The sequence below is a fragment of the Aspergillus alliaceus genome, assembly GCF_009176365.1.
Source record: "Aspergillus alliaceus strain CBS 536.65 unplaced genomic scaffold BDW43scaffold_101, whole genome shotgun sequence".
In the NCBI taxonomy this organism is placed as follows: Eukaryota; Fungi; Ascomycota; class Eurotiomycetes; order Eurotiales; family Aspergillaceae; genus Aspergillus; species Aspergillus alliaceus.
The window spans coordinates 1-63,226 of record NW_022474784.1 but is presented as its reverse complement, the minus strand read 5'-3'; the positions used below and the strand labels follow the sequence as shown (position 1 = coordinate 63,226).

Sequence of the window (63,226 nt, the reverse complement as noted above, 5' to 3'; positions counted from 1 at the left end):
AAAAAAAAAAAAAAAAAAAAAAAAAAAAAACCGCCCCAAGCAAGGCAAAAGGGATATAGATGGTGCGAAACATACATGAACTCAAGGCTAAACCCCGACTTTGCAGGATGTTGGCAAAAGAATACAAAAGAAACAGTCGTGCAACAATATGATAGCCAAGCTTAACAGCTACAAACAAAGTGATAGTTAAACAAACAAGAAGCTTTTCCCCAGAAAAGAGGGAAACAAATTTAAATGGGACGAACATGATCAGCTTTGCCAACGATCCGAGTGCAATTCAGCACTCTATCATTTTCACCCAATGCCGAATGGTCACAAAATTTAGGACACGAACCAGGGATCAAGAAAATGGCGCAAACGATGCAACAATGAGAGTCATAAGAGTTCAGACTTACTATGATAGGGATACCCTCTCACATCGATCGGATTCCGTTCATCCTCGATGCTATCGTAGGAACTGACGGAAAGCCCGCCCATTCCCTCGGTCTGGTCATACTCCATACTCAGGTTCTGAAAGGTAGCCAAGCCGGCTGAGTCTGCATCAAAAGAGTAATGTCGACTCTTCGCCAGAGCAGGATCGTGTCGGGAGAGTAGAAAGTTGAAATTCTCAAGCCTATCGAGGCTTGACGCTGTCTGACGAGCGATGTGCTCATCTGACATATTGGCTGCGCGATGGGGATTTTAGAGGATTTTAGAGCTCCGTTCTGGTAATGGTCTCGTTTTCGGTCTTTGCCTCTTTAATTTAAGTTTCTTGTAATCTTTCGTTTTTCCTTTTTCTTTTTTCCTTTTTCTTTTTTCTTTTCTGAATTACCTCTTGCGCCCACCTAATTTATTTATTATGAGGGGCCTTGAGAGAAGGAACCAAACAAGTGGTCGATGGCGCCAGAACAAGCTTAACCCAGACCAGAAAGCCAAACCCCAGATTGGCTTGAAGAGGGGAAAGCTCGGAATTGGTCCAAGAATGCACGAATTTTTTTTTCCAGAACCAGGATTGTATGACTTGTCGCAAAGATATCTGTTCTGCGATCACTGCATTGCAAATCGCATAGCGCGGAGGGTCAGCCACGTACGCAAGAGCACGAGTGAGGATATAAGATTATAACAACAATAGTAGTAGTAGTAGTAGTAATAACAGTGACGGCCGCGGCGAGAAGAACAAACTCGGTAATAAACCTCGTACAAATGGAGACTATGGTAGAAGCCGGTTGGGGGTTTCGGGAGGGGGTCTCAGAAGGAGGGAAAGAACCACACCAGAAAGGACCAATATCACCGGCGCAAAGACATGGAAAGATTGAATGAATGTGAGCGCCGAGGGGGGCAAGTAGCAGCTGTAGTTGCAGCGAGCAATTGGAACGACGCAACAGAGCTGATCGTCTCACGCCCGTCCAAGCTAGTGGATGATATGATAGAATGGAGAAATGTCGTGATCGCACGCTCTGGTTCGCCAGTCAACAGCCTCGGAACAAACTGTATGGTAATCTTACCGCTTTCTCAGCGGAACGGCGGGAATCGGTACGGGGAAGGGGGAAGGTCAATCAAAAGGGAGGGAAGTAAAAGGGAAAAGTAGGGGAGTCGGGTAGTATATATAAAAAGACAGAAATACAGTAGAACATGATATTCGGTCCGATTAATGGAATACCATGATCAAGCAGGTGGATTTTCCTTAGGTTGTTCTCCGCTCGTCAATAGGGGACGGGAAGGGGAGGAAAATTACAGTACATACATCCACATGCTACTTATCTATTAGTACGCGGTCCTACGTAAGTTCTACCGTTCCGCTACTTGCCATCCCTTAGTGTACTCAAGTACTGACAGCGTTTCTCTGAATGGGTGAGGTATGGGTTGCTGAGTACTTCTAATGTACTGGAAGGGTACTTACTTGCTTGGTAACTCCCCTATGGAGTAATGCTCATCCATTACGGTAAAGTAAATTAAGTCCGAGTGCCAGTAATATCTCCATATCCATCTCCCCCTTTCAATCTCTCCTCTCCCTTAGTTCATACTGAGACTCCACTTTGGGGGGAAACAACCTCTGTTCCAGGCTTTCCCAGTCCGAAGAGAAGACGGTTTCATACCAACTCCTTGGGCCAAATCACTTACGCGTTCTTAAATGACGCGGTCCAAGTTTTATGACCTTACAAGGCAAGAAGGCCAAAGCTTGGCGATTCTCAACCTCCTGAGTTCTGAACCCTATTAGTATTACTATTCCTGTGTCCTTTGCTGGTGTCTTTCCCCGCGCTCCACGGCGGGAAGTAACTGTCCTCCCCCTTGTCCTGTTCCGTGGTACTTTTTTTCTCCGAAGAGATCGTCAACATCAACGTGGTCTTACCTATACGTAACATGACCTCAGACAGGGAAAGCAAGAGCGTGGAAACAATTTGGCCGTTGGATTGACCTACTGACCTCTAGATACTATTAAGAGTCGGTATCCATCATGCACTACATATCTTGAGATGTTCACGCCGTCACACCAGGAACCACAACATTTATGGAATTGCAATATCCCAAGGGGGGGCGCCTTTTTTATCTTTAATTTAATTTTATTTTATTCTTAATCTTTTTGTTTTTCCAAAATTTTTTCTCTCTTTCCTCGTGTGTCAATTTCAATGATATATTACCGACAAGTCCACCCATACATCTAGTCTGTTAAGTTCACTACTAATCATTCCGGTGCAGTTTTGACCCAAAGCTGGACCCTCCAATGGTAGATTCCCCCATGGCTTCGTGTTGTGGCGATTTGAACAGAAGATCTCTGTATTTAGTACAGTACAGGATCCATCCAGTAAGATCCGTAGTCTACCAACATTGAACAGCCCTTTCTAATTACAAGCCTCCCTATCATGCGTATGAGACATTTATCTGCTTATAAAGCTCCAATCTACCGATCCATGTTGTCCACCGTACCATGCTGAAGGAATCCGAGGTCAAAAGCGGCGATTGATGCTTTTGACCCTGATCTAATGATATATATTGCGCATCCAGTTCGTTTGGGAGACATTTGATATTCGAATCGCACATACTCGCATCGATTGGGGGCCAATTGGTAATTATAGCGTGTGCGGGTACCTAGGGTTAAAGCCTGAGCAATATCCTAGTTAGCGGGGCATATCCATGCGGTCTGGGCATAGGCCAATACTCTCCAGCCTCATAGCTTTCAGGCTAATGCATGGTCGCAGTCGTAGAATAATTCATTTGGGCCTCATGGTTCTGTAGCGTGACTGAATCACAGAACCATTTAATAACTACTCAGGCTAGAAATGGCCTGTAGAACCGAGTTAGTTCCATGCGCCTCGATCCATCCGATGTCAGAAGGTATACTTCGTCAGTCATTCACCATCTTTCGACAACAAGCAGAAAATGGCGTGATCTGGACTTTTGCTACATTGCGTGAGAGGCAGCCTGGAATTCCAGGCAGCACGAGTCTTCCTTTCCCATCAGGCTGATGAGAGACGCCTGAGAACTTTTACACCACTATCTTCAATAGTCAGACATATGGCCGTGGTGGCCCTCAAACGGTACCAGGAACGATCACCGGATCCCTCCATATTCCTTCCGGTTAAGGAGAAGCTGCGCCTCTCCGATGTTCTTCATTTTACCAGACTTTATCAGCAATCTCCAATTGATAATGGCACTAACAGCTTGGGGTCGAAATGCATCCACTGGGCATCTATTACCGTGTTTGAACAAACAAGAAAGCTTCATCGATTTGGATTGATGCAATGTCATATATATAATATTAGTCAGGTCTTTTTTTTATCCTGGTCTGGGAGGAGGACAGATCTTCTCCTAAAAGACGAGGCTGTAGCTCTGCAGCCACCAAATGTTCCCCAGGTGTACTCGTGCGCAATCTACCTGACCTGTCATTTATCCCTTGGACACTCACCATTGTAAGTACTTGTCACGTTTTTTTGCTCCCTTCAACAGCCTAATTTCGAGCCATTGCATGCTTAGTAGCTTCCACGAAAGATCGATGATCCTTAAGCAGTCTAAAAGTATTCACCACATTGACTAACACGCAATTGAATCTAATCAATGAAACACGAGGAACAGATCACAGGTTCTTACAAAAATCATTTAGTTGTCACACAAGGTGTCGTTGAGGTTGAGGGCCAATAAAGCCTGTGGTTCTCCATCGTATCGCAGGCGCAATCCGGTTATAGGGCTCCGGCTATCTTCTCAGATATATAGGGGCCAATGTATCGTTATGGGGGTCGCTGCTTTGAGGACAGAGTCGCAAACAGGGGCTTGATTCCAAGATACTACGCCACCTCCAGTCGTCTCGTTATCACTGCCTTTCTGACTCGTAATGGCGGTCTCTCGCTCACAAGCCCTCAACTAAACAGCCAACTTCCAGCACGAGTTATCACTCGTGAAACGTTGAGCATATTGCTATTAACGAGAGAACTTTACAAGGGCAACACTCTGGTTGCCACTGAGTTGAGGCTGGAGACAACCCTAATGTATTCATATCGAAAGCTTCTACTGGATCGATCCTGGGTCAAAGTAATTCGGTATAGGAGTTGGAAGAAGGACCCTACAGCATACTAGCCGATCAAATCATGGATATGGTCGGTGACTATATGCATACGATGGTGGCTTTTGATCTTGACCCTAAAATCGAACAAAGGGCGAAGTGTCTCTTGTTAGCTTGAATCGACACAGAAGGGCTACTGTTCATGAAGCTAAGACCATCGATCTGATGGAATCCGAAGAAGGTACGATGGAGGGGGGCGGGAGTTTAGAAAATTTGTGCGTCAAAAAACAAAAACATACGAAGATATGGATTTCCAGGAGGGTAAATCAGTATTCGGAAAAAGAATTTCTTCTATCTGTTTGTTGGTTATAATTGAGTGTTTACAGCGAAGGACAAAATAATATCTAGCCCTCTCCCATTTCACGCTTCGCCGAAGCAACAGGAGGAACATAGACATGACGGCAGCGGAAGATGTAATATAGGATGGCAATGAGCCCATAACCGCACACCAGTTCATCGTCTCCTTGTCGACTGTCGAGGTCAGAGAGAAGAAAGCAAACACAAACACCGGCACCGAGAAGCACAAGGCTCCTCCGATGTTAATGGCCATTCCGTATCGACCCAGAGAAGCAAGGATAATCTAACCCCAGTGGGCGCTTGGGGTGATTACTTGTAGTAGGCATGTACATACACAGAGCACCTGTCCTACGTAGGGGATGAGGAATAACTGGGATACAAACTGGAAGGGATACAGTATGTACAATAGGGTCATATGAGTTCGAGAAAAGAAGACGTTCTGGACGGTGGGACCGGGATCGGATGACCTAGGCCCCGATTCCCGAGACATAAATTGAGGAAAGCAGAAAAGTTCAAGTTGAACATTAATAATGGCAATTCTTCCCGGACCCGACAGAAGAAAACAAGGCTGTGAAAATTTCTTTTCTTTTCACTTCTTTCTTGTTTTCATTCTTGTCCATAATTATTATATTATGATTTCTTTGCACTGTACAAATATATATATATATATCTCTCTCTCTCTCTGTATACTAGTTTATCTGGCTGTTATCCTCATCACGGATAAGCGGCAACACTAAACTAACAAAGACCAACAGAACAACCAAATGGGGCCGTCTGTTTAAGATTTGAACCGTGTGGCTCTGTCATTCGCCCGCTTCCCCTCTCATCCAACTCTTTCTCCCTTCTTTACTCATTTCTATTTTTATATCTATCCGTTCCTCATTTTCTGAAACTCTTACCTATAACCCTAACGGAACATTGGGTCAGTCCGGTGGACAAATCCACCCCCGTGGGTTATCAAACATACAGATGACATATTGACCCCGGGGCACGGGCCCGGTCTACTTACGCCTATAGTAGAAGGAACAATGCAGAACCCGGTGCGTGATGCCACACCTTGGGGAGAGCTGAACAGCTCTTCTGGTGTCCGACAAGGTACGCGATTCAACAGCGGCCATGGTCATGCACATCGGAGGCGCAACCCACTGGTAAGAATCATGTCTTTACCTCCGGGACAAGATGCGTTAGTTAAGCTCGTCTGAACAGGCGTGTGAGATGTGTTATAAGAAGAAAGTCAAATGCGAAATTGAAGGCTCCAACACCGCCTGTATTCAATGTATGCGTCGTAGCATAACATGCAAATTCACCACGAGGAAAGAGAAGCGAGAGAACTTGAAAAGGTACCGGTATATCACTGCAACTTTTACCCGCGATTTTCAAGGACATAGCGTTTGCTGAATGGTCCCTTTTAGAACAAACTACGTGAAATCCCTAGAAGAACGCTTGAAGAAGACAGAATCCTTACTCCGAGCTGCAGGTCTTCTAGACACCGAAGATACTACTAGTCAACACGAATCTAGTGGGGAAGATAGAAATGGCCATTCTGAGGATGAGAGTGACTTCGACCATGGGCAAGACGAGTGTTATCATTCTAAGGGCCGTGGCTCCAGGATCTTAACGTCAAGAGACACATGCCAGGGCCCAAACGAAGAGTCGGGCGTAATGTCTGATTGTGGTCGCTCAAACAAGTCTAGCGGACGTAGCCAGACGGCACCTTGGGAGAGTAGTCTACAGCAGCCTCCCCTTTTCCGATATGACCCTAGAGAAGACTCTCGATACTATGGTACGTCAGACAACGTTGACCTCCTCCCCCTTCTTCTTTTTCGGGAGTACCCATTAACTAACCAGATGCTAGGACGATCTTCCTGTCTATCCATATTATCTCGAGATGGAATTGAGTGGATCAAGAGCAAAACAGGGGACTCCGGATGCCTCAACCTACTACTTGAGGACAAGGCCCAGGATAGCCCATGGGACCATTGGCGGCCAGATGTGTTCCATGACGTATTTTCATCTACGGTCTTCAAGCCCTTACCTCCGAGAGCAGAAGTTTTCTCCTTATTGAACGATTATTTTCGCACAGTGAACCGATTATTCCCATTATACCATGAGGCGACATTTATGCAATTGGTCGAATGGCAATATACGCAGCAGACTTGTGATGATGCTGCCCGCTGGGCAAGCATCAATATTATCCTCTCTTTGGCTTACGAGTATAGATTCTCCAACAGCCAAAAGTCAGAAAAAGACAGAGAGAAAGCATGGCTCTATTACAAGAATGCTATGTCGGTCTTCGCAGAGCTCACATTGCGGAGAACAGATATCCTGAGCGTGCAGGCCCTCCTTGGTATGGCACTATTTCTTCGAGGAAATTCTGGTACTCAGTCGGCGTCACCTATTATAACCGCAGCCATACGGTCTTGTCAACGAATGGGACTCCATCGTGACGTGCCAAGGTCCCATCTTTCCCAGTCTGAGCAAGAACAGAGGAAAAGAGTCTTCTGGACTGCCTATATCCTTGACCAGAGGTAACGTCCAATCTATGCATGATATCTCCGTTATATCGCCCCAACCTAACTCGTACCTGCTATAGCGCCTGCATCCGGACTGGGAGTTCCCCAGCCCAACATCCCGACGATTTTGACATTGGGTTTCCCGAGGTGGATACTGAGAATGAATTTACAATGAACGATAATGCTTCGTTTTTCCGCCAGCTTTGCCACTTGACTCTCATAAAGAGCCGGATATACAGTAGGCTCTATGCTGCCAAGGCTCTACACAAGAATTCCCCGAAAGAAATCTACAAAATTGTCCGGGAGCTACGGGATGAACTTGAAGAATGGCATAATGCAAGTCCTTTCACTCAGCGAATGAAACCAAGAGGAGCGGGTGAAGACTTCCTCATAGGATTTGCTACCGCTGGCTTGCAGTTTGGCTATTACAATTCTATGATTATGATCCACCGTTTGCCATTGACCATTCATTTTGCCTATGTGCGCCATTCTCCGGTTGGGGTCAAGTGGGACGTTGATCGCAAAACCATTCTCAACGAATCATCTACCGCCAGTTCAATTTGCGTTCAAGCTGCCCGAGAAACGCTAAAGCTAGTGAATAACCTTCCGTGGGGGGACATAGCCTGGATTTGGTGAGTCAACTGGATAGCTTCAAATCCCCCACCTCCCGCTAACGCCAGCGTAGGTCTCTCTTGTATTACATTTTTCTGGCAGTTACAATATTATTCACTTATGTCCTTCGCGATAGTCAACACCCCCACGCCAGAGAAGATTTACATCATCTCAGCATGGCAGCGACATTCTTTACAACGCTCATACCGGGCGACGGGCCCTGTAACTACGTCAAGTTCATGACCAAGATGTGCGCCAACTTCGAGCGAGTAGCCCGGACCGTTGTTGAGCGAGAACAGAAGGCGCACAAAACAAGCGATAAATATCCTCAGCCTGGGTCATCATCTGCAACCCCGGCAGACCCCAAGGAGAGGTGTCCCTCGTCCAACGAGCAAGCATCCCATCCATCTTCTACCGGAAACATCGACATTCCCCAACTCGAAGGCCTCCCACGCATCAACTCGTCGGGCTATGTTGTCCCTGGGAGCCCTAGTGATACCCCAGAAGACATCCCGTCTACGGTCCCAACCACTGCCAGCAATTTCTTCCAAGGAGAGTTCTCCGCGAGTCAGTCACACGAGAGCACCAATGCACCCATCCCGCAAGACCACCTTTCCGCAATGGATAACACACTTCTGATGTCCAGGGCCGACAATCTACAGCAACCGGAGGCCTGGCAGATCCCGCTGACCGCGGACTGGGAATTTAGCAGTCAATTCCTGAGCCTTTTTGGTCCACAATTCTTTGATCAAGGGGGTACCGATACCGTGTCAACAATGGCCGCGATGGTAGCGCCGCCAATGTCTTCGGCCGCAACGAACATGAACATGGACTTTGGTTGCGAGGACCCAAACATGCCTGAAAGCACAGAGAGTTACCCAACATGGATGACCAGAGGTTTCATGAATCTTTTCTAGTTGATCAGCCAGCAGGGTAGTTGGGGGACTCTTCTATCTCGATGACTCTATATATGGCTTCAGTGACTACTTTCTTATTTTTGCTAATAAGCCTTTGCTCTGGTATCGAAGTATGGACCCGGTCCATGAATGACAAATATGATGGATATGAGCATCTGCCTATATCCTAATGAACTGACGATCACTAATCCCACTCTCATGTTCTCAATACCCATTGTATGTATGCGACGCAGAAAACAATTTCATCAGCCTATACTCCTCAAATAAACACCTTTATGAGTATCAATAATGAAAAGAAAAAGATCTTCCGGTCTAAATCAAAGAGTAAGCACTAAAAAAGAGGGATTTAATATGACGTGACGTAGGTGTTTACCGGAGCCTTTCTATTGTGTAAATAAAAATGCGTCACATGTTCTTGTGTATCCTAAAAACATTCATCGCATCTCATCTGATCTCAGACCTTCTCCAATCTCTCTTCACGTATCACTCAGCCAAAACCAACCACGGTACGAACCTCACTGCCACCAAGATAATATACTACTCACAAACTACATATCCTCACAACCAACACAACCAACACAACCAACAAACTTCCCCATCTAGATAATAATAAAGAAAAAGAAAAGAAAAACAAAAAAGATGACCACCCTACCCGCCAACGCGGCCAAAACCTACACATACACCCGATACCCACCAACGCTCTCCCCCTCCATCCCGCGCCTAGACACGGGGGAAGACGTTAAAAAGGCTGCGTTCGCAAACCCCGAGACAATCTTCGACGACACAGTCGACTCCGCCGGCGGCTGGTACCAGAAAGACATGGACGGGAAGGTGTTGGCCGTTGTATCGGATCAGATGTGCGAGGATCTGGATGCGAGACGGGATCATGCGGAGGCTTGGGTGAAGGAGAATGAGAGACGGGAGGCGGCGGGGGAGCCACCTTTGGAGCCGGTATGCTGGAGGAGGGGGGATACGGAGAAGCGAGTTTGATGGTGATAGGTTTAAGGGGAGGGGTTGATGTATTATTAATGAATATCTACTATGTGTGGCTTTTTTTCCTTTTTTTTTCTTTTTTGATATGATTAGGTTGGGATAGAGAGCTCTGTTATGCTCAAGATTGGAGTCTCGTATTGATTTCCATGTACTTTGTAGATGTTATCCACATATCAGATTCCTTTGTATAAACCCGTACCCGCCCATGATATAAATCCAGAACCCATGGTTAACTCCCAGGCCCAAACACCGCTACCCCACCCAGTTGCGCGTGAAAAAGATAAGGCAAAGTCTCACTCGCTGTCAAGACGCCATTCCCAATCGCTTATGATCAAAACACTGTCCCAGTGAGCGTTTGAACTGCCTTGCTCCAGATACCATTTCCAAGCTGGGCCCCGGAGTCCCCTCCGAGCTCCTTGCGAAGAAGTTTCCGCATGTCATTCTCAGACATGCCAGTGTCATTCTTGGTTCCAAAACCGTAGACTTTGCTGGCAACCACATCGGTCTCGAAGGTCATGACACCGACTTCATCAGTATTCCCTTTCTTCTGCACACTCGTCTTGACAGCAAAGTCAATATCAACTCTTCTCGCTCCTGTATTCTTCGCCGTTGACGACGTCTTTCCAGTTGAAAGTTCGAGCAGAGTGCATCTCGCGCGGAGGGAAGGCTTGTCATCAATTCCAGAGAGTTGGAGTTTAGTAGCACCGTAGAATTTGAGCATGCGGGCCTCCTCTTCAAGGTTAAGCACAAGATCCCATGCCTGTGCTACAAAAAGCAGCATCTGCTTTGGAGCTGTTTTAGATTGCGGTAGAGTTGCGAGCTCGTTTTGGAGGGACTTCAGGACTAATGATCCTATTGGCGACAGCTGAGAGGACTGGACCGCCAACTTCGTCTTGCTTTGAGGACTGTATCTCAACTCGATAGTTATTTTCTCGTCAGTAGCAGGTGGTTGATAGCCGCCATTTTTAATAGAGAATGCCCTAGGATAGAACGCCAGTTGGAGCTGGTTGCGATAGGACATCGTGACCAGCGGGCCGGCGGCTGAAGCTGAAGGAGAGGTCGCCGAGACTATAGACCATCCCGTCTGACGTTCGATCTTATGGACGGATTCTTATGAAAATTAGCTCAGGCTTTCGCCATATCCGGTTAAGAAACTCACCCTTTAGCTCACTAATTTCCGTAGCACTCCAGCCTCGGCATTCTTCCTTGACCCTTTCTGCTTCCTCGATTTGCGCCATGTATTCCGCTTTAAGCTCCGCTCCAGCCTCGATAGTATTCGTCTTGTCTTGGGCTTCAGCCTGTAGCTCTTCTAGGAGCTTTTTCTTCGATGCGATATCCGCCTCGACGCTAGACAGTTTCTCGCGCGCCTCACGCAGTTCATCCTGGTCACAACTTTCAATCTCATCTGCTAACTGCTGCAAAGATGTAGCCTGTTCCTTAAGTGACGTATGTTTTTCAACAAGTGGGGGCACAATGCCGTTGAGGAGCGTCTCATGCTTCGAAAGAAGCTCATCATCACCTTTCATCTCTTCAACGTGTCGAGTGAGCCCATCTTTTAGACCCTCGAGGAGCTTCATTCGCCACTCATACCACGTAGCCTTGCTGAGTAGCCTGGCATGGGTTTTTACATTTCGAAATTGATTATCCATTAAGAGACGAATATCGGGAGGGGCTGTCATATATTCTCGGAATAATGGAGGGTTGTCGGCGTATGTCTCCGTCTCTATCGACCGGATAATTTGTCTTCCTTCGGAGATATACGACTTCAGTTCTCGGCAAGACTAGAATTGATTAGCAAGATATCAGAAGTGACCTAATGAGAACTTACATGCTGATAAAGCTCAAGCATAGGCACGGTGCAGAACCCAGCAGCAACACACTCATCAAACTTGGAAGCACTGGTCTTTTCAAGCTCGCTAGAGAGTCTAGCTTTTCTTCTGGTCGCACTGTCCGGTGCGGTTGTGTGTCGGCGTTTTGTCGTCGTAAGTTCCATGAAATGGATGTTGGTCATGTTCAAGAACTCCTGCAAGTGGATTGGGTCAAAATCCGGCCCTGATTTTTCCTGATGATCGGGCGTCTCCTGGGTTGACTCAGAAGTGGACGTGACATTATACGAACTTGGTTCATCCTCTGCGGAGCTCAACACAGGTTCTTGAGTAGGTGTAGTGCTCAGCTTCGCCGGAGATCTTTCGATGGATTGAAGAGCAGGCGAACGGCCCAGACGTCCAACCGTTTCGTCCTTTGTTGGCGGTGCCGGAAGCCTGATATTCTTTACTGGGCTAGCCTCACGAACTCTAAGACGCTTTGGTGTACTATCGGATTCGTTGTCGAGTAGATCCAGTTCCATCGGCCGTTTCCCAAGCAAGCCCCGCGCTGCGCCGACGTGTAGGCTTTTCCGGCCGGCGACCTTGTTCTTCTTTGGCGTAAGGCTTGAGATCATATCTCGCAAGTTCGTAGTCGCATCCCGCTCATTAGCTTGCAGAGGCGGGATATGTCCATCTTCTCTGTTCTCTTCCTCTTCGCGCTCGCGATCAACCTCCTCTTGTAGCTTCACGGGATCTTCAAATCGCACACCTTGTTGATGTTGTTGCTGAGGAACGAACTCGGCATTTCCCTCGCCAATGGACCGTCGCTTATCAAGCATAGCCGCTACCTTCGGAGATCCAAGTCCTTCTTTATCGATTCCAAGTCCTGAAGACCGCCTCCTGCCTTTGGGTTGCAGAACAAAGAGGGGGGCAGATTCTCCCGTCACGCTGCCTCCAAAGAGGCTCTTACGAGGAGACTTTCGTTTGTTTGAGGACTCTTGCAGCACAGGTTGGAAAAGCTTCTTAGTTGACACGCTACCAAATCCCTTGGCGCTTGATGGCGTGGTTTTCCCCGGTGTTGTAGGACGACTGACCTGCGGCGTTAATTGCTTCGGAGTCAATGAGCTCCCGTATGGAGACTTCTTGGGTGTAGTCGATGTTGGTATGCTTGGTGATCCGTGACTCAGACTCTGCCTTGTACGCCTAGATCTAACACTTGCCAAACTAGGACTACCACTCTCTGAGGTAACTGTAGCAACATGGAAAGAAACCGGTGACTTCGCAGGAGACCGTCGAACTTCTTCTTGGAAGGGCGAGCTACCCGGCTCACCAGCGTCGGATCCCACTTCCATCCCTCCATTTGCCTCATCCTCACCGGTGCCACCAGCTCCTGCTTTCGACGGTAATATCCTGCCCTTCGCTGTTGTGACTTCCATTCCCGTAGCCTGATCATCATCTTCTGGCTCATCTTGTTCCTCATTCGGTGGAAGGATACCACCAACAGCTCCAGTTATTTCCATATCCTCTCCGTCCCCCATCGCATCATCTCCGTTCCATTCGGGGGAGTTTTGCTCATCGAAGTCTTCCTGAGCAGAAGAATCAGCATGCTTATAGTCATCCTCATCTGCATCTTGGGGAGCGGCTTTGCCCAAGAGTCCGCCAACGACAGAGGTAAACTCCATTGTCATCTCCTCATCCCCGTTGGCATTGCTGTCGGCGCCCGTAGACTTCGTAGGGGAAGCGGGCTGTGCGATACCTCCAATTACATTTGTGAGTTCCATCGTTTGTTCACCGTAGTTTGTTTCCTCTCCTCTTGACTTGCGACGGATGGTGCTTTGGCGGCGACTTGCCGGTTCAGAGATAATCCGGCCAATAGCATTTGTCACTTCCATACTCATGTCTTCGTCTCCATTGTCACTTGCGGCATCAGAGACTGCCACATCTTGGGCAGGTCGGTCTGTTTGGTAGGCATTCTCTTGATCATGTCGCGCACTAATGTCTTCCCAGTCAAAGCTTTGTCTCTGTCCTTTCTTGATCCAAGGTTGAAAAGCTCCAGTAATCTCCTGATCAGCAATCTCCATTGACATTTCACCATCCTCATCATTATCAATGCTCCTTGTTCTTGCTTCCCGAGCGGCTTGTCGAAGAGCTTCATTTAGCCGAGCACTAGAGCTGGTATTCGATTCTTCAGATCGCGCTGTCACGACAGATTGAGCAGTCATGTCATCTAAGCTCATCGCAGTACTTTCACCATCAAAGCCGGAGGTTGAAGAATCATCGTCGTCCTCCCTCTCCTCCTCGTCATCATCATCTCTCGCTCCGCCTTGCAGTCCAGTATCTTCACTGCCATCAGCCGAGCTTCCGCTGAAAGGGCTGGAAGACATTTGCTGGGAGCCTCCCATTCCATCATAATTGCTATACTCAGGTCGGTTGGCCAGCTGCTGGAGGTCTGGATACTCCACTGGAGAAAACGCTATGTCCGACTCTACGTCGGCATCCGGGGACGAGGGAGGTTCAGTCTTCTCTGTAGCACGTGTAGCCTGGTTCTCGGAGGTTAGGGAAGATGCGCGTCTGGTAGAGTTGGAGGTAGATGATGAAGTAGAGTCGTCGGGAATTTCCACTACGTTCCATGTGTGTAATGTTGCCTCCGGAGCGAATGATACTCGGCGATTTGCTTTAGTGAGGAGTGGTTAGTCCAACGTCAACTGCTGGGAAATATAATGACGTACCCATAGACTTTCGGCGAGCTTCTCTCTGTTCTAGGATAGCCTTCCGCTCCCGTTCCCGTCTGTCAGTTTCATCGCGCTCTCTAGCAGCGGCTATCTCGTCACGTATCGAGGCAGCATTGAAGCTGTCGAATGGATTGGACTCATCTACAGACCCTGACGGTTGTGCTGGGGTGCCTAGATCTATCAACATGCCTTCTTTTCCTTGGCTGGCCCCGCCTGCATTGTCTTCATGATGCTGTGAACCTCGGGCCGGTGTCCGTCTGCGCGTTTCCTCGAAAGAGGGGATATTCCGGACGGGCGAAACAGGCACAGTGGGCTTGAGGATAGACTTGAGGGGGAAAGTTGTGGTAGACTGTAATGTAACGACATATCACTTAGTTCGTGAACGCAGCAGAAATCGTCGGGCTGTGAGAGGAAGAAAAGTACCTTGCGTCGGTTGCCGTTGGAGTGCTGAAGCGCATCTAAACCACCAGGCCCCAAACTCTTGCTGCGGGACTTCTTATCTTTCCCACCCAGTTTCGTGGGGCCAGGGTTCAATTGATGAGCAGCGCTTATGTCTGTGGTTGTATTCTCCTTATCCACAGCCGATGTGAGTCTTGATCGGGGTACATGGGCGATCGAGCGACGAGCTCGCGGGCGAACAGACCCCGCGGAGTCACTTCTGGATGCCATGAAGCAAGAAATGGAGAACCATAGACAAGAATTTTGTTACCGAAGAATCGCGATTTTAGATCGAAAATGATTTGGTATTTCTTTTCTTCAGAGCGTTGTAACAATAGACATAATTTAGCTATGGTTGCGACCCCATCAACCATACACACTAACAAACTACTACTACAAAAGTCGCGCATCCCCTGGGCGGTGCTCATGTGATCGGCCGATGTAAACAAACCTCTTTAAGCTATCGCGGTTAGTCAACTCTTATGTAATTCAGGATGGGTGTTAGGGCTAGTCGAGCCCGACTAGCCCCCAACAGGCTTAGCGTCGCCATCGCACACTCCCACACTGAATTATCCGCCATCCCGAATAAATCTTCCTCAACATCGACGCAGGCCCCGACACCCCTCCGCGACGAATCTTACACCCAGCTCGACTTCGCTTCCTCGTCGGACTGAATTCTCGCAACAATGGCGACCGAGTTGACCGTCCAGTCGGAACGTGCGTTCCAGAAGCAGCCTCATATCTTCGTCAACCCCAAGACCAAGGCGAAGAGCAAGAAGGTCGGCCAGGGCCGCAGATGGTACAAGGATGTCGGTCTTGGATTCCGTACCCCCAAGAACGCTATTGAGGGCACCTACATCGGTATGCACGACCTGCGGTGAAAATTTCGAAATCTACAATGAAGAACGACGATTTCCCGGGGTTTGGAGATGAAAGACCACACGATGTCATAGGAGTCCGGGATTGCATTTGCGACACGGATATTGACAACAAAGGTGGTGAAGAATCTTGTCGCAATTAAAAAGCTGATAATATCTGGCTGGTCTTTTTATCTTCATCTCCTAACCCCGGAATCAGTTCTTGAATCTCCATCAATTTGATGGACAGATTGCTGATATCAAACAGACAAGAAGTGCCCCTTCACTGGTATGGTCTCCATCCGTGGCCGTATCCTGACCGGCCGTGTTGTCTCCACTAAGATGCACCGTACCATCGTCATCCGTCGTGAATATCTCCACTACGTCCCCAAGTACAACCGTTACGAGAAGAGACACAAGAACCTTGCTGCTCACGTCTCTCCCGCTTTCCGTGTTGAGGAGGGTGACTGGGTCACCGTCGGCCAGTGCCGTCCCTTGTCCAAGACTGTATGTGCTTAATTGTCCTAAGAACCTTATTGGCCTCGCCATATGCGATCATTGCGTCCTTTGTTTTGTACTGGGCCGCCTTACGCTGTGGACCTACCGATGGATTTCTTGAATGATCACTATCGATTTGAACACTTCTAACATGAAAATTTTTAGGTCCGCTTCAACGTCCTCCGTGTCCTGCCCCGTACCGGTAAGGCCGTCAAGGCTTTCTCCAAGTTCTAAGCATGTCGATGATGAAGGGGGTGTTCGATTCCAGAGGGTCAACCTAGGGCAGCGGCGTGGCTGGATATAAGCGAATTAGTTTAACGGGTTGGGATTACTTCACGATTTCATGTCCCTGGTACCCTTGTGAAGGAAATATCCAATGAAAAAAAGCTTTTTGATACTCCATGCTAGAATTTCAACCGTATAGCCGGCCGGGAACGGGGACTACCATGCATGACAGTTCGGGAATTGAGCTTTTTCAGGATGCAAATCTAGGTCTTTTTCCCATTCAATTTGCCCTTCACTCTTCTGTCGTTCTTCCTAGATGGTTCGATTATTTTCTCTTGTTTCTAAAACTAGAGAATTAGAACGCCAGCTGCTCTTCGGCAGCCAAACGCAGCATGTTTCAGATATCCTCGGTATTCCCAGTAGATATACAGTACAACCCACAAACAGTCTCAGTAAGCCTGCGCCACCTTTGCTATTTCCTCGTTTCCATTCTCCTCCCTTCGCGGTTTGTTACGCCTAGTCATGTTGTCCGTCATTCCTGCCAAAACAATAGCAATTGGAAACACATAATCCGATTTGGTTGAGTACGATATCATTTCAGAACCTGGTTGACTCGGGCTCTGTCACTCGCAAACTGATCCTGCTTCACTGCGTGGTGTAACGCACTGGTCTCGATCAACTCCGGTCCTGGACTTTCTGAAGTAGAACCCTCAACGTTGTTATTCTTATTCATATTGATGTTGAACAAGGTGTTTGGGAAGCCATTCGTGGCGAAGATATCTTCAACATTTTCAACGATTTCATCACCAGTGTCGTCAGCCATGATTCCTTCTCTTGTGTGCTCTTCTTGAGCTATCCATCTTCTAATACTACTATCAAAAAGCTCTATTGTTGGCAGCACAGCTCTCTTGGGCGATTCGGAAGTATCAGCACTTAAATCGTTGTCGTTATGTTGATCATCATTATCATCATCCGATGACCCCCCGTCAGTTACAGTGTCGTCATCTGAAGAGTGCCGGAACATCTCTGAGTTGTCTGCGTCTGAGATGGCAGGAAGAGGCGCCCATAGATCATGAACCTGAGATGAATAGCCAATGTTCACCCCCTCGATAAAGTCTTCCCAGGAGCTTTCTTCCCTATTAAAACGCCACGAATAGACAATTCCTTGCGCAATTAGATGACAGTATTGGGGGGGTACTTGGAGTCGTGCCAGGAGCTCTCCTATACTCAAGCCAGACTGGTGGCCTAGTTGGCCTTTACCCATCTCTAGGGCTCGGTGCAGTGGCCGGCCAGCTTTGTCATAGGCTCCAATGATGCCAAGCTGTAGAATGCTCTCAATATGAGGATGTTCACTTGTTATCTGAAGAAGCGAGCTGATTTTCCACGAGGATATGATCGCAGAGCTAGAAATCTTCCCCCAAATAAAAAACTCTCCAGCTCCAGTATATCTTCCTATCCTCAGCCCAATCTTTCGGAGAAGCTCTTTAGCAGAGAAAACTTGGGTCGGGAGCTTTTGGGGGTCTATCATGGTCACTATTGCTCCCTCTTTGTGTTTTATTGCCCTATGAACTGGCGCAAGCATCGATCTAAAAGTTGAGATGAATGGTGTTGGAACCTTGGCTATACTAACGTGGTTCACAATGTGCTGTTCGAACTCATGTGCCTCGATATCATCTGGCGCAAAATACTCTAACTCATCTGTGAATAACCCAGCAAGAAACATTTTGGTGGAATTGACCCCTTGGGAATTGATATTTGACCATCTATAAAGAATAGGTGGTATCCATGCCGCGACTTCTTGCTGTTAGTGTGAGATGAATCAGCCATATATCCTTAGATCTTTGTCATATGTTATTGGCTTCATACCTGCTTAACACCTTCTTTATGGCACCATAAACATCTCTTCCAACCGCCAGTACAAAGGCTCAAGTCAGTATAATGATGTCTACTAATTTCCACAGGGTTACGTATAGCGGAGGTATCCAGTGCTCTTGCGTTGGAGGCTGTGGCAGGGCCCTCATCCATGTCCTAAAGTAGAATTAGCACCGATTTTTCTCTTCGCAAGAAGAACTCACATCTGCTGGCTCAAAGACAGCAGGAGGGCTCTCCTGCCTGGGCTGGAAGTTCGAGGTCTCTATGTCATCCGCTTCCTTCTCGATAAGGGTAATGTTCAATGCCTTCGCACATTCTTTAATTCTCTCAATCATGGAGAACCAGGGACCACGGTCGTGGAATGGTGACATGCGTACATGCCCCCACATGGGATCATCAGTCCTCTTCATCATGGACCACATGGCCTCCAACGGACCCGTCGAAACCCCTTCCGTGAATCCACACTGGATCAGCTCGCGCCTAAATGCATGATTGAAGATTACTTTGAAATCTCTTCTGTCTCTACGGAAGAATTTATAGAGACAGCAGAGGAAAAGCTTCTGCTCGGTGCTCCATCGGTTCCGGGGTATCCTCTCGGTGGGATCGATAGCTTGTAAATCCATCTTTAAGATAGAGCGAACTACCCAGTCCTTGTGTTTCCTCCGATTGAGTCATATCATATGATGAGTCTGTAAAAGTGATGCTGTAAGTAGGCTGTTTCTTTCTATGGGTGTGACATGACGGGATTTATGGGGCATGGGTAGAAGAATGTTGAAAGTGTTAGTTAGAGCCTTGCTCTCCCTAAATAACCAGAAGAACACCAAATTGTCTAGAATACAAGCCACATGTAAAGCGATGTAAGATAAGGTTAAATGGTGGAAAGGTTGGTCGTTAAAATTGCATGGGTTGAATGTGTTGTAAGGTTGGGGCTGGGACTTGTTTGAAACACTAAAAACTTCCGCAGACTTCTGACAGAAAAACACAATCTTTGCCGGTCCCATTTGCAGAATACGGCTTTTCCCGGATCAGTTTCAAGTTGGAGCAACGAAATGGGAGCATGTCGTCAAGGGTACAATTACTACGGAGGGAAGATATAGATAGTGTTTGACCAAGGGCACTGTACAACAATAAATCTAGAAGTGAAAGGAGATGATACATGATGAAACCAGTCCCCAATGACATTGATACTCATATCCTAGCCAAGCTGAAACAATTGACCGACGACTTTAGAAGGAGTGGCCCAATATAGAAATGGGGAAGCCATTGGACTCTAAAAGCGAAGCGATAGAAAGAATTTATTTCTCCGAGTAGCGATATATCAGATTTCCGACTTGGGAGTAGAGACATAAGGACCATGGGGAGAAGTAAGTCATGATATTCAGAAGAAATCCTAGTCAAAGGCAACACAATAGTAGTGCTAGAATGCTGGAGCAAGAAGAAGAGGCGGGAGAACGTGATACCTTGATATATCTGCCTAAGGCGGAGAACAATGGAAGCTTAACTCCACTGCGATTCCGCTGACACTCCAAACGTCCTGAACGCCTGAAGCTCCCTCAAGACGGCCCCTCCGGTCATTTCCCCATCCTTTTAAACTCCTCGGGGCTGACATAAATCACCCTTTCTTACCTTGCATCGTTCCGCCTTTTTTCAGTCTCATTGCCAGAGATTGTATTCTTCGCCCACCCCTCCACCCTCCTACTCCCTCCCTAAGTCGCCCGCGTTCCCAACATGGTTTGAGCTACCATGCCTCTTTTTAGTGCTAGTGTCGACAGATTTATTTGGAATTGCGACAGTCGTTGACACTCTTGAAAGCCTCAGACCTTACGAATAATCTCAATCCTAATTGAACACTTCCCACGACAGTCTCACGTCCTTGGTTACGGCCCAATCGCGAAGTCCGACACCCCCCTCCCCCGACAATGTCTCACAATTTTGAGAAATCCGTAAAAGGGGCCACCAAGGTCAAGGTCAGTGTGAATATGTGCTCTACCTTATGCCTGTTAGTTTAGCGCAGAGTGCTGATGACTGGCTTCATGCGAACAGCTTGCAGCCCCTAAATCCAAATACATAGAGCACATCTTAGTAGCGACTCACACAGGCGAAGCAGGAGTAGCGGAAATATTTCGAACACTGCAGCTTCGGCTTCGCGATTCAACATGGACTATAGTTTTTAAAGCCCTCATAGTCGCGCACATCATGGTGAGGGAGGGGCAATTAGACGCTGCATTACAGTATATGGCGGAGAACCCGAGGAAACTTGCAATCAGCGGGTTTTCAGAAGGTGAGGAGGTAATTCTACGCGCGATAGAGGACAGGATGCTGATATTTAATAGTCCAGTCACAAGGACATAACATCCGCCGGTACTCCGACTACCTCATCGCGCGCGCAAATGCATTCGAGGCTACTAAGACGGATTATGTACGAAGTGGGCAAGGGCGGATGAAGAGGCTAACGGTAGAAAAAGGCCTCTTGAGGGAAACGGAGATTGTACAGAGACAAATTCATGCGCTATTGCAGTGTGATGTAGGTTCTCCATCGGCTGTGGCCGCATTACCATGGCTGATTGTTTTCCAGCTTTTGACAGATGAAGTTGAGAACGAGATAACATTAACGGCATTCCGCCTGCTCACGTTGGATCTCCTGACGCTTTACTCAGTCATGAACGAGGGCACGATAAACGTCTTGGGTAGGTGTAATCAACCGTCACATATTGCGGGCTTAACTCATGGGATTCGGAATAGAGCATTATTTTGAAATGTCGCGACCCGACAGCGAGCGTGCGCTGGAGATCTACAAGACTTTTACTCAACAAACAGAGGAGGTCGTAAAGTTTCTAGGTGTCGCTAGACATTTCCAGGCAGCAACGCGATTAGAAATACCCAAGCTTAAGCATGCCTCTACGGACTTGACTCGACTCCTTGAAGACGACCTTAACGACCCGGATTTCGATCAGCGACGAAGGGAATATCTACTGCGAAAAGGGGGGAAAGTTGACAACCTGGGTCCAACATTCACATCGAGCAATACGGCTGGTGCAGGAAATAGGTCTGTGAGCAACCCTAATCCACCTCGACCTCAAACACAACCTGCTCCACAAAAGAAAGAGAACCCAGCGGACCTGATCGATTTCTTCGATTCGATCGATCCACAATCCAGTGCACAACAGAATCCTACGCAACAACCACAGTTACAGCAGCAAGCGCAAGCAATGCAATTCCAGCAGACGGGCTTCCAACCGCAGCAGCCGCCGTTCTACCCCCAACAAACAGGGTTCCAACAACAAGCGCAACCGACCGGCTTTGGCCAGCCCATGCCAGTCGGAGGCCCCTTTGCACAGCAAAGCACCAATCCGTTTGGACAGCAGCAAGCTCAGCAGCCACAGCCACTTCAACCAACCCCAACCGGTGCAGGATTTGGCGGTTACTCAGCACAACCACAGGCATACGGATTCCAAGGAAATCTTGCCCCCATTCCCCAGAACAATGCCGGGCTATTCTCCCAGCAACAACAGCCAATGCTAGGTGCGGAGTTACAACAGCAATCAACCAACCCCTTTAGACAGTCGATGTTAATGAGTACCCCGACTGGAAGCGGCGCGCCCGCCTCTCCGCTGAACCGCCAGAGCACGAATCCTTTTGCGCGACGGCTGTCGAGCGCCAACCCGCCGCAATTCAACGCCGGCACCCTGCCAGCCCAGCAACCGCCTCAACAGACAGCGCAGCCACTACAACCCCAACGAACGGGAACTAACCCTTTTGCACGAAGCTCTTCCGTTCCTCCGCAGCAGTCTCAGGGGCTACAGCCTCCTGGACTGGCGCCTCTGCGGCCAAACCCCACGGGAAGCACGAATCCTTTCCGACAAAGCGCTTTTGTCAACCCGCAGACTGGCCAGGGGTGGCATGTTAGCGGCCAGCAAGGCACCATGGGAGGTTATGAGCAGCTGGAGACCGTGCCAATCTTTCCGCGGCCTGGAATGTAATAATGTTTACCTTTGCGGGGCTGGAACACGCATGGGAGGTGTAGAGGGCCGAGGCTCTCATTTCCGAACATTCATTTCCAGGTTCCTTGTTCATATTCTCCTGCATGAGTCGTTCTGTTGTGGTGTTGTTGTTGATGTTTAATTTTAGCATAGGGACGGCGAGCTCGCAGTGCGGGCATGTCTGCCAACTTCCTGTAGCGATAGCCGACATTCGGGACTAGGGCATGTAATAAGACTTGTAGATTTTGCAATCGCAGGTCGACTTTGATGTCTGTAAGAGCCAAGAAAATAATTCAGATTTGCTGAGTAAAGTGTAGGTACAACTATAACGGTCCTTTCTATCTAAAGAGTACAAAATATTGATCAGCCGTCATTATCATCCCTTGCCTTTGCTGGAGGACTGAGGGGGATACATTTATATCTATTTAATATCTTAACAATCCTTTCTCTACGATTGGATAATCTTAGCGAAGAGCTAACCTTGGTGCTTATATAAAGCAAGGAGAGCTGCGTAAAAGGTTTAGTATACTTCAGAAGACGGAGTACTTATCGGTAAGGATCACCCAAATATATATATATATATATATATAGGGATGTGTGTTATTTGTACTTAGTATTGTGACATGGTCGATGCAGGTGGCAGAGAGTATTAACCCAAATAGTCAAATAGTCATAATAGATCTATCTATCTTCCTTTGAGTGACAATAGTTTCGTCCTTACAGGTGGTCAAATAGGGTATGATGTCTCGTGCTTTGGATACCAATTGATGCCTCAGGGTCATTGATGGATTCCAAATACTCCCTCAGTACTGTTTATTTGAGCTGCAATTGAGTTTCAGCCCCACTCAGGCAAAAAAGCATTGCTCTGAATGGATCCTTCTCCATGTTAAAGAGGAGATATTCAGCACGTCCTACAGGGTAGTCTACTTGTCAATTTATTAGAAATATATCTTTATGATGCTTTTGAGGTCCCATATGAGGCTTGAAGATTTGCTTCTTGTTTCGCAGTGAAGAAACTCTCTTCGGTTGGTTCCAACACCTTTTTTAATTGGTGGCGTAAAGAAAAAAAAAAGGAAAAAGAAAAAAGAAAAAAGAGAAAACTGATTTTGAAGCTAGGACAACTTACGATTTACTACTACTAACATCCACTTTTTTCTCTCGCCCCCCTCTCTCTCGTTCCACAAGGAGGGAGAGAGGGCGCCACCAGACCGTCAACTTCGCACTCCTGTTTCACATCATATCAATAAATATCTTTACCGATTTCATACGTAATAAAGGTGGAAGATGGACTTTTCCTGATCAGGGCAATGCGCTGACCATTCAGCAATTTCCCCCTCTCCGTTCCTTCAATCCACTTGGACACCTTTCTCTCTCTCTTATCCCCAAACTCTTGGTCCATTCTCGCTCACTCTGAAACGAGTACCCATGACGATCCTTAGTGAGATCTCCGAGTGCCATAATTAGATACCATGGACGCCAAGAACTCGTCAGCGGCACCCTCCGATCAGGAGAAGGTACTACCAGTGCTGAACTCCACACCTATCGCTTCAGCATTGTGGACAAACCCGGTGAACAACGACCCGCCGCCGTTGGCATCGCAGGACAGTTCGCATGCACTCTCCTTGGTCGACGAGCCAACCCATAGTTCCGAGCCCATTAGTCAAGATGTAGGCAGAAATGCTGTAACCAAGCCACGCAAACTGCGCAAGCCTGGTAGTGCGTCACGGTCGACCTTGTTTTGGGTCCATACCGATCCACAGTCGGCCGCACAGGGAACGAAAGAGGAAACCCTCAAGCGCATCCGTTCCCATGTTATGTCCGAGCATAATCGCAAGAAGAGACTAGAGAACACCAAGCGGTACAAAAGCAAGACGTGGAAGCACCTGGCTTTCCAACCGCCAGAAACCGCGGCCTCTAGTTCATCGGTTTCTACCCCGTTGGCCTCTGCGCCGGACGTCTCTCCCAAATTCCCCGTAAAAACTGAAGAAGGAACTTTAGGCAATACGCCTGGCCTTCCGGCCGCCTCAACAGAGCAATATTATGGTATCGACGCGCCTTCGCATAGTCAGGCCCTTGCTGTTGTACAAAATACTTCACCGGTGACGTATCTGGGGCCTGGAGGCAATGATCCGTTTAATGTGTTTCATACGCAACTTACTGATCGTATGTCTCGGCATCTTCAACATTGTGAGTCGCCGCCTCTCCGGATTATGTAGAGCACTGTGCTTATGGGTTCCATAGTTCTGGGTACCCTTACTCGGATGGCGTACCCACTTCAACGTCGGTATGGAGAGAAATTAGAGTTGCATTGGACAGCACTCGTCCATCGCGACCCTGCTTCGCTTCACGCCTGTATATGTGTTGCCGCATCTAATACAGCCCTCACTATCGGCGAATTTCCGATGAGGGAGGGCCAACGGCCCAGTGCCTTACTTCTAGACACATTTCACCACAGAGGTGAAACGATCCGGCTAGTTAATGAGGGCTTATCAGACCCTGTCAAAGCCGCCAGTGATTCGCTGATTGCTGCCGTCTCAACCCTACTAACGATTGAGGTATGGTACACGATCCAGCGATCCGTGCTTGCTGCTGACTGAATAGATTGCTTCTGGAAACCCCGATTACCTCAAAATCCACCTGGCCGGATTGAGGCAGATGGTTGCTCTGAGAAATGATCTTGCCGACGTACCGCCCGATATTCGGTTTCAAATCTCTTGGTGGGTTTGATAAGGTGAAAGTTGACGTTGCGTCCATTGCTAATTACCGCAGGACTGATATCCGGGTTGCTTGCATGGCCTTCACAAAGCCAATTTTCCCTTTCCTCCGCTACTCCCGTCCTGCCCATTTCACCATTGTCCCAACCAACGAAGACCTTACAAACACCGCCTCTGCCTTGATTTCGCTAAGTGAAATCCCGAGCATTCTTGGCGATGGTATGTCTAAGGCCATCTACGACCTTTCCGAGCTTGTTTGGTACGCTGAATGGGTCAAGAGCGGCCAGAATCATCAAGAAATTGATGATGAGACCGAACGTTACTTCAACACAGAAGTTATATATGTTGAATATGTCCTTCACATGGACCGGTACCTCGAGACCGGGGAACCCAAAGGGGATGCGAATATCGAAGGCTGCGTCCGGCTAGCATGTCTCCTCTTCCACAACGGCGCGATCTGGGAGTTTTACCCACAGATCGCGCCCGTGTTCCCCAAACCAATCAGCGCCCTCCGTCAGGCGTTAGCTACCACGATTCCAGCCGGATTTTTCCAAATGTTCCCGGAGGTGTTGATCTGGGTGCTATTCATTGGGGCTTGGAGCTCACGGTTAGTGCCCGAGAGAACATTCTTCGTGACTGAGTTGGCGGCTGCAGTGGGGAGACAAGGGATCCAGTCATGGCACGAACTGCGGTCCCTGCTGCTCAACTTTTTCTATGTAGACCGAGTCCATCAAACCGCGTTGCGCGGGCTATGGGAGGAGATACAGCTGATACGAATCCATTGATCGTAATCATTCCAGGACCTTATATCATTAGAATTAGAACTGTGTATAGTAATGAGAACATATACCTCTTATGATGAGACGAGCCACTGCCATCATTTATATACCTTCATCTTATCTGCACCCAGATACTTCTCACTTCCCATGTGCCCGAACCTGACGATGAACTGGTGAACTGGCCGAGAGTCTTTCGACGTTAGAGGTAGATAGGTACCTTGTACATTGAATACTCTTTATGGTACGGGGACCTCTCCTAACAATCTATACTATACACACAACCAACATTCTAGTAACCATTACCTAGCGACGTATTCTGATAATATTCCCAGTATCCCGACAACCCGTCTATGATGCTTCTATTTAGTAAAACCAAATTCTAATTATATACTATAATAATAATAGAATGCAAGTCTGCTTCAAAAAAAAATACCATCTACTGCGATTCCTTCTTTCCGATATTGCCCACCTTTCGTAACCCAAACAAACTAACCACTAGGCTTGCTATATTCATACCGAACAATGCCCAGGAAAGCCGCACGGTATCCCACCATCAGCGCCTCGGGGATTCTCTTATCCTCGAATTGTGATTGCTGTCGGTGATCTGATTAGAGATCAACGCGACGATCGCCAGTCCGAAAGCTTTTCCCGATCTGAAAGACTGTATTGAACACACCCGCCGCCAGCCCTTGCGTCTCAGCAGGAAAGACCCCCGCGATGAGGATAACCAATACAGTGAACAGGGAGTCAGCGGCAATCGAGTTCAGACAGATCGCCACAAATGCGCAGCTCCAGTAGGTCCACACCGGATCGACTAAGGCCATAATCAGCGGCGAGACGCAGGATATTATAGTGGTGATATTGATAATGGCGTCGACGCGACACCTACGTAAAACAAATCCTGTTGTAATGGTGTTAAGCAAGCCCATGATCGGAGTAGGGATAAACCGGATGGCCTTGTCGACTCTGGAAAGATGCTGTACATTCTGGAAGAAGAAGTTGATAATCTGCTCGAAGGCATTGAAGGCACCCCAGATCATAAACACGCTAACACAGATACGCTTGAAAGCAATACTCTTCCAGAGTGAATTGCGAATCAAGGTAGGCATGTTGCGGCGCTCTTGGAGGCTTTGCCAAAGCATAAAGAAAGTAAAGCATTCGACAGCGAAAAGAAGACGATTGTTGGTACCTCATGCACTTCATTAATGTCACTTGCAATAAGCCTGTTAAACACTTTTAGACAGCTTGGAATGCGATGGGGACGGAGGGGAACTGACGACAAGGCATAAGATAGCACGCCCAGGGCAGCACTGGCGGCGACTGCCCGACCCAATCAATAACAAACACCAGCATATGCCAGGAAACGGCCCCCGACTAGACGGCGGGGAATCTGCCACCAGGATAAGAGGAAGGCAAAGGTATTAGTGATAGCCGCACTGTAGAAGCCCCCTCGCCATCCAGCGCTGTCGGCAATAATCCATCTGCACAGAATCCCGACTCCAAAGTCAACCGGCTGGGCTCGCAGTCGCGAAGCTGCACCCCTAGTGGCTGGGGCTGGACTGCGAACAACCTCAACTATCCAGTTGCGCTTCTGAGCAGGCCTTTCCGAATGAGAGTTACCGCTTATGGGCGACATTCCGTGGAGCCCTCTTGCACACTCAGCGGGGGCTCTTCATCCACGGTGGGGATGACGTGCACTTTCTTGCCGACGGCAGCGAGCACCTTAGACGAGAGCTGACTGTCACTATCAGATGGGGCCTTGGTTATCTAGACCTTGACGGTATAGCTCGCCCGACATGCAGTGGGCGCGAAATCGTCCGACGGGGTTGGCCGACTGGTAAATAGACCAGGTCGCCTAGGGTAGGTGGTAATTAAGCGCGCATGTGCATTTTTAAGAATCCAGTTGCATGTTTCGTGGTCGCACGCTTGGGGTAAGGGCCGGTCAGGCAAAGCAAAGGTGAAAGAAAACTGTACAGAATGCCATGGTGAAAGGTTCGAGAAGGAGGAAGCCGTCCGGCCTCAACTAGTTAGCGCAGCCTAAGAAAACAGTTAGTGGCCCCTGTTTGATTGATAATAGTCCCTGGTGGTTCGAAAGTGGTCTCATTCCTGCTGATAATCTACGTAAGTCGAAGGCTAGATATAGAGTTTGAGACACCAACCCTCGAAGGTGATCTGAAGGGCATCGATGGCCGCCACATCCTCATCCACGGTGACTGTCACGTCGCCATTGATCTCATCCACCGTTGTGTAGCTATTGACCACCCCGTCCTACTGATCGTGGTGGAGAATGACTGTAACCCGAGGGCGACTACGACGGTCCACGATTGCCGTCTTACAGTGTAGGGAATACTACAGGAACTATGTCCAACACACGGGGGACTCTCCTCACCACGGCATATTTGTAACAGGGAGTATTTGAAAACAATTCGATGAAGTGCCATGTACTGTGGTCACCAAAGATGTGTAAAACCAACGCTGTGGCGGTTACTGTCAGTTCCTTTTTGTTTGATCATTCTTTGTTCTTTGTTAAATAGGCGAGTCCAAGGTGGCCGATCTCGGTGGCCAAGCGAGAACGAACTCCTTCCTCAACACCCTCCGTGTGACCACGCAAGGATTATGGGGGAATCGGCATGGTCTGTGGCTTTTCTACCTAAGCGCAGGGACATTCCTGGATCAATATGCCGACTGAGTCGAGATACGAGTACATAGGCCCTGGGAGAAAATAAAGAGAGCCCGTTCGAGGCAATGAGTGATCCTCATTCATTCGCTATCTTAGCAGCTCAACGGACAAACTGATTCATGATCCAGCCTAGATCCCTGCAGCCGATGTCGCCCGGGAGGAAAGATCAGCCAGGAAACGCCCAAAGGGTCGTTCTATGTGTTAGTTACCTCTGAGGACAAAGTGGTTGTTGCGGGCTATTGCACCACGTGACCAATTAATATGAGATGCTATCGAAATAAGACATAGCGCGGGAACATAGCGTTATTGTTACGAACCATGCTGTTGTGCGAACCTCTAGCTAAGATAGTTGTATACGGAGCGACGGTTAGGAGGCGGCCGATAATGCCACCGTCACGTGATATGGTGTATAACAATAGTATATAAAAGGGTATAAAGTAGGTACTAAAAATAAGATTGAGGCTAGACGTACAAGTTATATAGTAACTATAAGGGAAAAGAGGGAAAAGAAAAGTTGAAACCACATATAATTGGTTTTTTTGCCCTATTTCTGAGGTGTTATCCGACTATATAGGTAATATGTCTGGGACAGCCTTAGCTTAGTTCTCCCTTTATTTAGTTACTATAGAGATACTTTTACTTACTACCTTACCAAGTAGCCCAACTCGTTTGTACTCTCCTCACTATTAATTATACGTACCTCCATAGGCCTAGCCTTTATACTTAGGCTACCTTTGTGGACTTGCTATCATGCACTAGTACTTATCGGGGTCATTGCCTTAAGAGGACTCACCATGATTCAGATCCCCATCCCCAGCTTTGTATTCGTACCTACCCAAGATACCTAACTGGATATGTATATCAATGTATAATATACTATGCGGTAACTATATTCGTCAGCTTAGTTTTTAATTTAACGCCCATTTGACAGCCACCGAGTTACGCCCGTGCAGCTCCACAAGGCACAAGTAGCTAAAATTTTGCGCCGAATTTCACCCGCCCCGAAGGAATCCCGTTCTGCTACAGGACCACCCCGAGAAATTCCCGATCTATAGACTTAATAGTTTGACGGCCCCTTTTCTTCATCGTCTTATTTTTTCTATTTTCAACGTGCGAGTTTTCTATACATATTATTTCCTAGGTAATTGAATCGCTTTTTTTGCTCAATTTTGTATTTACCTACTGGGGTACACTGATTGGATCTAGGGTATTGTGTTCTATATTAACACTGCTATATGATCTTGAGGTGTTTTTGATTATGACTCTTTTGGCGGCCTGAGTGACAGGGTTATACTGACTCGATAGGATATATGCCTGCATGTTTTTTCCTTTCGATTCAAATCATTTAAGAACAGCTTTGGGGCTTCCTGTTGGCCATATTTGTTGAGGTTATGTACCATAACTATCAGTGACTACTATTGTGACACCGGGTGGAAAGCTGACGTCTGTGCTGAGACAGATCCCAGCTGAGTGCGAGCAGACACCCCAACTACGATACTGTCGCGCGCCTTTCACCTATAAATACAACACATCTATCGGAGGAATCATTATCAACTGCATTAACTAATAAAACTAGATACAACCAACATCCCCCGTCCATCGTCCATCACCATGAACGACAGATCGCCATCATTAAATAAAGCTATAAAGGGTGCGAACAAACGGGGAAAAGCAAACAAAATCACTGCACACGACCTTCTATACCTGCTGCAGGTGAGGATATAGAAATGGGTGATGATCTAGCGAATCTGCAATACATCACGCAGAACGCTGGCACGGCATTACATTCTCGCAGCAATGATATTACAAGAATGGGTATCTGAAAATAAAGGAAATGCCGGGACAAAATCCCGTTCCAAGAGAGATTTGATCATTGACCTTCGCACAACACCAGCGCTTAGGCTTGCTCGCGTTCGGTCTTGCGACTGCGAGCAGTGGGAGACCAGGGGAAGTGGGCAACGGGGAGAATGAAGAAGCTGTTGCTGTTGTCCGCAATACCGGCGAGGGCATTGTACCAGGCGGCGAATGCGGCCATGAAACCAAAGAAACCACCGGCCTTGATGATGGGAGGGTTGGGCTTATTCTCCGCGTTGCGGTGGAGGTACCCAATACCCAGCAGCAAGAAACAAAGGTCGAGGAAGAAGAACAGCAGGAAGAAAGCCACTGTGGATCTCAGGGTGCAGAAGAGCAGAATGGTGGTGAAAATGAACCATCCCTAGGTACCATCAGTATGCGTTTTATGCATTCATCGGCAATGGGGACTTACCATGAGGAATATTCCGAAGGAGTCGTCGAATTTTGATGTGCCAGCGCCCCCGAGAGCCTTCGCAATTTCGAATCCACCTGGGGTGAGGACGATGGCGAAAGAAAGCCAGAAACCACCATAAGAGGACAGGGCAGTGGCACCAAAGGTGTTTCCAACGGCCATTTCCCTAAGTAATGTCAGTGAAAGATGACTAGACATACCAGGGAGTATGTATGTACGTACCACATGCCAGCAAGCAATTGAACAAGACCACCATAGCCAAAGGCCAGAGCAACCACAATGTTGGGTTCCGCGATATCGCGCGTTCCCATGTTAATCGCACTCAGCACAAAGGTGGTGAGAGCGAAAGCAGATAGGCCCAGAGGGGCCGGGTTACCGAACTTACGGTGCTCGACCGACTTATACAGACCGGGCTGGAACTCACCACCGAAGGGACGGAGCTGAGCCTCAGCGGTGTTCACATGAGCGAGAGGGCCATATCCAAAGCGTGCGGCGGCCCTGGCCGTCTCATCAGCGGACATCTGGTGGGTAGGAACACCTCCGTTGATGCCATCGGAGTTGCTTCCGCTTCCGAAGTCCTTCTCGAACGCTTGTTGATTGTCTTCGGCTGCCATGATGCTCAAAGGTTGAAGGATCTATTCACAGCAGGTCCAATTAATGTCTTATGCGACAAAGAATTCCCAATCGAGGTCAAAGGGGAAGAAAATAAAAAAGAGTCAAATCCAGCTAGCTGGACGTGGAGATGAATATATATATGAAACCACGCAAGGGATCAAGGGAGAATAGAAAACACTATGCGCACAGCACTGCTGGCTAGACCAAACAACGGCTTAATGATATGGGAACGTGCAAGATGGAGAAAGGAGGAATAAATAGAACGGGAACAGGAGGAACGGAAGGGGGAGGGGAAGGGAAAGGTAAGTAAAATAAGAAGGGTCAGGGCCGCCTGGACCGATGGAAAAAAATAGTCGAACGAACAGAATGGATTCAATCGGACGAGCGAAAGTTGCAGGGGTGCGACTTCAGTTACTTACCGAATATGGGAGGAAGGCCCGTTAGTTGGATTTAGTTCTGCTTTAGGGTTTTTTCTTTTTTTTTTGCCTCTCTCTCTCTGTCTGGCCTTTTTTCTCTCTGGCTAAATTTTCTCCAATTTTCTCTTTCCGCGGATTAGAAATAGTGACTGACCGGCGCAAGTGGAGCAACGGAGCTGGGATTTAGTTCGTGTCAAAGTCCTAAAACGATTTGCGCGAACCCACCGAACAGAAGATACACTAAACTTGAGGAAGAAGGGATATGTCTTGTCTCAAATGGAGAAGGTAGGAAGACACGGTAAATATATTCGGCTCTCGGAGAGATTGTCCTGCATTTTTCCCCCAATTTATCCATAAAATAAAAAGCGGGGAGAGCACCAACCCCAATGGTGGTATCAATCTCGAATGAAAAAGAATTAAAAAAAAAATTTTTGGGGAAGAAAAATAATAAAAGCAGCAATTACCTGGAAAGCTCTATGGTTGGTCCAAAGGGTGAAAGGAACTTTGTCCCATCTCGCCATTCTCATTGCATGGCTCGACCTTCCAAGACCCCGGGGTACGGGAGTGGGGACACCAAGTAGAGTACTTTTTTTTCCCACTTTTACCTTCTCCGAGTGAGCGAACATTCACTGTATGGAATGTTGGTCTGGGGGGTAAAATGCACCAATCAGGCTAGTGGGAGACCAAACAAAGACGGCGTTTCATTGGATCATGTAAGGATCAATAAGATGCATGGTCAGCATGGATTTCCATAGTTCTGTGAGGATATATTTCCGCTTGCTACAAGTCAGAATGAGGTACTATAGATTCACTTTTTTTTTTTTCCTTTTTCGTTTTCTTTTCTTTTCGTTTTCATTTACATCTGTTTTTATCTTCTTCTTTTCGAAGAAGGGTTGCACCATGCCACCTTAGGGCTAAGGTACAATCCCAAATCGAACTTCTGAGTGGACAGAGAGATGGAGTCAACTAAGCTTAGGTAGTATTGGCCCTTACCATAAGGAACGTAGTCCCCCAGGTACCTGAAGGTGTTACATAAGCAGAGAATGCCGTAGTCCATACCGTATGGTAAAGCCCATACGCGGGCCCGCCCGTGGCACTTGAGTCCGATCGTCCGTTTGCATTCTTCATCCAACTCTTCCACCGATTCGATGGAATTGAGATTCTGCACATTTATGGTTCTGATTGATATGTAGCATCAACTGAGACGCGAAATGGAATGGTAATCCTACCACACGTTGAAACTATTGACGCAAGGAGTTCCCATTGACCCCCGTCTAACGTTTCTAGGCTAGTCATTTTCGCTAATTTCAGAGAGAGCTGAGGGAACAAGAAATAAAAAACAAAAAATAACAGTGGGCCCCTTCATGCCAGACATGCTTCCAACTCTCGTGCACATCGTCGGTGGGCCAAAGCCAATACGACACTCTGTCGACGGATATGCAGCGTCTTGGGTGTCACCATCACAAGCAAGCTGGCGATTATTATGTTATGGATTCCTACACCATACTTATATGGATGGCCCAAAAATGACCGGAAGCAACAATGGTATGAATACACTCTCGCCGGAGGGTTGTCATTCTTCTCTCACGATGACTTTTGTTCCGTTGATCGGCCGGGATATTATGTACTTACTGGCATGATGCATCAGCGGTGGGAAGAAAACAACAACAACAGCAATAAACCTTCTGTTCCCCCAACAAGGACTGATCAACATAAAGCCAAACTCAAGCTAGAAAGCTCCAGGATGTCATGGATTAGCATGGATTAGAATACCCGGAATCGGTGGCGGATTACGCACCAATGATTCGCCCCGAGTGATCTCGACCCACGGACTTGACCGGCTAGGTTTAACGCCGGTGGGTTTACTTACTCCGCGCTAGTTCACTTAGGTTGGTAGGCTGTTTCGTTCGCGCCCCCGGCACGGTAAGTGGTGGAACTTATCCACTTAGTCTATTTCACCGTTTCTGTGGAAGCTGATTGCTATACTCCGTAGCTCCGCCCTCCCCTCTTCCATTTCTCGCATTTTGATGTTCAAACTTCACAGCCTCACTGCTGGCGTACGAACAAGCTCAGATGTCAAGACAGGGACCCATCACCAACCGCCTATCATCATTTAATTCAAACCCCTGGACAATGATATTGCCTGTGACCAGAAGCATATATAACTCATCGATCGCTCTCCCAGCCGAAATAAGGAGTGGCACATCACCATCCGTTCAGGTTACTCAACTCGGTCCAGGTACTTTGTTGGGGTAACACGAGATGATCTTCCTAGAGCGAAACGCGGCTCGCTTCACGAAGAGTTCAGGAACAAAAGAGATTTGATCTACAACTTATACAACGTTTGTTTGTTCCTCGGGCAACTACGGACACTGACAGGATTATTAGTAGCTTAGTGTGTACTATAAATTTTGGCCATCTATTTGCTCCAATCATGTCTTTGACGATAGATAGGTAAGGCTCTCGAGAAGATACTGGTGGGCTATATCCGCACACCTGCAACCAGCCGACTCGTTCTGGTGTTTGACAAGTAGCGTCTTTACCCAAGGAGTTCTCCGTAATCCGGTCAATAATTGATACTTGGCACCAAAGGGGCAGAGAAGAGAAAATTTAGATTAAGCAGAAAACATATGGATGGCCAGACCAGGTCTTTCTTGGCAAAAACAAATTGTCGGTTCAGCCCCTACTGCAAGCCATCCTAATTATTGGGGGCTAAATTAAGCTGCATACGTAGCAGATTCCAGGGCAGGTCCAATTGGTTGGACCTGATCCCACGCATGCGGGTTTTTTTGTTGCGTTGTTGATTAAACTAATTAATAACATTATCAATCCTTGACTCCCATGGATAAGGCCTGTCACCCGGGTATTAGGGTTCTATTCATTAATCTTATGCAATTGGTATTAGCAATTGAAGCAATTTCCTATCGTATGCGAATGCACACACAACAAAGCATTAACGGCCCGAGATTCAAGCCCTTCGAGTCTCCAAATTCAACAGGATTATGTAAGAAGCATAAAGAGTGGTCAGCTATAAAGTCATCAATTATTATGACAATATACGTATGTATATGTACAAGGTTCTTCCCCGCAAAGTCTACTGCCCTTGGCGCAAATACTTCACAAAAAAAAAAATAGAAAAATACTCAACCGGTCACGTGTTCTCGCTGTCAGCATTCCTAGGTTAGGATGGGATGTTACAATTGACTTACTACCGAGTACTATATCCCACCGGTCCGAAGGAGGGAGAGAAAGTGTGGGGTTGCCATGATGCAAATTTGTCCCTACATACGAACTGTACAGATACTAGTCTGGTTCTGGGACATGTTGTGTTTGATTTTTGTCCACTATACTAACGACCCTTTAAACCTAGGTTATTACTCCCAGTCCTCCATTGCCCCGGGACCCTTTGATACACGGTTAGATTCCACGATCAACTTCCCCACAGAACGGTGTAGATAGTCCACGTGGAGATAGAAGGGCCTAGTTATACAAGCCATCGGACAAACCAAAAAGTATCTATCCTAGTATCCCCGAATAAGGTGATAAGATGTCGTTCTTGGGGGTAATACAGACATCTATTCATTGTTCATTTGGAGGAACTAAGCCCTAGGCACCTACCGTGTTACGTCACTGAAACATGTCCAACCCCACCCAAATGGCAAATTATTCAATATCCGGCAGATAGTGTTTTGTTGCCCAAGTGCATCAATAGCGGGAGAGCTTTTTGGGTGACACGTCGACTTTTCATTTCTTTGGTTCTTGGAAGTTCATTGAGAAGACTGGTAGATGAGTGTTGTTAGATCATGGGAGCGATCGACGACATCGTGTGTACTCCGTACTAGTACAGTACATACATCAAAGCACATATCTTATTTGCTACAAACAAAGACCAAAATTAAAAGAAAATCTACTCCATACTCCAGCCAAAGGCACACAAAAAAGTCATACCCCCAAAAAAAAATAAATAAATTAAGCGTAGAAATCCGAGGATTCACCACGTGGCTCCGCCCAGACCCCCGGTACCGAGTGCCTCTACTGCAGCCGAGTCCCGGGTCATGGTCACCGAGAGTTTCATTGTTTTGATTCGACGAAAATTACTCAGCCTCTGGTTAGAAGTTGGGGAACTCTGGACCAGTGAGGTATGCCATCCATTTACTCCAGAACCTCCCCGGTTCCAGAAGGTAATAAACCAAGGAATCCTTTCGGTTCGGCGGAGCGGAACCCCAGTATCGCAGGAGCCGAAAAATATATTCCGTTGAGAGAAAATAATACCGTGAGGCGAAGAGCTCAGCCAAGGATCCCAAGATACGGGAAAAGGTCCCACTGGGTGGGTGAAGCAGAGTTTCATTTTCTAGACCCCGCGTGCGGAATTGTCGACTATGTGATATCATTCTCATTCTCCCTCTCTCTTGGCGGCGGGGAATGAAGAACACCTCTTGGATCAACACAGCAGAGCGGGAAACCACTGAGGATTAAGGTAAACAACCTTAAAAAAACACCAGAACTGTTGTCATGATCTGCAAGGGAGAACTTTGTTTTTTCTATTCCTTCAGTATACATGCTCAATATTTCGACTGAGACTAAATCTACTTGGTAGTGGGTTCACATGAACCAGCGTATGTATACGACCGGGATTCGAATAGTGTCACGATTTTCTGATGAGAATGCAAAGCCTGACCGCTCCTTCGCTGGAGATCTACCTCCGTGTGTACAATACTTTCCCTTCCCCACAACGCTAGAATCCTGCTGTATTCCCACCAGCAGAAAAATTGTTCACGAAGCTGCGATCGCAGCCGAAGAAATCCTACTTTTTGAGATAGTCTACCAAGTGGATACTATCGACCGGCGTCATGCATCTCGATGGATAGAGAGGTGAGGGGTTTCCGATCTGCATGCATACTTAGTCCCAACTACTGGGTATGTGCAGGAGCCGATATCAAATCGTTCGCATATCTCGACTATCTATCTTGACTAACTCAACCCAACTTCATAGTGACCGTATAAACTTTCCCCGGGTGGACCAGCTTTCGCCATCACTGGACCATGTCGCTATCCGCCGGGTTCCGCTTTCCCAGTTTACATGCCTTGACTCCATTCTCCGTGGTCTGGTGATGAGATGGAAAAAAGTCAAAAGCGACAATCACATTGCGATAGGTGAATTACGCTTATACCTCTTTACTTCCAGAAACTTCCCTTATCCTGTTTACTCACCGACATTTGTTCTTCGTCAACCCTTTAGCTTTAATAATGCCATGCTTGAATTCGAAGCGCATCCCCTCAAACCACCGGTGCTAGAACGCATTCTCTAGCAGAATGGATCATACAGACGATCCAAGTCGGTGAGGGGTCTTGTGTGGTGGAGATAACTCTATTGGAATATCACTGGGTACCCAGGGGCAGAGCGACTAGTTGGCTGAATATGAGAATATTCGAAACCGTGAGACAAGAAAAGATTTTATTCGAACTTTTCCAGTGACTCCATATAGTGCCTATGGGAGCCTAGGGCATACCTGTAAATGATCCAGTAATTTTCCGAGTGGCTTTGCTATGGCAACTCGGGACATAATCCCAGACACTAACAACACATCTAGCAATTCTACAAGATGTAGCATGGCGCGAACAGAATAGCCAAATATCCAATGAAATATATATGATGTATGTACAGTCTAATCTAGTTCAGTCAACTCTATCACACAGCCTAAACGCCCGACATATGCAATGCAATGCAAAGAAAACACACATTAACAAAGCAGAATAGCTCAAGCAGCCACCTGTACCTGTGCAGCCTTGAATTCCTCACTGAACTCATAATCAGTATACCCCTTGGGGTCCTTGACCAGATAAAACTTCTCCCTCTCATATGCCCTCAAAGGAATGCCCGACTTGATCTTAAACGGTAAATCCGGGTTCGAGGTGAATGGCCTCCCCATAGCCACAAGGGTATCATAATCCTTATAGCGGAGGTCAACAGCCTCCTCAGCCGACTTAGCCTTATACCCACCGGCAACAATAACAGGACCGGCATTCTCATAAGCACGGAAGAAGAAGTCCAACGACTCCCCGCCCGCAACATCAACATCGGTATTACCTGCAATGCGCGGCTCAACAAGATGCACATAGGCAAGGTTGAACTCCCTCGTCTTGCGCGCAAGGTATTCAAACTGGGGGACGGGGTCAGCCATCCGCATGGCTTGGAAGGTACTAAACGGGCTGAAGCGAATTCCGGTCCTATCGGCGCCAATAGCCTCAGTCACGGCGCGGGTAACCTCAAGGGCAAACCGGGCGCGGTTCTCCACGTTGCCGCCCCAGGCATCCGTCCGCTGGTTGGCCGTATCCTGTGTAAACTGATCAATCAGGTAGCCATTGGCGCCGTGGATCTCGACGCCGTCAAAGCCCGCTGCGATGGCATTCTTCGCCGCCTGGGCGTAGTCGGCGATGTACTCGCGGATCTCACCTTCGGAGAGAGCGCGGGGAATGGGACCGTCAGGGCTAGAAGGCACGGCACTGCTGGAGACGAGATCGTAGCCTTCTTTCTTGAGAAGGGTTGGGTCGGCGACGCGGCCGAGGGCCCAGAGCTGCATGAAGATATACGAGCCCTTGGCGTGCACGGAGTCGGTGACGGTGCGCCATGCAGCGATCTGGGCTTCACTCCAGATACCGGGGACATTGGAGTAGAGACCTGCGCGGGGGGAGATAAGGGTGGCTTCGGTGATGAGGAGGGTACCCGGGACAGAGGCACGTTGTTCATAGTGTTCTTTGACAATGGGCAGGGGCACGTGGTCATCGTCGTTGCGGAAACGGGTCAACGGGGCCATGGTGATGCGGTGGGCGAGTTGCATGCGCCCGACTTGGAGGGGGGTGAAGAGTTTGGAGGTGGACATTTTTTTCTGAAATGATCTTAATGTGATTCAACTGAAAGTTATTCTTCCCTTTTTCCTTGTTTTTCGAAGGGACGCTTTGGAGAATTGAGCAAAAAGTACGGCTTTTTATAATTGGTATACTTAGATCTTGATTTCCAATCATTGGGTTCACGTAAGCCACTTGACAAAGCTAATTTTAAATCTCGGGAGTCGGCACGTGTTTTGCTAGAACTTTCAGTCAGTATATTACTAGAATCTTAGTAATGGAGTTCCATGATTAATGATCTTTTTCTTTCTGTTAGTAGTCCTCACTTTGATCACGTATAGAAATACTCATACCACAGTATGGCAGAGATTCGATGCATGTATGGACTGAACTGAGCTGTACATCAAATTTCTGCTGGATGCTTAAGCTTATCTGATAATCGCCACCGTTCGGAAATTTTACCCCCGAAGACTAACCCAACAACGATAATCCGAACTCATCGCAATTAGTACAAGAGAAGATATCGACACATACAGATGGAACAAAGCTAGTATATATATGTACTCCGTCGCATTATATTGCCGAATCTCGGAATTTAGCGCCTCCCCCATGCTAAGAAAAGCGTCAATTGCCCGTGAATCATCCTGAACACCTTATATGCTATCCTGTTTCGGCCTTCCTCGCCACTAGTAGAGAAGAAATCAAAAGTCAAAGAACGAAGTATCCAAAAAAAAGGTAAAAATAAAAAAGAAATAAAAATATAAAGAAAAGGAAAGTTCACGGAACCCAAGGTATACTGCCATCGCGGTCATACATAATCATCACAGAAATGGCGAAACTGTTGCAATGCTGCGGGGTATTTGAGAACGGAAATCGAAGAAGAATCAAAAATCAACTTTCAAGGGTTCGTGCGGCAGCTTCAAGCTGCGCATTAAACGCCTTAATTTGGCTCAAGAGCCCCCCCTGAGCCCCAGGGGCGCGGGAGCTCACGTTCTCCGCAACGCTTCGGAGCATGAACTCGAGCCCGACAGTCAACAACGGATCGGACGAACCTTCCTCGTCCGAGTCGCCTGCAGGTCGGTTCTGGCCTCGTTCAAGCGCTAGATTTAGGCTGTGTAGGGAATGGTTGATATTGGAGCGGGCCTTACACAGTGTTAGCTACAGGGTCACCAAGGGCATCGTTGCGTAGACCGACTTACCAGACTTGCATTTTCCTCCTCCGAATGCTTCCTTCGAACGGCATCCATCTGCAATGCCACCCCCTCTCTTTGTTTTCGTAGTTGATACAGCCGGCTGCGCATATCCAGCATTTCCCGCTTAGCCTTTTTCAGACTTACACCCAACATGAAGTTACTGTCGAGCATTTCACTTAGCTCAAGAAGCCGTCCTTCGAGCTCCGTGCCAAATGCTTCTACTGCTTTCTTCTTGGTAGTCCATTCCGAGCGCCGTGCTGCATTGTTCTCGTTAGAAATTCCGTTCTTGAGAGTTGTAAGCGTCTTCTCCAGTGTTTCTCGGCAGATCTGACTAAGTACATCGGCGACATTCACGCCTCCCCTACTAGGGAGTTTGGTCTTCCGTCTCGTGGAGAGCTCATCGGCGGACTCTTCTTCCTCGTCTGATAGCTCGGAGGGTTGGGAATAGCCTCCAAGAGAAGCGGCATTGGCGAGGCGATGCACGGTCACGGGGACTGTTTCCCCACGAGGTTGTCTGGCCTTCCTTCTTGCGCTGCGAGGAGCCTCCTCCCCATGTTCATTCCGAACCGTAGGATCTTCCTCTGGCTGGGTTTCTTCAGGAGGCTTATTAGATAGTGATGGTCGGCCACGACCACGTTTGGAGACTGAAGTTGGCTTTGGCTCTCTTGGAGCATCAGGTGGCCGCTCGGGTTCAGGCTCTGGCTCTGGCTCCTGTTCCAACCTTCTTCGCCTTCTCTTCTCACTAGCTGCTTTTTGCTCCTTTGGAGTCTCGGGTTCGGGCTCACTCTCTGGCTCCTGCTCCTGCGCTGACCTCTTCCTCCGTTTCCTCTTCTCGAGAGGTGGCTCTGGTTCCTTTGAAGTCTCAGGTCCAGGTTCTGGTTCAGCCTCTGATTCACTCTCCTGCTTCTGTGCTGACCTCTTGCCCTGTTTCCTCTTCCCGGCAGCATGGTTTTGCTCCTTTGAAACCCCAGGTTCGAGCTCAGCCTCCGGTTCTGGCTCTGGTTCTGGCTCCAGTGATGACCTTTTCCTCCGTTTCCTCTTCTCGAGTGGTTCTGGTACCTTTGAAACTTCGGGTTCGGGTTCTCGTTCTTGGTCGGGTCTTTTTCTCCGTGTCCGCCTCTTGGCAATTGGATTGGATTCCTTTGGAGCTTCAGGCTCACGCTGGGCGTCAGGCTCAGACTCCAGCTGCGGTTCTGGCTCCTGCTCTGACCTGCGTCTTCGTCTTTTCTTCTTGCCAATTGGTTCCGGCTCCTTTGGAGCTTCAGATTCTTTCTCTAGTCCAGGTTCAGGTTGCTGCTCGGGCTCCGACCTCTTTCTCCGCCCCTTTTTCTCGCCGGCTGGTTTAGATGCTTCTACACTCTCCAGTTGCTCGGAAGATTTCTTGCCTGGACGTCCGACTTGCTTTGGTTCATGATTCAGTTCCGATGACTTTTGACGCAGCTGGCGGCTACTTTCATGGGAATCAGTATCGCCTTCCTCCGGCGCGTTATCCTCGTCCAGAGGCTGGCCGTTTGATGTTTCACTCGCAATGGGAACTGCCATAGGTTGCTTTGCTTTTCTTCCTCGAGGTCTTTCCGTTGTCTGTTGCTGGGTAGATATGCTCTCGCCTCGCACGCTTTCGGTCGAGGCAGCCTCACTGTGTGCACTTCCCCCATCTGTGGCTGGGGATGATTGCGTTGATGTTCGAGGTCTGTCTCTCGGTCGTTTCTCAGGCTGGGATCTTGGAGACTCTGCTTCCGTAATTTGGTCACGATTCACCTCCGACGGTGGCTCTTGTGGCGCTAGTGTTTGAATGCTGTCGTTGGCAGTCTCCAGTCCCTCAACTCTCTGGGACCGGCGCTGATCGGCACTAGACCCCCGTTGTTTGTGCTTACCCTTTGCAGTGTCTTCGAGTACAGGTGTTCTGTCTGCTTCGGGTGGTTCTCTTTGGGCTTCCGGAGACTTCTGGTTCGCATCGCTACGATCTGGATGCTCGTCCGCCAGGGGTGGCGCCTCGGGTGCGGGGTTATCCGGCACCATCGCAGTAGTTGAATCCAGCGTTTCTTGAAGTATCTGCTCCGTTTGAGGTGTATCTGCAGGATTTGGAATGGCTGGGGATTCGTCGCGTAGTTCTTTAGGTTCACTGAGAACAGGGCTGGTTTGTTCGGTGCCATTCTGAAGGTCCGGCGAATCTCGTTTTTCATGTTGCGCAATTTCTTGATCGGCGGATGTTGGTGAAGTCCGAGTAGGGGGCTCTATGACGACATTAGATGACTTTGTATGCCCATGGTATTGTCCTATGCACGCACCGATCTTTCTTCTCTTACCGCTTCGCCCGAGGTCTAGCGCATCATCGTCCGGTATGTCGAATGTTGACGGCCGTTCGGGAAGTGAATTACGCGCCCCGCCTGGAGTTCGTTGTAGAGGTACATGCTTTTTTGATGATGGGGGTTGTATTTCCGGCAATAACAGAGGAGCTTGTGTATTCTCCGAAGCTGAAGGTACCGATGGTGGTGCGTGAGGTTCAATCGTAGTGTCAACATCGGCGGGTTGCGGTGCGGCCTCTTCGGTCGCGGGGGCGAGGCCAAAGGAGAATCCAAAGTTCACTTCCTTGATCCTGCGTGTTCTAATCCATAAAATGCAGCATTAGTTATTTATTATCCTGTCCGATCGGTCGCGGGGTAAGAGAGGCGCGTACCCTGCACCGCGCTGCCGCATTTGCAGCCGCTCCTCTCGATCTGCAGCTCTCGTTAGTTTGGATACAAAACACTATGACTACATTAAGGGGGCCGTACTGGAAGCCATGATTGAGAAGCGGCGCCTTGCCGAGCTCAACGCGCAATCTCACGCTGTTTGTTTCCAAGGAGGTGTTGCGCCGAAATCAATGATGGGGCGTGTTATGCATCATACTTTCGGGGATGCTGAGTTACCGAAATGGAATAGTTTGGTGGTTTCTTCTTCGGGAAAGGCGTGGCCTTGACGCTTGGCATCAACTATATGGAGTAGGAGTAGGAGTAGGGACCTCAAGTCCTTGTTCCAGTACTTCTCTAGTGGTTAGTTGAGATGTTTTATATTAGTCTCTTTCAGTGTAATACCTAGTTCTCTTCTCGGGGAGTCCGTGAGGTACAGGCAAAGATAGAATTGGACAATCTAAGTACAAGAAAGTCATATGATGAAATAAATATATATATCCACTTCAAAGCCATGTATTGAGGCATTAGAGTAGTTTTCAGGTACCAGGTGCGAGAAGTAGACCTCGAATATAGCAATAATTGAATGAGCATATCATGAGTATGGAATTTCTGAACCTGCAAGGAAAAGCGTGAAGCATAGAAGAAGTAAAAGAAAGTAATGATGATTTATTGCCATTCGGCCCAAAACGGTTTGGTGGCTTCTGCTCCGCCCCAAGAAAGTCGATCACCAAGTAAGTTCTGCTCCGCATATTCTTTTCGCTATCAGTTCTAGAAAATTGATTGACGCCAACAGCGATCGGACGTCACTACCTCTCGCTCAGATATCTAGAACTTATCGCATCCATGGGTTGGTTTTGGGGTAACTCGAATCAGGAAGACCCGGTCAAGAGGCTCGACCCCGGTCTCCGAGAATACCTCGAACATGAAGCTCCAAAGAAATATGTCCCTACAGCCGCACAGGATCCTCCCAAAACAGTAAACCAACAGGCTCAATCGTCGCAACAATCAGCTGCAAGCGAAGCTGCTGATTCCTCGAAACCGTCCGTTCCCTCCGCCTCTCTTTTCCCCGACGGCCGCTATGCCCATCTCTGGAAGACCTACAAGCCACCTAATGACGAAGGCACCGAGGCGAAGGGTGCTTCCCGGGTGATCGAGAAATTCAAGTCGCGCAACGATACCGTACACCGTGCAGCAATGGAAAATTGCGCATTGGAACATGAGGATCTGACACTGTGCTTCCAAAACGGTAACTTGCGGAAACGAATTATGTCTCGTATGACTCTGTGTTCTGAAGAAAATGGGAAGTTCTCTCGGTGCTTTACTACGCAAGCTGTAAGCGAAGATTATTTCATTGACCCCTTTCTGCTTTCGTTGCGGTCGCTGCTTAGGCAATTGCTTATACATGGACAGAAATTTCTCCAGGCCCTGGGCTACGCATCCTCATTCGATTCGGATGACGAGAGAGAGGAACGGATTCAGATGCATGCGGACAAACTCTACCACGAGATGCTGGATTATGAGAAGCAAGTTGAAGAGGCCCGAGCGGCTGGCCAGGAACCACCGCCTCTTACATCCCTCTTCAACCCTAAGGCTCGATCCCAACAGCAGAAAGCTGAGAGTACCACGGGCTCCCTGGAAATCCCTGGTGGCGAAGCTATTCCGTCCGGGTTCAAGCCATCCAAACCACTGGAACAGCTCACCCCACATGAACGCGAGCTGGAGATCCGAGCCCACTATGCACAATTAGAGCAACAGAAGATATACGCGCAAGAAGCATCTCCATTTTTGAAGACGCATGATGACGCGCGGCAGAAACGACGAGAGAAAGCCGTGAGCTGGTTTGGAGAGACGGTGGGCAAATGGGTCACATAAATTAAATTTACAAAAAAAATCGACACTTGACGGGTTTCATGAGTGTTCTGAAAGGGGTTCGCTCTTTTGTATTATTACTACTTTTTTGTTGTTATTGTTTCTCGTTATTACCCAATACCTACATGGTTTAGAAGATGAAGGCGCATTCTTGAGAGCATTTGAGATTGATATATATGATATGACATATATGATAGCCAAGGATGGCACATAAGAGAAAGAAAGAAATGAATGTTATGGATTTCATAAAGATATTGGCTATAGTTATGTATACTAAAAAGTAAAGACAGAGAAATAGAACTATAGTAGAATGGATGAAATGCTGACGGTCACGCCGTTGTTCATTTGTTCGGGCGCGTTCGAGACACGAAAGAAAGTCCGACACGGGAAATGACGAACTTCACTTCGTGACCAACTTGTTTCCCTTCTTTGAAACCTCTTGGTTGTTGTGCTAATATCTCGGGTAGTTCCTCCCTTATGAAATAAACCCTCCTCCAAACTACTCCCTCAACTTGTGTGGCGGTTCGTCGGCCAACTTCCTCCGATCTGATTTCCCTTCTCTTGTTCCACGGCTCCCTGATCAACCACTACTACTCTACTCTCTCCTCCCGCACCGTCCTGCAACAACTCCACCCCCATCTTTCATTTTAACGCAACATCGCTCTTCCCTGTTAAGCCCCGACTTAAACAAGATAAACCTTGGTCACCATTAGTCAGTCCCTGGGGAGCCCATTGAGCTTCCGTGCTCACCATGAAGGCTACCCCGTTGCTCATCGCATGGCACAACGATAATGCCCCAATCTACTCGGTTCATTTCGACCCCAATGGCAAAGGTCGTCTGGCGACTGCCGGAAAGTATGATTATATATTCGATTAATGTCTCTTGAGGATCGGCATGCTAATCTGTATGGGCTCTATAGTGACAACAATGTCCGCGTACGGTCCCCTCACCTTACCTTTCCCCTCGTGACCCCCTTCTTGTGATCATTGCCACCATTTCTGACAGAGACTACCACACAGCTATGGAGAGTAGAATCGACAGGCGAAGAACGAAAGGTGTCCTATCTGAGCACCCTGGTCAAACACACACAAGCCGTCAATGTCGTTCGGTTTAGTCCAAAAGGTGCGGCTATCAATCCTTCACGCGGGGAAAGTTTCCCAGTGGTATCTAACGTCTCATCTAGGCGAGATGCTGGCATCTGCCGGGGACGACGGTAATGTGCTTCTCTGGGTACCGTCAGAGCTGCAAACCCAGGCTCCACTGGGAGAGGATCGGTCGGACGATAAAGAGACATGGAGGGTGAAGCATATGTGCCGCTCATCTGGAGCTGAGATATATGACCTAGCTTGGTCTCCAGATGGCGTATTCATCATCACGGGGAGTATGGATAACATCGCGCGGATATATAATGCCCAAACAGGTTGGTTTCATATGATTTCGTATTTTTCAGGCCCTGGATGCTGATTCTTGATCTCTTAGGACAAATGGTGCGCCAGATCGCGGAGCATTCGCATTATGTTCAAGGAGTAGCTTGGGATCCCCTCAACGAATTCGTTGCTACTCAATCATCGGACCGCTCTGTGCATATCTATAGTTTGAAGACGAAGGATGGCCAGTTCACCCTTACCTCTCACGGCAAATTTCTGAAGATGGATCTACCAGCCAAGCGCATCTCGTCTAGCAGCCCGGCCCCCCAGGATACTTCTGTTCGATCTCAGCCGCCTGCCAACACTTCAGCTGCAATCACGTCCCCAGCGCCGTCGACTCCGGGCACGCCTATGGCTAACCTGCCAATGGATCCTCCACCTGTATCACATAGCCGCCGGTCCTCATTCGGCTCCTCTCCATCGATTCGTCGCTCTGCGTCCCCGGCACCGTCCCTACCGCTACCTGCGGTCAAACCCCTGGAAGTACCGTCACCGGGGCTCCTAGGTGGTCTGGGCGTCAAAAATGCTAACATCTATGCCAACGAGACTTTCACCTCCTTCTTCAGACGATTGACTTTTGCTCCCGATGGCAGCTTGCTGTTTACGCCCGCGGGCCAATACAAAACTTCGCATGCGTCTGCGACAGATCCCACCAAGACTACGGACGAGATCATCAATACCGTCTACGTTTACACTCGCGCAGGTTTCAACAAACCTCCAATCTCCCATCTTCCTGGCCATAAAAAGCCATCCGTTGCAGTGAAATGCTCTCCAATCTTTTATACCTTGCGACAGGCTCCTCAGCCTGCTCGTCATATCACTTTGGATACCTCTTCTGGGGAGGAGACATTTGCCTCTTTACCTGACCCGGTAGTAAATTCAACAACTGACCGTTCTCCTATGGAGCCTCCGTCATCGGCACATACCACTGACGAAAAGCCCAATCAAATTTCGAAAGATGAGAGCCCTTCCACCACTCCAGGGCCAATGCCTGTTTTCTCCCTGCCATATCGAATCGTATACGCCGTGGCTACTCAGGACTCTGTCTTGGTTTATGATACTCAGCAACAAACCCCGATATGTGTAGTCAGCAATTTACATTTTGCCACATTTACTGATTTGACATGGTAAGCTTATTCTCTTGCCCCGACAGCATCATGTCTTAACAGCTATTAGGTCGAATGACGGCTTGACATTGATCATGAGTTCGTCGGATGGTTTCTGTTCTACCCTCTCGTTTGCACCGGGAGAGTTGGGTCAACCTTATACTGCTCCTATATCAACTGCTCACCAGACTGGGACGTCTGGGTCCATGGGTCACACAGCAAACTCGGCGAAACCAAGCCCGGCCATCGCTCCAGGCAACACAACTCCAATGGCGCCGGTTCCTCCGGCAAGCCCTGCGCGGTCAAACTCTGTATCTTCGATTGCTACACAGTCTACTGCTGCGCAGCAAACCACGGGGTCTGTTGTCAACAATCCTACACCAACACTCGGGTCTGTGCCGCTAGTGACAGCAACGCATTCATCACAACCGCCAACTCTACCACTGAATACGCCGCCGCAGACACCCATGTCGGCCGCCTCCCAAAGTGGGACAAGCACCGTCAGCAACAGTGTCCTAGGCAAGAGAGCTAGTGAGTCCGAAAAAGAAGAAATTAAGGATCAGAGTTCCGTTCCACAAGTACAACCGCCAAAGAAGAGACGAGTAGCACCGACCCTCGTTTCCAGTGGCAACGGCCCCTCTTCGAAAGATGAGTCTCGGAACACCGACGTTGGTGGCTAATGTTGCTTGTTTCACCAAGCTTCATTTGAACCCTCCCAGACCGATGTATAAAACTTTGTTCTCTTGCCTGTTGAGATTGCGGATGACTCGAGTGCATACGATATCTTTGTCATGAGTAATGTGTCTTTTCCTTTCGTTCCACAAGATTTCGTATCATGTTTACGTCCTGTGGGATTCACCTACCGTGTTCTGGGATCTTGGTAGAGTTTTAATATTGTCATGCATCTGCTCACTCTTGGCGCTTCTCGTGCTTTCCTACTTCCCTCCTTTTATCATTCGTTATCATCCAATCGACACTCTTTTTCCGGGATACCTCTACATCTGCGGTCTTCCTACCCTATTTTCGTCGAATAAGCTCGCAATAATTGGGCGTGAGGTTGGAATTTATTGGTATTATTATTCTACGGCTGTTTCCTTTACCTTTTTACTTTTTTGGTCCTTGTGCTTCATGCTACGAATTGCGTTGTCATGTGCAAGGAAAATATTTAGCCGGTGTGTGGTATATGCTATGCTTCTACGGTTGAGACCTAAACAGACTACTCGACGGTTACCTTGTGTATGCTACATGATATTCCTTGGGAGCAAAAATATTGTTCTTGACACGGCTACTCTGTGTTGATATCCGATATCCAATGTTTTATTCTTCTTATTCTTCTTTACCTTGACTGGCAACCTATTGAGTAAGAATAAAAATGCATTTTCTTCTAGACACACATTACCATTATATCCCTCCAGAAATCGTTTATCTTAGGAAATAGCCAAATTTAGACAAATTTAGACAAATTTAGACAAATTAAGGAAAATGATGAGAATCTTGAAACTACGTGTGCTCCAAGTGAAACCGAAAATAAGGTCTTGGGCGATAATGTTGGTCGAGTGCGGGCTGAGAGTCTGTTCAAGCAGCGTGAATATCTCCGTTGACCCCGTTGATTCCGTTGACTCATTTAAGTCCGTTGACCCCGTTGACCCCGTTGACCCCGTTCATCCCATTGCACCCCTTCTCGTCAGGATAGTCATAGCCACCGTTTGTTATTGGGGAACACAGAGTGTTTACAACATTTGCCACACTCATGTCGCTGGGGAGTACGGCTTTGGCCTCGGTGGCATGCTCGCCGACGGTGAGTGTGGTAACACTTGGGATCATGCCACTGGACTGTAAGCGGTTTGCCCATCGGAACAAAGCTTCATCGCCGCGGGAGCCGCCCGCCACGAATAGGAAGTCTGGAAGTGGGCCTAACTGGTCCATGATGAACTCGGCAGCTTTTGCTTTTGTTATATCCAAAGGTTCAACGCTCACTGCACCATCTGTAAGTACAATGCGGATGGCTTCGCTACCACGCGTACCATTGATTTGATCAGCAAGATCGGAGGCCTGTCGGGCAGCGATTTCGGGGTCTTGAGCATTGTTATACAAAAAGCTTAGTATGCAGCGTCGCTCTTCCAACTGGCTCCCTTCGGTCCTCTCCTGGTAGTACTGAATCACTTTGCGGATCCCGTTCCTCCAGTCTTTGGCTCTTGCCATGTCTACCAACGCCTTCCATTGAGTTTCTCCAATACCGCGTACGAAGCAGCCGTTTTCGGCGACGAGTCCCACCCGAGTGGAGACTCCTTCAAGGCTCGATTCAAGCTGTTCTGGGCTTTTGTTACTGGTCACGTAAACCATGTTCTTAGGATCAAGAAGCAGACGGTCCAGGAGAGAGACCAAAGTAATGGATAGCTTTGAGTCATCGCATTGAAAAACTCCATCATCCTCGAGAAAGAATAGCCGTAAGTGGGATTTTTCATATGCTTCTTGCAAGGTGCGTACCGGTAGGGACGAGACTTGACTCAGCTCGCGGGATAACTGCGTGCTGTGTGCTTTGTGAAGAGCTGTCTGAAACGAATTGTACCAGGCGATGGCCGTGTATGGTGCCTTTTTCTCAAGCAGATACTCCCAGTTATGCTGTTTCTGATCTGGCGACATCTCCAGTGCCTTGTAAATCGTATCTGCAACCTCTCTGTAGTCCCATGGATTGACAAGCAGACCATGGCCACTGAATATGGAAGCGCTTCCTGTGAATTCACTAAGAATGAGAGATCCGTGGTGCTGCGAAGTAATTTTTCCATCTTGACAGTGGATGTAATCGTGACTTGTAAGGTTCATGCCCTCCCTCAGACTGGTTACCATGAAGATATCAGCCACGCTCATTAAAGCCAAAAACTGCGAATAACTGATGTCTTGTCTCAAGAGTACAAGAGGTTGGTGCGTCAGTGTCGAATACGCTGAATTTATTCTCATAGCAATCTTCGAGACTTGCGCCTCTAATTCAGGCAACTCCGACGCCGAAGCGACTTGAACAAGGACAACCTGGGTTAATTAGCATATAGAGCCTAGGACAAAGGGGATGGTTCAGCTCAAACATACATTGTCTCTCCATTTCGGATATCTCTTCAGGAACAGCTCATAAGCTAAAAGCTTTTGTTTGATACCACCAGGAGCATCAAGCCTATCTCGAGCGACGATCAAACGTTTCCCACTATATCTGGAGATTATGTTGGTAATCCAATCCTTTACCTCGGCTGTCTGACGCAGCTCATCGAGCGCTTGGATGTCAATCCCAATAGACGAACGTTTCACGTGGACAAAGCGTTGTGGAAGTTGAACCCCGTCGACGGACACTTCTAAACTGAGCAACCTGCTACACGATTGAAGAAAATGGTAGCAGTACTCCTCTGTTTGGAAAGACACAAGATCAGCGCCCAGAAGACCGCTGAGTAAAGCGCCTCGTGCATTGAGACACCTAAAAATTTCAGAAGAGGGGAAGGCGGCATGCATGAAGAAGCCAATTTCTGCCTTTGGCAGCTTTTCTCGGAGCATTGATGGCAGGAGCAGAAGATGATAGTCGTGGATCCAAATACTATCACCGGGGCGCCAACACGCTGCGATGGTGTTTGCAAACGCTTCATTCACTTTCACATACTGCTTCCAGGAGTAGTCGTCGTATTGGGTGTGTCGGGGGCTTTCTTGCATTTGATAATGAAAAGCTGGCCAAAGGACAGCACGGCAAAAATGCGAATAGTGCCCTTCAAACTCATCATCGCCGACGAAGACCGTGAGGGAATTATAGTCATCCTCGAGTGTCTCTGCGATGCTAGCGCGTGTTTCATCTTTGAGTGAATCGGTCGGCATACCCAGTGTGCCTACCCACATTTTGTCTGACAGGATTCCTGCTCTTTCAGCAGCATTGACAGCGTTGCGTAAACCACCATTACCCTGTTCTGCTGCTTTCACAACCCAATCATGATCACAGAGTAACGCGCGCGGACTTCCAGGATCCTCTTCTGAATCTGGGGTCAGCAGTACCCCATCAAGGTATAATGGCTGGTCATCTTCGTCTGCTAGGTTTGGACGGCTTAGAATCGATGGCGCAGGAGGACCCGTAGCCTTGGAACGAGGTTGATTAAATTTACGGCTCTGACCCCAAGAAATGACACGAGGTTCACTGGGGCCAGGGCCGTAGGGGTCATCCGCGGAAGGGATCTCGCCTGCAGCACGCGAGATGTAGGGCTTAAAGATCTTCTCATCTTCCGTCGTAGCGCCAGGGGTGAGAGATAAACTGTAACCTCTCGAGTGGCGTTTCCGTCGGGTCTCAGCGAGACGGCCTACAATCCGGTCATCTGAATGCGAGTAGCTGGTGGATGATTTCCGTCGATGCCTGTATTCTGTGGCACGGAAGTCAATGGTATAGGGGAGAAACCTATTAAGACCAGTTAGAATGCCAGTGAAACAAAGAGAGAACTCGAAAGAGAACACTTACAGTGAAACGAGAAAGACCGTCATGGATTCGACGTTTTGAGAGTTTGGGATTTCTACCGAAGTTGAAGAAAGAATCTAATTGTGAGTCTATCCACTGTCAAAGAAGAAGAATGCAAATTAAAGTTGACATATACAGTTTGTGGTTAGGTAGTTGAGGAGATGTACATCTGGATTTATCGGACCAAGGGATGTGAAAGGCTGAAGAACTCTATATTCTATATGTTTTTGCAAACCAATGGAAAAGCGATCCTGAAACTTCCGGCGGGTAATCGTTTGGCACCCAAGCAGCATAGTGAATGACCGAAGATCTGGGTGATTGGGCCATGGAACGGATGTTGAAGCAGGTAAAAGTGAAAAAAGAACATTCTGGGCTTTTCGGTGTTGCGACACCAGGGAAGGGAAAAAGCAGGTGATGGATGCCTCAAAGGAGGGGTATCATTTTTTCTGCCTTGGCCATGACTCGGGCGCGGGGCTCGTCCGATGGAATGATGGAATTGAGACTATTGGTGTCACAACGCAGCCAACCGCATCAGAAAGACACAGAACCTGCTTGGAAACGTTGGAACAGTTCGTCCTCAATTCAAGCCCATTGTCCAATGGTATCCATGACGTCTTGATTCCCGGGATGATCCGCGGGTCGCTTTTTACCCACCACGCTAAGATAGCGTTAGGCGATGATTCTCGTCAGTTCGACAAGTCTAGACCCACGACTCTCTTTCTATCAATCAGGGAAATTTTTCCTGCAGGAGAGAAGCACATGGAACCCGACGAGTCATTCAGTCATAAGGGATTATGAGGGATAATTGGGCAGAAAAGCATCAATGGAGGGGGATGATGGGGAAGGGGAAGAAAGAAAAAAGAGGAAAAGAGGAGAAGGATTGGAAGTGGATACTCTACAATACTGAAAAGAGGCAAAAAGGACCTTAAGCCTGTTTTGGGCCGCAGAAGACAAAAGACTCAAACATTAGTAGACAGAGAGCATCACGTTGCTTCTCTTCCTTTGTTGATTGATATCAATCAATTTACCAGCTCATCGCCACCTCCAACTTCTTTCTTCGTATATCTCCTCCTCGAATAAATAATACGATCGTCGTAACCCTATCTACCGTACTAGTTAATTCTTTTCTCTCAAGATTCCGTTGCTCATTTCCAACCCCTTACACCCTTCTTCTCCATGGCCACTGTCGACTCATTGCTGGGCGACTCACGCCTCCTGATTGCCTCCAATCGTCTTCCTATCACAATTAGACGATCTGGACATGGCAAATATGAATTCTCTATGTCTTCCGGTGGGCTAGTGACCGGGTTGAGTGGTCTCTCAAAGACAACAACTTTTCAGTGGTACGGTTGGCCCGGATTGGAAGTGCCGGAGGATGAGATCCCTTCTGTGAAACAGAGACTCAAGGATGAATTCAATGCAACTCCAGTGTTTATGGATGACAAATTAGCGGATCGACATTACAATGGCTTCTCCAGTAAGTGCCTTTCCTCAGCTCCCGGCGCCAGTGTCTGACTTGCAGCCAAACCCCCCCCCTTCTCTGGCGCCCTAGCAGCAGGACCGTGCTAAAATAACTCACTAGATTCGATCCTCTGGCCCCTGTTGCACTATCACCCTGGTGAGATTGTGTTTGACGAGGGTGCTTGGGATGCCTACCGAGAGGCAAATCTTCTATTCGCCAAGACTATTGCTAAGGAGGCCCAAGAGGGTGACCTGGTCTGGGTGCATGACTATCATCTCATGCTTCTTCCAGAATTGCTTCAAGAGCAACTTAGTCTCCTGGGAAAGAAGAACATTCGAATTGGATTCTTCCTCCACACACCATTCCCCAGCAGCGAGATCTACAGAATCTTACCAGTCAGAGCAGAACTCCTGCGAGGCTTATCGCATTGTCAATTGATTGGCTTCCACACCTACGACTACGCACGTCATTTCTTAAGTAGCTGCGCTCACATACTGTATGTATATCAAGCTTTCTTATCAGGTTACGGGATCAGCTGACAGTCCCTCTAGCGGATCGGTGACAACCCCTAGTAGCGTGAAGTACGAGGGTAGGACTATCAATGTGGGAGCTTTCCCTATTGGGATCGACCCCGACAAGTTCACTGAAGGCTTGAAGAGCCCAAAGGTGCAAAATCGCATCGCAAGCCTAGAAAATAAATTCCAGGGAACAAAGTTGATGGTCAGCGTTGATCGCCTCGACTATATCAAGGGCATTCCTCAGAAGTTACATGCACTAGAAGTCTTTCTCCAAAACCATCCAGAATGGGTGGGCAAAGTCGTTCTGGTTCAGGTGGCTGTCCCAAGTCGTCAGGATGTGGAAGAGTACCAGAACCTGAGAGCAGTAGTAAATGAGCTAGTGGGAAGAATCAATGGCAAATTCGGTATGCCCTTATGATACTCCCATCATAATGCCACACTAACAAGTACCATAGGGACTGTGGACTATATGCCTATCCACTTCATGCACAAGTCAGTGAGCTTCGACGAACTTATTGCTCTGTATGCGGCATCGGATGCCTGCATTGTTTCTTCGACAAGAGATGGAATGAACCTGGTATCCTTCGAGTACATTGCAACTCAACAGAAACGTAAAGGCGTTCTGATACTGTCTGAGTTTGCCGGTGCTGCTCAGAGCCTTAACGGAAGCCTTGTCGTTAACCCATGGAATACCGAAGATCTAGCGGAGGCGTACCACGAGGCAGTTTCGATTACCGAAGAAAAGCGTGCCATTCAATTCTCGAAGCTCTACAAGTATATTTCGAAATACACAAGGTATGTCTATACCCGACCGGGCTTATTTTTCTTTAGCAATATTAACGCCGAGTACAGTGCTTTCTGGGGTCAGTCATTTGTGGCTGAGTTGTCTCAATGCAAGTCATTGATAGACTAAGAACTGTCTCCCCTTCGTTCTTTTCTATCTTCCTCAGTACAGACAAACGTACGACACATATTCCTTTTCGTAGCGGCATAGCAAATGATTGTAATACATAGATCGAATGACGATCTAACGAAACCTATCAACAGTCATATTTTAGCTCAGTATAAATAGCCATAATGACAGTGAACTGGTGTTGACGGAATGCCAATGCGCGGAGTTAATTCATTAGTGTCCTACTAATCTTGCTTACAATGGAAGCTCATCATGTCCCCAGCTGGGTACAAACCTTTTTACACACAGAGAAAAGGACCACAGGCAGAACGGCCATCTATTTATTTATGAGGCCTGGTCACAAGATCCTCACCCCCCTTATCCAAGTGTATCAAAGACACAATCCCAACAGATAATCTATTGCCAAGCACCCGCATTCTTCTTAACAAATTCAGCAAAAGAAGTCGGTTTAGCATCAAGAAGCTTCAAGCTCTCATCTAGGCCCTGCCCAAGGAAATACCCAGGCGACTCAATCAACAGATGGTTCTCCAGAAACTCCTGCGCCACGGGCGGCGGAAGAACAGCTTTATATTGATCAGCGGAGACCGACACAAAGACAGCCTTCTTGCCCGCAACCTCGGTGAAGATGTCAACAATCTCCTGGGCGGTATAATAATCCACCGCCGCAAGAATCTGCTTCCCGTTCAATTCGGCAGCATGCTTAATAGCAGCTTTAACGAAGAGACCTATTCATCGTCAGACATACTCAATCCCAGTCTATACCCATGGAAAGTGGGACACAGAACTTACCGGTATCACTCGCAGCATCGAATAAGGGAAACCGAGCCTTAGCCCCATCAACGGGGTAAAGGAGCTGGTAAGCACCATCCTCGCCCTTATTAAGCATCTGCAGATAGTTGGACATGAAGTATCCGGGAAGGACGAAAGTGCAGGGGACGCCTGAGGCCCGGATGTATCGTTCTATTTCGGCTTTGCCGTCGAAATGGGGTACATGGCTGAGTCGGCCATTCGTTCCTTCGGTGACGTGAACGAGGGACGAGAAGATGAGGTGCTGAGTGCCGAGCTCCTTGGCTACATCGGCGACGTTCTTGCCCTGTCTGATTTCGGTGTCCTTGCTGACGTATTCCCAGTAGTTTGTTACCAGGAAGATGGTGTGGGATCCTTGGAGGGCTGTGCGGAGGGATTCGACGGAACTCAGATCGGCCTGTGCGAGGTTAGATAGATACTTTATAGGTTGGCCTGGACACGTGGAGATCTTGGGGACTGACTCTGATGACCTCCACTCCATGCTTTTGCAGCTCCTGGGCGGCAGGCTTGGAGGTATCGCGGGTGATGCCGCGGATCTTGAATTGTTTGGAGAGCTGGTGATCGGCTAGGATGTGTTTGATCACAGAGCCGCCCTGATTACCAGTGGCGCCGAAGACGGTGATGAGCTTGGACATGCTGGAATGTTGTTGTTTTGGGCTAAAAATCGATGGGTGTGTTGTTGATATTGGGATCTGATGTACAGTAAGTTGTGTAGCTATACTGTTTGCTTATTTGTGATTGAACCTTACTATAACAACATGGGTCATTACCTGGTTTAAATAACATTTCTCTGCACTCTATGTCCGATACTATATCCCTTGGCCCTCAGCCAACATATGTTCTCTACTACCAGTATTCAATATACTAGATCTCGAGATCCCGTGGATTCTATTGGCTGGTTCAGCAGGAGGGCCAAACATTAATTACCTCGGGTTTGCGGGGTCCGAGCTGAGTAATGCGAACATTTGTCACCCATTAGGCACCTCGGTTTGCAAGGTCCGAACTGAATAATGCTGCGCCACAAAATGCTATGGTAGCATTGATGCTTATGCGCCATGTGGTTGTTTGGCATCTCGTGATCGTTCAGCTCAGTCTCCATAATCAATTTAGGTTTCTGTAACTATAGAAACTGACAAAGATGTCGGACGCAATGGCGTCTCTGTGAGCACCTTTCCTCAAGTTCATTGTGGTTATGTCTATTGTTACAAGTCATGTTTACAAATGCTCAATGACTACTTGTTGAATGAGGTATGTGTCCACCTACGATGGAAGCTTTACAGTACACTTGGTTGTGGTCAAAAGGTACCGAGTAGGACTCTCGATATTGCGGGGTTGACATCATGCGATATCTGTGCTAGAGTAGGCTGGCCACGTCGAGATGATCGCCGAAGGGGGTTGACGCACCCCATAAAGTTGACGTTTTTAATTTTCCTTCAATTTGGGGCTTTCTATCATGTTGACTTCACCGTTTTACGAGCAGCATCTAGAACGGGGGTACAGGGTTGCAGAACCATTGTTACATTTGCAAAACACTCGATAAGATAGTGTTATATAATACGAAGCTTATCCATTGTCCAGGGACGTAGACCGATGTAGTCGTGAGATAATGTCAACATCATCCATGGCAAAAGATGTGCCATCTACTTCCTTTGTATAGAAGTGCTTTGCATGATAGGAGGGAGGTTGTACCAACTTAAGCAGGGTACGCGGCTTGTGGCCAGGGATGACGTGAGTGTAACCTAACTGGTCTCAAACCAAGCGACGGTCAAGCATTGTCTCGGGGTCTCAAAGCCTAGAACCAAGCCAATAACATGAACAATTGGTAACTGTACGTTTTCATGATTGACAATGGCCACCGGTAGCGTATAGTATAACTCTATGAGACATTGTCGAATCCTCCCGGCGCATAGATTGACTGGTTCCCGCTGCCAAGCTGTTGAATCATGACTCCCTGGGTAAAAACATGGATAATTCGATCATCACGTTTTTCTCTTTCCCTTTCCCAGACCGCTATGGGATGCAGATCGACTGGTCCGAGGTTGTTGGTTAAGCCTCACTTGGCCCGGCAGATGGCATGCTTAAGCCTGTGGCTTGGTCAGGTCCTACCGTCTCTCCCTCTGTCTCTTGTCGGACAAACACCCTGATTCATGCAGTGAATGCTACTCCGTATTTTCTGTCCGACCTTGAGGGACGATACGGGATAGTGAGAATAATAATAACAATAATAATAACAATAATAATAATAATAATAAATAGAAGAAAGACGCGAAAGACGAGAAAGACGAAGAAAGTAGCAACAAAGGACCCTGAACCTGGGGGGTTGAAAAAGTCAAAAAGTCGAAAAAGGAAAGGCAGAGGGAGAATCATCGAAGAAAGCTTCCAAGAGCGGATGAGGTATCCACGCCAAGCCCCCTGGACAGCCAGGGTCTGGGACTAGGCTTTCTTGTCACGTCTGGCCATCAGGGCGAAAGGGGTCTAGTCAAGTGGATCCTTGGGCTGCTCTAGCCAGATCTTGTCCTCTGCCAAGACGGACGCTTGCGCGTCTCCGCCACTATCTTGGAAGGTTGCCGTAATTTCTGTAACGCCGAGTCCTCTGGTCCTTATTTTCCGAATCCAGGGAAAGAAAAATCACTTATGTCCTAGAACCTGGTCGAACTGTTCAAAAGGTATGCTCCCCTACATACTGCACATGCATACATACATAGGTATGTACATGACGGTCGTAATGGCCTGATCAAGAAGGATTTGTTATGTAGGTGGCAATGTGCAGACCAGATACACAAGATGCATCACCAACAGTCAGTCGAGTGGAGATGCTTTCATTAGAGTACAGAAAGCCGCGTATGCACCTAGCTTAGAGACACAACAGGTCCTTTTTATATGTACAGAATCTGGGTGTGTAGGTATATAGCAAGTGTCATATAATTTGCGGCCAATATACGAGCATCCAGTATAAGAGAAAAAACAAAAAGAACTTCGAAGAATCTCAACTAAGACCAGCAATTAGGGACCGTCCCCTTGACTGAAGTTTGATTCTCATGAAAGATCATCACGATCTTCCCCGAACCGGTGTCGTTGGCTGATTTGGCGGGTTGGCGTGGCACAGATCTGATGGATTGTCTCTAGACTATGTGAATGATGGCGTATGCCTATGCAGACAGAATTTTTCAATGGTTCCTTCACTGGCCGTTCAATTATTAATATATTTCGGGCTCCCCCGATATTGGAATTATTACTTCCTGACCACGTTTATATTATATCCATGGTCGATGATTCGTCAGCAAATGAGGTAAGCGGGTATTCGAAATACTACGAATTGTGGTTGAGATTTCTTCTGGCGAATGGTCATGACATTCGTAAGGCTACGGTTCAAACCGCGCTCTTGAATTTCCTGATTCGTCGGGAAGAGGGACCTTTCTGCTCGTCTTGATGGGGCTGAGAAAGGACGACAACTGTCAGAATTTCCCCAAATTAACGCCGAGTGTGCCGAGAGTGTTCCCCCAGCGTTCCTCTAGCTTGTCCCGCGTGCTGGTTAACGTGCACGGTTCGTATCCTAAGGAAAAAATGGTGACATTTTTAGTCTGTTGATCAGAGCCGCGTAAGACTGAGCTGACGTTGAGACGAGGTCATTTGGGCTGTATGGCCAAATGAAGTACACTGAGTCTTCTATGTGCCCCTCCTATCAATTGGAGTTGGAGTGCATCATGGATGTACAGGACGTATCACAAAAAGCGGGTGATAACAGGTTGGGGTTTATCAATGGGCGAGTGGATTGCGTAGTCGTGTATGTAGAGTCGCATGGGATGAGACCATCCAGAAAGATAAAAATCCACACGGATAGGGCCAAGCTTTTAAGAGATTCATCAGCATACTCCTCAGCTGGTGGGGAGAGAGAACCATCACAATGCGAATGAAAAGAGTCAAACGGGTGGAGCTGGACGGATATGCTCGTGAAATCTTGACAGTCATGTCGGGATAAGCCGTTAACTTTTTGGGGGAGGGGTGTGTAGAATCGATAGAGATGACAACCCAAATTGACTGCCAAGTAAGTTAAAAAGATACATACAAAGGGCATGTATCGTATTGCCAAATCCTTTGGGACACAGTGCGTTAGACGTATGGAAACAGTTTAGTTTAGCGGGCAGCCAAAGGGTCTTGGCCATGGTTCAGTTAACTGTTTCGGGGCGGCACACACGCGGCTTGCGGTGCAAATGCAGAGCCCTGATTGGGGCGAAGACCCCAAGGCTGACGACGCTTCGCCCTCGCTGCTGGCGTGGAAAAAAGGCCAGTGACCTGAAAATTCATCAACTAGTACGTATAGTAGTTTAGTCTATCTACACTCTTCTCTTTCCTCTCCCTCCCTCTCCACCTAGACTGACCCTCTCTCATTCTTCCTCCTCTCTCCCTTTTGGGATCTACTCTCCTCTCCAGTCCCTATATTCTTTTTTGCTTTTCTTTTCTTACCGTTTTTTATTTTCTTTTTCTTTCTTCCTTTCTTTCTTTTTTCTTCCCCTAATTAATTCTTTTCTCTTCCGCTTCGTTAACCTTGAAGCCTTTCCTTTTCATCTCGAATTGGACTTGCAAGGGCGACAGAGTGAAAAATCATTTTCTCTTTCGTTGCTAATTCCACCTCGAAATTCTTTGTGGTGATTTGCAGTCGCGGACACGACTTACGTTGACCCAAACGCCAAGCGTGGCGACCGCTTAGTTGGGCTGTGCGACTATTACCCTACGGACTGACTTCACTAACCATCATCATCCTTCTTCCTTTCCTACTGACTCGACCAACGATCACCACCCTAGACTCTCCCTCCACCCTTCTCCTTCTCTCTTCTTTGACTTCGACTAAGAGAGAAAAGGACATAAACACTATCCGTCCTCGAAGGGTGTCATTGAGAATTCATTCAACCTGGAGTGTCAAATCCGACCGATCGCCGTTGGTGCCGTTCACCCCCTACCACACCACTATGGCAGATAGTATACACCACGCCCAGCGGGCGCAAACCTCTAACAACTTCGACGCTTCCGAGCTCACCCACGCTTTTGAACAACTGATGCGCAATAAGAGATTTCATCGTCTTCAGGAACACTCGAGGGCTCGGACTCATTCCCCGTCACCGTCTCCATCTCAGATTCCTTCGCCTGGGCCGTACGCACCACCTCATCCCTCGCGAGCACCACCACCACCTCCGACCGCAGCTCCCTTTCAGCCACCCCAATTCTCACCACAACCCCAACCGTATCGACCCACTCAAGCCTCGATGTTGCAAGGGTTACCAATTGTTCCATCGCCGCCCCAGGATCAGGCGTCGTTAAAATTCCGAAACCTCCTTCATGTCCTCTCTGTAACACCGACAAAGTACGAGAACCCAGGACTTCTCGACGAAGCTCTCTCCCTGATTCCACTTGACCGGTTGTACTCAGAGGCCGAGGAGGAGAGTCAGATTATGCAAGCACAGGCTGCTAGCATTGGTGGGAGGCCCGAATGGGGGTACCAAGATTGTGTCATCAGGGCTCTTTTGAGGTTCGTTTAATGGCTACTATCACAAGTTATGGCAATTAGTACTAACCGCGATTCTTACAGATGGTTCAAACGATCATTTTTTCAATTCGTCAACAACCCCCCCTGCTCACGATGCTTCATGCCTACAATCGCCCAGGGCAATACACCACCTTCGCCTGACGAGACTGCCCGTGGTGCAACTCGAGTAGAACTTTACCGATGCTCTGAACCAACATGCGGGTGCTATGAGAGATTCCCTCGCTATTCCGATGTTTGGCAACTTTTACAGAGCCGACGGGGTCGTGTAGGTGAATGGGCAAATTGCTTCAGCATGTTCTGCAGAGCACTCGGTGGTCGAGTAAGATGGGTGTGGAACTCGGAGGACTACGTCTGGACCGAGGTATATTCTGAACACCAGAGACGCTGGGTGCATGTAGATGCATGCGAAGAAGCGTGGGACCAGCCCCGTCTCTATGCTGAAGGTTTGTGTTTCCACAGCTGACTTTACTGACTCAAACTAACAATCATCTTCAGGCTGGGGTCGAAAGATGTCATATTGCATTGCATTCTCGATTGATGGCGCCACCGATGTCACGCGTCGATATGTACGAAGCCCGGCAAAGCATGGAGCACCACGGAACCGGGCTCCTGAAGAGGTTGTTCATTGGGTAATTCTCGAAATTAGAAGGAAGCGCCGTGAGAATTCTGGGAAGACGGATCTTAAGCGCTTGTTGAAGGAAGACGAGCGTGAGGAGAAGGAGCTTCGTCATTACACAGCTTCCGCTCTTGCTGCAGAATTAAATAACCTTATGCCTCAGAACCGAACAAACAGCCGACTAGACGACCAGAAGACCCCCGTCTCACGACAGGACGCAGCTGCAGAATGGCTTGCCGCTAGACAAAGAAGCTCCGGCCACTCTGGTTCGGACCACTCACAGGGTGGACGGTAGCGCTACACATGTGTCAGGGTTCTACAATCAACTCATCGTCTTACGAACCGTCGCCCGGGTGCAGTCCATTCTCTGACGGCCGACTGACAACCAACGCAAGGTCTTCGACCGGTATGACGATATAACGTGGTCAAGGTGCTTCGATATTAATCTCATTTCGATAAACACATGATACACGATGGAGTCCGCCAGCCTGTCATAGGATTTATATTCGACCATGACACGTGCACGGCTCTCTATAGCGGCTAAGATCATCCTGTGCCTTTTCATTTACAGTGCATTGATCCTATGAAATCTAAACGAATCGTCTACCGGTCGGGACCCTACTTCGCCTAATCAAGGGTGGGGTCCTTTTCATCCACACTTCCATACTTTGCTAGGACCTTGTCCAGCATTACATTGAAACCAAACTCTTCACCTCACAAGCCATCTGATTCGTGATTTTCACCTAAACAATCCTTGGTTACTAGTACAACAACAACAACAAACATCTCTTTTGTGGTCATTGACCTACACAATACCCATATCTCAATTTTTTTGTTTCATATCAACACATTCATTGTCGATCATCGACTATCTTATTTTTCTTTCTCGTTTCTCTATCTACATCTGGATATTCATTACGACGGGCATCTCAGGAATAGGGCATTAATTGGTTATCTTTTTACTGGGCACTCGGTAGGGGTTTTGAAAGGCGTCTTCCTATAAATTTTAATTTTCTTCTAATTCCTCTTATCTTTTTTCCCTATCTTCTTTTTTCATATGGGCTGGAGCGCCAAGACTGGTGTTGGCCAGTCAATGCCATGTATGTATGAGACACGGATGCTTCGGTCGCACGGCGAAACGGCATCGTTCAATTTCCCTTTTTGTTCTGAATCCTGGCGATCTCAGTTCCTCAGGTCAAATAAACCATTTCATTGACCAACGAAAAACAAACAAACCAATGCATCCAATCCTTAATGGGAATCAAGAACTACCAGTGCCGAATCGATTGTGTCCAGTGCGTGTATTGTAAGCACCAACAGGCAGTGATCCCGATACTCCACTACATAATATTAGGTAAATCCCCAATCAACAACTACCTAAAAAGGGTTCCTTGACTGCAATCTAGTCTTCTCAAGCAATTAATCAAGAAATAATGTCAAGAAAATCTCCAAACCACGACGAAACCCCCAACTCAACAAACCCAACTCCCTAATCAAACCAACCAAATATAAAAGGGCCCCAGGGTCCAAACCAACCGACCCCCTCTCAGATCTGAGACACCAGCAATGGAGCACCAAAAGAAAAAATCAAGAAACAAGGGGAACCACACCAGACCCCTAGGCCCCATAACAAGTTTAATTGCGATATGCAAAATCCCAAGCTGTGATCCGTCCATCGAACATCTCCCCGCGATTGAGGGCGGGTCCGGGTCCGGTCGGCCACGTCGCGCTGGTCGGTCCCTGGACTAGACGCACTATTTTTAGGAATAGAGAAGATCTGCAACGCGCCGGTTCGTTTTGGGCGATGGTCAGGTGAGACTAGGTTTCGGGTCCGAGGGCTTCCTTTTCCCCTTCTTTTTTATTTTATTTTAATTTTGATTTTGGTTTTGGTTTTTTGGGCCTACATTTTATCGTTTGGTCTGCCTTTCACTCTAATTTTATTTGTTAGATTGTTTCTTTATTTACTTAGACTTTTTTTTTTTTTTTTTTTTTTTTTTTTTTTTTTTTTTTTTTTTTTTTTTTTTTTTTTTTTTTTTT

At 47.9% G+C, this 63,226-nt stretch overlaps 22 protein-coding genes across 22 annotated transcripts; 9 read left to right on the top strand and 13 right to left on the bottom strand.

Annotated features, from left to right (window-relative positions):
- Nucleotides 1-270: 270 nt before the first annotated feature.
- On the bottom strand, nucleotides 271-749 carry BDW43DRAFT_21643 (uncharacterized protein). The gene has a single exon (XM_032039336.1). It carries the CDS (start codon nucleotides 658-660, stop codon nucleotides 376-378), a length of 285 nt encoding a protein of 94 aa, XP_031893932.1. The 5' UTR covers nucleotides 661-749; the 3' UTR covers nucleotides 271-375.
- Nucleotides 750-4,951: 4,202 nt separating this feature from the next.
- Nucleotides 4,952-5,372, bottom strand: BDW43DRAFT_295000 (uncharacterized protein). Its single transcript, XM_032044007.1, has one exon. It carries the CDS (start codon nucleotides 5,319-5,321, stop codon nucleotides 5,115-5,117), a length of 207 nt encoding a protein of 68 aa, XP_031893931.1. The 5' UTR covers nucleotides 5,322-5,372; the 3' UTR covers nucleotides 4,952-5,114.
- A 487-nt stretch (nucleotides 5,373-5,859) lies between these two features.
- Nucleotides 5,860-8,873, top strand: BDW43DRAFT_304891 (transcription factor domain-containing protein; the record flags this gene model as incomplete). Its single annotated transcript, XM_032045692.1, has 6 exons — nucleotides 5,860-5,979; nucleotides 6,020-6,116; nucleotides 6,267-6,614; nucleotides 6,687-7,359; nucleotides 7,425-7,976; nucleotides 8,030-8,873. The coding sequence occupies 6 exons, from the start codon at nucleotides 5,860-5,862 to the stop codon at nucleotides 8,871-8,873; spliced, it is 2,634 nt and encodes an 877-aa protein (XP_031893930.1).
- Nucleotides 8,874-8,938: 65 nt separating this feature from the next.
- BDW43DRAFT_21546 (uncharacterized protein) lies at nucleotides 8,939-10,030 on the top strand. The gene has a single exon (XM_032039320.1). It carries the CDS (start codon nucleotides 9,513-9,515, stop codon nucleotides 9,861-9,863), a length of 351 nt encoding a protein of 116 aa, XP_031893929.1. The 5' UTR covers nucleotides 8,939-9,512; the 3' UTR covers nucleotides 9,864-10,030.
- A 167-nt stretch (nucleotides 10,031-10,197) lies between these two features.
- BDW43DRAFT_317168 (kinetochore-microtubule binding complex subunit SPC105) lies at nucleotides 10,198-15,072 on the bottom strand (the record flags this gene model as incomplete). The annotated part of the gene is made up of 5 exons (XM_032048474.1): nucleotides 10,198-10,976; nucleotides 11,026-11,647; nucleotides 11,695-14,345; nucleotides 14,401-14,752; nucleotides 14,827-15,072. The coding sequence occupies 5 exons, from the start codon at nucleotides 15,070-15,072 to the stop codon at nucleotides 10,198-10,200; spliced, it is 4,650 nt and encodes a 1,549-aa protein (XP_031893928.1).
- Nucleotides 15,073-15,415: 343 nt separating this feature from the next.
- BDW43DRAFT_294990 (40S ribosomal protein uS17) lies at nucleotides 15,416-16,827 on the top strand. The gene is made up of 3 exons (XM_032044006.1): nucleotides 15,416-15,702; nucleotides 15,967-16,205; nucleotides 16,362-16,827. Exons 1-3 carry the CDS (start codon nucleotides 15,528-15,530, stop codon nucleotides 16,428-16,430), a joined length of 483 nt encoding a protein of 160 aa, XP_031893927.1. The 5' UTR covers nucleotides 15,416-15,527; the 3' UTR covers nucleotides 16,431-16,827.
- Nucleotides 16,828-17,013: 186 nt separating this feature from the next.
- Nucleotides 17,014-18,921, bottom strand: BDW43DRAFT_317980 (uncharacterized protein; the record flags this gene model as incomplete). Its single annotated transcript, XM_032048621.1, has 3 exons — nucleotides 18,497-18,921; nucleotides 18,288-18,449; nucleotides 17,014-18,222 (listed from the first exon to the last, which is right to left on the bottom strand). Exons 1-3 carry the CDS (start codon nucleotides 18,914-18,916, stop codon nucleotides 17,014-17,016), a joined length of 1,791 nt encoding a protein of 596 aa, XP_031893926.1. The 5' UTR covers nucleotides 18,917-18,921.
- Nucleotides 18,922-19,223: 302 nt separating this feature from the next.
- Nucleotides 19,224-19,668, bottom strand: BDW43DRAFT_294985 (uncharacterized protein). Its single transcript, XM_032044005.1, has one exon. It carries the CDS (start codon nucleotides 19,473-19,475, stop codon nucleotides 19,242-19,244), a length of 234 nt encoding a protein of 77 aa, XP_031893925.1. The 5' UTR covers nucleotides 19,476-19,668; the 3' UTR covers nucleotides 19,224-19,241.
- A 544-nt stretch (nucleotides 19,669-20,212) lies between these two features.
- Nucleotides 20,213-22,273, top strand: BDW43DRAFT_317165 (ENTH domain protein; the record flags this gene model as incomplete). Its single annotated transcript, XM_032048473.1, has 5 exons — nucleotides 20,213-20,260; nucleotides 20,337-20,574; nucleotides 20,627-20,817; nucleotides 20,869-20,980; nucleotides 21,036-22,273. 5 exons carry the CDS (start codon nucleotides 20,213-20,215, stop codon nucleotides 22,271-22,273), a joined length of 1,827 nt encoding a protein of 608 aa, XP_031893924.1.
- Nucleotides 22,274-23,411: 1,138 nt separating this feature from the next.
- Nucleotides 23,412-25,855, top strand: BDW43DRAFT_294980 (uncharacterized protein). Its single transcript, XM_032044004.1, has 4 exons — nucleotides 23,412-24,460; nucleotides 24,515-24,828; nucleotides 24,875-24,990; nucleotides 25,043-25,855. Exons 1-4 carry the CDS (start codon nucleotides 23,743-23,745, stop codon nucleotides 25,770-25,772), a joined length of 1,878 nt encoding a protein of 625 aa, XP_031893923.1. The 5' UTR covers nucleotides 23,412-23,742; the 3' UTR covers nucleotides 25,773-25,855.
- A 399-nt stretch (nucleotides 25,856-26,254) lies between these two features.
- On the bottom strand, nucleotides 26,255-26,875 carry BDW43DRAFT_317163 (uncharacterized protein; the record flags this gene model as incomplete). Its single annotated transcript, XM_032048472.1, has 2 exons — nucleotides 26,255-26,370; nucleotides 26,443-26,875. 2 exons carry the CDS (start codon nucleotides 26,873-26,875, stop codon nucleotides 26,255-26,257), a joined length of 549 nt encoding a protein of 182 aa, XP_031893922.1.
- A 224-nt stretch (nucleotides 26,876-27,099) lies between these two features.
- BDW43DRAFT_317162 (uncharacterized protein) lies at nucleotides 27,100-27,402 on the bottom strand (the record flags this gene model as incomplete). The annotated part of the gene is made up of 1 exon (XM_032048471.1): nucleotides 27,100-27,402. One exon carries the CDS (start codon nucleotides 27,400-27,402, stop codon nucleotides 27,100-27,102), a length of 303 nt encoding a protein of 100 aa, XP_031893921.1.
- Nucleotides 27,403-30,343: 2,941 nt separating this feature from the next.
- On the bottom strand, nucleotides 30,344-31,326 carry BDW43DRAFT_317161 (acetate uptake transporter family protein; the record flags this gene model as incomplete). The annotated part of the gene is made up of 3 exons (XM_032048470.1): nucleotides 30,344-30,661; nucleotides 30,713-30,878; nucleotides 30,935-31,326. 3 exons carry the CDS (start codon nucleotides 31,324-31,326, stop codon nucleotides 30,344-30,346), a joined length of 876 nt encoding a protein of 291 aa, XP_031893920.1.
- A 5,951-nt stretch (nucleotides 31,327-37,277) lies between these two features.
- On the bottom strand, nucleotides 37,278-39,216 carry BDW43DRAFT_21218 (alkene reductase). The gene is made up of 2 exons (XM_032039275.1): nucleotides 38,943-39,216; nucleotides 37,278-38,888 (listed from the first exon to the last, which is right to left on the bottom strand). The coding sequence occupies exon 2, from the start codon at nucleotides 38,622-38,624 to the stop codon at nucleotides 37,503-37,505; it is 1,122 nt and encodes a 373-aa protein (XP_031893919.1). The 5' UTR covers nucleotides 38,625-38,888; nucleotides 38,943-39,216; the 3' UTR covers nucleotides 37,278-37,502.
- Nucleotides 39,217-39,529: 313 nt separating this feature from the next.
- On the bottom strand, nucleotides 39,530-41,801 carry BDW43DRAFT_304882 (uncharacterized protein; the record flags this gene model as incomplete). The annotated part of the gene is made up of 9 exons (XM_032045691.1): nucleotides 39,530-39,672; nucleotides 39,785-39,962; nucleotides 40,005-40,088; nucleotides 40,122-40,375; nucleotides 40,415-40,486; nucleotides 40,526-40,531; nucleotides 40,568-41,119; nucleotides 41,174-41,437; nucleotides 41,657-41,801. 9 exons carry the CDS (start codon nucleotides 41,799-41,801, stop codon nucleotides 39,530-39,532), a joined length of 1,698 nt encoding a protein of 565 aa, XP_031893918.1.
- A 1,435-nt stretch (nucleotides 41,802-43,236) lies between these two features.
- BDW43DRAFT_21097 (uncharacterized protein) lies at nucleotides 43,237-44,561 on the top strand. Its single transcript, XM_032039254.1, has 2 exons — nucleotides 43,237-43,786; nucleotides 43,865-44,561. Exons 1-2 carry the CDS (start codon nucleotides 43,298-43,300, stop codon nucleotides 44,324-44,326), a joined length of 951 nt encoding a protein of 316 aa, XP_031893917.1. The 5' UTR covers nucleotides 43,237-43,297; the 3' UTR covers nucleotides 44,327-44,561.
- Nucleotides 44,562-45,074: 513 nt separating this feature from the next.
- On the top strand, nucleotides 45,075-47,537 carry BDW43DRAFT_317157 (putative chromatin assembly factor 1 subunit B; the record flags this gene model as incomplete). The annotated part of the gene is made up of 6 exons (XM_032048469.1): nucleotides 45,075-45,178; nucleotides 45,244-45,259; nucleotides 45,344-45,446; nucleotides 45,508-45,744; nucleotides 45,804-46,878; nucleotides 46,928-47,537. 6 exons carry the CDS (start codon nucleotides 45,075-45,077, stop codon nucleotides 47,535-47,537), a joined length of 2,145 nt encoding a protein of 714 aa, XP_031893916.1.
- A 159-nt stretch (nucleotides 47,538-47,696) lies between these two features.
- On the bottom strand, nucleotides 47,697-51,357 carry BDW43DRAFT_304879 (trehalose-6-phosphate synthase; the record flags this gene model as incomplete). Its single annotated transcript, XM_032045690.1, has 4 exons — nucleotides 47,697-47,726; nucleotides 48,514-49,884; nucleotides 49,942-51,274; nucleotides 51,335-51,357. 4 exons carry the CDS (start codon nucleotides 51,355-51,357, stop codon nucleotides 47,697-47,699), a joined length of 2,757 nt encoding a protein of 918 aa, XP_031893915.1.
- Nucleotides 51,358-52,318: 961 nt separating this feature from the next.
- BDW43DRAFT_21075 (glycosyltransferase family 20 protein) lies at nucleotides 52,319-54,344 on the top strand. The gene is made up of 5 exons (XM_032039252.1): nucleotides 52,319-52,808; nucleotides 52,914-53,289; nucleotides 53,345-53,715; nucleotides 53,767-54,106; nucleotides 54,164-54,344. The coding sequence occupies exons 1-5, from the start codon at nucleotides 52,508-52,510 to the stop codon at nucleotides 54,222-54,224; spliced, it is 1,449 nt and encodes a 482-aa protein (XP_031893914.1). The 5' UTR covers nucleotides 52,319-52,507; the 3' UTR covers nucleotides 54,225-54,344.
- Nucleotides 54,345-54,422: 78 nt separating this feature from the next.
- Nucleotides 54,423-55,822, bottom strand: BDW43DRAFT_20997 (NmrA/HSCARG family protein). The gene is made up of 4 exons (XM_032039248.1): nucleotides 55,802-55,822; nucleotides 55,493-55,723; nucleotides 55,014-55,428; nucleotides 54,423-54,949 (listed from the first exon to the last, which is right to left on the bottom strand). Exons 2-4 carry the CDS (start codon nucleotides 55,664-55,666, stop codon nucleotides 54,621-54,623), a joined length of 918 nt encoding a protein of 305 aa, XP_031893913.1. The 5' UTR covers nucleotides 55,667-55,723; nucleotides 55,802-55,822; the 3' UTR covers nucleotides 54,423-54,620.
- Nucleotides 55,823-58,587: 2,765 nt separating this feature from the next.
- BDW43DRAFT_20956 (uncharacterized protein) lies at nucleotides 58,588-59,137 on the bottom strand. Its single transcript, XM_032039245.1, has one exon. It carries the CDS (start codon nucleotides 59,104-59,106, stop codon nucleotides 58,714-58,716), a length of 393 nt encoding a protein of 130 aa, XP_031893912.1. The 5' UTR covers nucleotides 59,107-59,137; the 3' UTR covers nucleotides 58,588-58,713.
- A 542-nt stretch (nucleotides 59,138-59,679) lies between these two features.
- png1 (peptide-N4-(N-acetyl-beta-glucosaminyl)asparagine amidase) lies at nucleotides 59,680-61,498 on the top strand. Its single transcript, XM_032039238.1, has 3 exons — nucleotides 59,680-60,555; nucleotides 60,616-61,016; nucleotides 61,069-61,498. The coding sequence occupies exons 1-3, from the start codon at nucleotides 59,999-60,001 to the stop codon at nucleotides 61,482-61,484; spliced, it is 1,374 nt and encodes a 457-aa protein (XP_031893911.1). The 5' UTR covers nucleotides 59,680-59,998; the 3' UTR covers nucleotides 61,485-61,498.
- Nucleotides 61,499-63,226: the final 1,728 nt, after the last annotated feature.

What these genes read in the sequence shown, in the direction of transcription:
- BDW43DRAFT_21643 (XM_032039336.1), bottom strand. Translation starts at nt 660, where the DNA reads ATGTCAGATGAGCACATCGCTCGTCAGACAGCGTCAAGCCTCGATAGG.
- BDW43DRAFT_295000 (XM_032044007.1), bottom strand. Translation starts at nt 5,321, where the DNA reads ATGTCTCGGGAATCGGGGCCTAGGTCATCCGATCCCGGTCCCACCGTC.
- BDW43DRAFT_21546 (XM_032039320.1), top strand. Translation starts at nt 9,513, where the DNA reads ATGACCACCCTACCCGCCAACGCGGCCAAAACCTACACATACACCCGA.
- BDW43DRAFT_294990 (XM_032044006.1), top strand. Translation starts at nt 15,528, where the DNA reads ATGGCGACCGAGTTGACCGTCCAGTCGGAACGTGCGTTCCAGAAGCAG. An exon ending in TATTGAGGGCACCTACATCG is followed by an intron (nt 15,703 to 15,966) that starts GTATGCACGACC and finishes GATATCAAACAG; the next exon opens with ACAAGAAGTGCCCCTTCACT. An exon ending in GCCGTCCCTTGTCCAAGACT is followed by an intron (nt 16,206 to 16,361) that starts GTATGTGCTTAA and finishes GAAAATTTTTAG; the next exon opens with GTCCGCTTCAACGTCCTCCG.
- BDW43DRAFT_294985 (XM_032044005.1), bottom strand. Translation starts at nt 19,475, where the DNA reads ATGTCATTGGGGACTGGTTTCATCATGTATCATCTCCTTTCACTTCTA.
- BDW43DRAFT_294980 (XM_032044004.1), top strand. Translation starts at nt 23,743, where the DNA reads ATGGACGCCAAGAACTCGTCAGCGGCACCCTCCGATCAGGAGAAGGTA. An exon ending in GTCTCGGCATCTTCAACATT is followed by an intron (nt 24,461 to 24,514) that starts GTGAGTCGCCGC and finishes TGGGTTCCATAG; the next exon opens with TTCTGGGTACCCTTACTCGG. An exon ending in CAACCCTACTAACGATTGAG is followed by an intron (nt 24,829 to 24,874) that starts GTATGGTACACG and finishes CTGACTGAATAG; the next exon opens with ATTGCTTCTGGAAACCCCGA.
- BDW43DRAFT_21218 (XM_032039275.1), bottom strand. Translation starts at nt 38,624, where the DNA reads ATGTCCACCTCCAAACTCTTCACCCCCCTCCAAGTCGGGCGCATGCAA.
- BDW43DRAFT_21097 (XM_032039254.1), top strand. Translation starts at nt 43,298, where the DNA reads ATGGGTTGGTTTTGGGGTAACTCGAATCAGGAAGACCCGGTCAAGAGG. An exon ending in GGTGCTTTACTACGCAAGCT is followed by an intron (nt 43,787 to 43,864) that starts GTAAGCGAAGAT and finishes ATACATGGACAG; the next exon opens with AAATTTCTCCAGGCCCTGGG.
- BDW43DRAFT_21075 (XM_032039252.1), top strand. Translation starts at nt 52,508, where the DNA reads ATGGCCACTGTCGACTCATTGCTGGGCGACTCACGCCTCCTGATTGCC. An exon ending in AAGAATCAATGGCAAATTCG is followed by an intron (nt 53,716 to 53,766) that starts GTATGCCCTTAT and finishes CAAGTACCATAG; the next exon opens with GGACTGTGGACTATATGCCT. An exon ending in TATATTTCGAAATACACAAG is followed by an intron (nt 54,107 to 54,163) that starts GTATGTCTATAC and finishes CGCCGAGTACAG; the next exon opens with TGCTTTCTGGGGTCAGTCAT.
- BDW43DRAFT_20997 (XM_032039248.1), bottom strand. Translation starts at nt 55,666, where the DNA reads ATGTCCAAGCTCATCACCGTCTTCGGCGCCACTGGTAATCAGGGCGGC. An exon ending in ATGGAGTGGAGGTCATCAGA is followed by an intron (nt 55,429 to 55,492) that starts GTCAGTCCCCAA and finishes AACCTCGCACAG; the next exon opens with GCCGATCTGAGTTCCGTCGA. An exon ending in CGATGCTGCGAGTGATACCG is followed by an intron (nt 54,950 to 55,013) that starts GTAAGTTCTGTG and finishes GACGATGAATAG; the next exon opens with GTCTCTTCGTTAAAGCTGCT.
- BDW43DRAFT_20956 (XM_032039245.1), bottom strand. Translation starts at nt 59,106, where the DNA reads ATGCCCTTTGTATGTATCTTTTTAACTTACTTGGCAGTCAATTTGGGT.
- png1 (XM_032039238.1), top strand. Translation starts at nt 59,999, where the DNA reads ATGGCAGATAGTATACACCACGCCCAGCGGGCGCAAACCTCTAACAAC. An exon ending in GTCATCAGGGCTCTTTTGAG is followed by an intron (nt 60,556 to 60,615) that starts GTTCGTTTAATG and finishes CGATTCTTACAG; the next exon opens with ATGGTTCAAACGATCATTTT. An exon ending in GCCCCGTCTCTATGCTGAAG is followed by an intron (nt 61,017 to 61,068) that starts GTTTGTGTTTCC and finishes AATCATCTTCAG; the next exon opens with GCTGGGGTCGAAAGATGTCA.